Source organism: Squalius cephalus (assembly GCF_949319135.1).
Source record: "Squalius cephalus genome assembly, chromosome: 2".
NCBI classification, from domain to species: domain Eukaryota; kingdom Metazoa; phylum Chordata; class Actinopteri; order Cypriniformes; family Leuciscidae; genus Squalius; species Squalius cephalus.
In genome coordinates this window covers 7,021,040-7,093,128 of record NC_137123.1, presented here as the reverse complement: position 1 = coordinate 7,093,128, position 72,089 = coordinate 7,021,040, and the positions used below count along the sequence as shown (strand labels likewise).

General features: G+C 37.0%; 3 protein-coding genes and 1 long non-coding RNA gene across 4 annotated transcripts; 2 read left to right on the top strand and 2 right to left on the bottom strand.

Annotated features, from left to right (window-relative positions):
* Positions 1-20,177: 20,177 nt before the first annotated feature.
* LOC307150384 lies at positions 20,178-22,510 on the bottom strand. The gene is made up of 4 exons (XR_013819713.1): positions 22,447-22,510; positions 20,857-20,903; positions 20,673-20,746; positions 20,178-20,587 (listed from the first exon to the last, which is right to left on the bottom strand). It is a non-coding gene; the product is annotated as an uncharacterized lncRNA (long non-coding RNA).
* Positions 22,511-33,883: 11,373 nt separating this feature from the next.
* Positions 33,884-42,410, top strand: LOC307148852 (uncharacterized protein; the record flags this gene model as incomplete). Its single annotated transcript, XM_079854746.1, has 9 exons — positions 33,884-33,905; positions 34,704-35,114; positions 35,199-35,510; positions 35,593-35,910; positions 38,402-38,457; positions 38,552-38,650; positions 38,748-38,847; positions 40,038-40,148; positions 42,226-42,410. The coding sequence occupies 9 exons, from the start codon at positions 33,884-33,886 to the stop codon at positions 42,408-42,410; spliced, it is 1,614 nt and encodes a 537-aa protein (XP_079710872.1).
* A 15,893-nt stretch (positions 42,411-58,303) lies between these two features.
* On the bottom strand, positions 58,304-59,353 carry LOC307148846 (baculoviral IAP repeat-containing protein 2-like; the record flags this gene model as incomplete). Its single annotated transcript, XM_079854730.1, has 1 exon — positions 58,304-59,353. The coding sequence occupies one exon, from the start codon at positions 59,351-59,353 to the stop codon at positions 58,304-58,306; it is 1,050 nt and encodes a 349-aa protein (XP_079710856.1).
* A 253-nt stretch (positions 59,354-59,606) lies between these two features.
* Positions 59,607-60,656, top strand: LOC307148840 (baculoviral IAP repeat-containing protein 2-like; the record flags this gene model as incomplete). Its single annotated transcript, XM_079854716.1, has 1 exon — positions 59,607-60,656. The coding sequence occupies one exon, from the start codon at positions 59,607-59,609 to the stop codon at positions 60,654-60,656; it is 1,050 nt and encodes a 349-aa protein (XP_079710842.1).
* Positions 60,657-72,089: the final 11,433 nt, after the last annotated feature.

Sequence of the window (72,089 nt, the reverse complement as noted above, 5' to 3'; positions counted from 1 at the left end):
GGTGAATTATATGACAATGAGAGGTCTACAGAATCAGTGGCAGTGTTCCTACCAAAAATAAAATGGGGTTCAGTCTTTTCTGTCTCTCAAATCACCCTATGCCACATGTAGTCCTTAGTCTAGTCCATAGAGGTCTAGCAGAACAAGCGGAAGTTCCTCCAGGGTGTAACTTTGTACATGACAACCTTTTCACCTCACTTAAGCCTCCTTAATGAAATGACAAATTGACAAAACAAGTTTATGGATGTCTTTGAATGTGTTGTGTAAATAGGTCTAATTGAAGAATTTGTATGAATTCTGACTATGGTGTTTCCCACTGGTCACTATTGTGAACAAGTATAAAACCTAATGTTTCAGTAACTTAACCAACATAAAATCAAAGAGGGCTTAAAGTTTGTGTGTTAGGGAGGTCTAAGGAGTAAAATGCATATACTCAAATTGCAAAAAAAAAAAAAAAAAAAAAAAAAAGTGGGATTAAACGGGTTTATAGGCTGTCTGTTTCATTAATGTTAGTCATACAATTGTGTTATCATGGGAAAAAAGTTAAATATATATTTTTCCAATCTACACTATATTGCCAAATATTTTGGGACATCTGCCTTTACATGCATATGAACATTAATGACATTCTATTCTTAATCAGTAGAGTTTAATATGGAGTTGGCTATAACAGCTATAAAAGCTTCAACTCTTCTGGGAAGGTATTCCACAAGGTTTAGGAGTGTGTTTATGGGAATTTTTGACCATTCTTCTAGAAGCGCATTTGTGAAGTCAGGCACTGATGTTGGACGAGAAGGCCTGGTTCCCTTTCGAAAGGGAACTCGCTCTGCGTTGAGGATGCTTTGGGGAACACCTCAGTCATGACAGGTGTCTGAAATCATTATCACATCACGGCAATCATATTGACCGGTGACAGCCGCTGAATTCATTAACGTGAAACCCGCCTGGCACATATGACGATGATCTTTTCATCTTCAGGGACTGTAACCGCTACAAACAAAGGTAATAAGAAAAAATTAAATGCACTAAGAAGGCTGATTGCTTTCAAAAGTATGCAGACCCGTGCCCAATGTACCTTACGCCGGATGACACACATGATTTGTGCGTTTTCTGTCTGGGTGAAGAGCACGCACAGGCAGTTCTCGAGGGAGCTGTGTGTGCTTTCTATGAAAATGCTCTGCTCTCGTCTGGCTCAACATCTGAACCCCGTGGTCAGGTCCCGCTCTTGCTGAGGCAAAGTGGCAACGCACGTCATGGGGTTCTCAGATGGAGCTCGACACTGAGAAGTACAACCCTGCCACCCAAGCCACTTCAAACTATGTCACGGCTGAATGGCAGAGCATACACATAAGCGGGTCAGGCCGGTGCTGCCCTGCACACCATGGCGATGATGCAGGCATGCCAGGCCGATCTGCTGGGGGATCTCGACCAGGGGGCGGGGCTGTCCCCTGAGGCGGTCTCTGAACTGCGCCATATTTGGTTTAATTTGATTCAAATTCACAGATTTGATTTTTCACCAAACATACTGCTACCGCGATCGGCCAGTCGATGATCTGTGGTTGAACCTGGCCGACATCGGGGAGAAAGAGAAGGGCTTTCTCCTCGACTCACTGGTTTCGCCCTCTGAGCTCTTCGGCACCTCCGTGGAATCAGTGGTTGAAAAGTTCAGAGAAGCGAAGGTGCGCTCAGCGGTATACACATCTTAAACGCCGCTGAGCGCACCTTCCCTGGCCACGCCAGACAGGTGGGAGAACCTGGCCCGTCACGGCCCGAGGTCCGTAGACAGGTACAGAGATCCAGCGTCGCCTCTCATGCACCCCCTCCGTATAGGAGTAGGTCACAGAGGAGGTGAGACTCCCGCAAGAAGAGGGATTTGAATGAGGTGATCCAGCACAAACACAGTCAGCATCGGTGATGGATAACCTCCCCTGAGGGCGTAATTAGATCTTAGTCATCTCATTTCTTCCACGACTCCCCAGGCGCTTCTTACATCAGGCCTGAGGTGGGCCCATGAGTGGTAAACTATGTTCTGACAGCCCACCTTGGTTTAGTTAGTGAGAGTGCCTCTTTCAGGCATGTAATAGTGGTAGACCCCATGTTCATAGAAAACTGTTTGGTGAGTCTTCATTTCGCACGCCGCAGGTGAGCTGAGCTGGTCTTATTCTATTTTTTTGTATGCAACTAACACTAAATTGTATTTCTCTACAGACTCATGGTTCAGAAACGTCACGTTTCTGTTATAAGGTAAAGTAATATGGAACATATTAGGGCCCTGAAGTTCCCGTTAGGTGGCTAGAACGATAGAGAGAACCACCATTCAAATATGTATGTGTGTGTTGGTTTTTTCCTTTTGTGAATTCATGGGGTGTGCCACCGCTCATTCTTAATGTAACAGTTGGGCTTCCTCTCATTATGAGAGCATTCTGAGGCCGCTGCTCATTTCTACTGGAATGTTAGCGGAGCACAAAGTGGCAGAACGTCATTCTAAGAGAATGGTAACGTTGAATGCAGCCGCCTGGTTTATTTTTTATAAACACTTGAGCCTTTGGGTTATTAGCCACCTCAGGGTAGAGTAGTTTGTCTCCTCTCCTTTTCAAAAAAAAAAAAAAAAAAAGAAAAAAAAGAAAAGAAGAGTATTAGAGAGTAAATATAATTGTTCTAGAGACTGATGCTGGAGCTTCAGATAGATCTTATGTCCGGCCCACGGGGCCGTCTGACATAATGTGGTACTGAGTACTTCACTCCCTTGAGTTCTGTTTGGTTTTTCATACAGGCTAAGTGAGTTTTGCAGCCTCTCATATGATAAATCTGTTTTTTAAGGCTGTTGCTCCTCCGAGCCCTCAGGTAGATCTATGCGCATAGGCTGGCCCTCACCAGGGCCACCTCAGTAGCTGGCCTAGGCTATACTAGGGATAGTGCGGCGTTCTGCTAATGCATTTCTGCCTCTGGCCCCTCACTATGTGAGTATGGGTTTTTCTTGCATCCCTAGATGACAGCCTCCTCCCATGGGAGTCACTCTGCCGAGGCCCGCCCCCTTCTGTGCATTTGGGGGTAAGAAGAGTAATGCAGGTTGGTGTAGAGGCATGATTGATAAAGACCTAGGCCTTCAATAAGGCCTCCCCAGTGCAATGGGTCTTTTTGCGCAGGGTCAGGCCGTCTATTGCTCTGCAAAGAGATGGTCTGTCCGACCCCGCCATGCAGAGCTTTACAGTTAATTTTCGGACGCGTTTCAAAATGGACTTCACTGACAGAGAGAAGGCAGAACTCGTATCATGTTGATTTTTCTTTATTTGGCAAAAAGCACAACACTTTGTTTTTACTGTGAGTATACAAAAAAAAAATAGACACTTAGCAGGATCGAATTATGTAACACTTATATGTAAGATCAAAATCAACAGAGTATTCTGAGTCTCTTTTGCGCTGATTAGAACAAAAGCGAGTTTATCGCGCCGGCACGATAGCCGACCCCAGGAGGTTAAAGGGTGTTGCGCTTTTGCTGAGTACACTGCCATGGGCAATGTGATTAGGTACCAGGATACTGTTGGCGATGTGTAAACAGCTTATCTGCCAACGAAGACTGCGCTGTCAGGTATAGGCCGTAAGCAGAACTCCTTGATGGGCAGCCACCAAAAAGGCCTCTTTAGGCCAGCTTACTTTAGGTGGTTGGCCTTGGTTGTTTGGGCAGTAGACTCACTTACAAGTATTAGGCCTTAACAGGACACCTCAGAAGAGAGCCACCTACATTGTGGGACATACTTTATAGCTGCGACCAGGTAGTCAGCCTTTCAAGAGGTCTCCTGTGGGTGGCCCCAACTGTTTGTGTTGGTATGTTTTCGGTCCCAACTATGTTGTTTTCGAAGCAGAATAGACTTGCTAACAGCTAGTAGGCCCTTTTAAGCCTCCTTGAAGGCGAGTCCCCAGCAGTATGGGTAAATTGGCTGGCGAGTTCCCAAGGATAAGCAACTGGACAGCTAAACTGACTGGCTATCAGGCAGTAGGCCTCGCACTACCCTGTGTCAGTGTTAACAAACACACTGTCACAGCGGCCAAAAAAGACAAAAGATATAATAAGAGTTAAGAGTCCAACTAATGGAAACACTAATCATCGTTATGATGACTTCAAATTAAACACATTAGAATTCAACCCCTTTTAATTCTTAATAACAACTTCTGTAGACGTCTGACAGAAATAAAGTCAGTCTGGTTAGTAATAAGTGAAGCTGGTAATGCTGTTTGTGGAGTTGTTTAATCCTCCTCTGCTGAGATCTTCACAGATTTAATGTCTTCTTTTCTCTTCAGTTGATTTCATCTAAGGCTGTGTCTGAAGTCAGTTGTAGTCCTTTTGTTTCTGCTCGTCTCTTTTTCTGTTCTCTTCTTTCCTTCAGTGATTCTGCTTGTTAACAGGCTTATTAAGGCTGAGATGACTCCATATTTAATATACACAGGTTTTGTGGCTCAGATAAGGTCCAGTTCTGGTTTATTTCTTTGCTCTTGGCTGACTTGTGGCATTGCTATGGCCTGCTTGTGGCCCAGATCTGGCAAACAGGAGCGGTCCGTCATTCCACGCTGCATGTGGACCAGATCATCTTTCCATGTGTGCCAGATGTGGGCCAAATCTGGGATGTCACAATGTTGCTATGTTGGTAGGTGCTTGATTTTATACAACTGTGGCCATGGAAGTGATTGGAACACCTGAATTCAGTTATTTTGAGGGGTGTCCCAATTATTTTGGCAATATAGTGTATATTTGGTTTTGACTTGGTATGTGCCAAATTTGGTGTTATTAGGGATTTTAAAGGATGGCTAGGTGAAAATAACATTAACTCATTTGTGAAAATTTGCTCATTGCGACTCATTTTTCCAGCACGGGTCACATGTAAACTTTTTTTACTTTACATTTGTTTGTGCTCACAGTTCATTTCAAAAGTCTGTGTACAGTCCATAAACAGATATTTGGTTTAAAGTTCAGTGTTGAAGACAGGACGTAAAACCCCTGAGTGACACTTCTAGAAAATACTGTAAAGTTTCCACTCCAGATGCAGACATTTATTTTAAATGCAGCTTTTGACACATAAAACCTCTTTAATAGCAGCTCTTAAACAGACACAAGTTTAAAACACCTTTATGATGAGACACATGAAACATGAGAATCTGTTCAAAGCTGTTAAATAACAATTTTCTCTTTCTCATCTCTCTGAATTAGATTTGTACTACAGAGAGATTATGAGAAAGATATTTTTTCCTAACATCATTATTTTAGCACATTTAAAAGTTTATGCATTAACTCACTGATTCTATACTTTCTGATTCTATGTTGTTTTTAGTTCAATCTTGTTCTGTTTGTTTTAGTTTATTTTTCTGATTTTGCTGCTGCTGATACTTTTATTGTAGAATCATATTTTAATTCACTGAAAAAAATATTGATTTTTACTATAATTTCTTGTTTAATTCTCCCAATTTTAGACTCGTTATTGTGATATTCAAGGATTTGAAAATGACATTTTATTCTGAGATCGTTTTGTTGTCAGAAAGTTTCTCATGAACACTGGAGGTGTTTTTGTGTGTGATGAACAGACAGTTTTTTCCGTCCAGCTCAAAGCCACAGAAAACATATGAAGGTTGAGGGTCTCAGTTCAGTTTAATTAAACACACTTACTCAGGAAACCCACAGAGAGACACATGAGACTGAACAGAGAGACAGAAGATGAACAGAAGACAATAAAGCCACTTTAAACAAGCAACATCTAGAGCTTTTTTCTGTAAATTTGTCTTTTATTTTTAAGATTTTTCATCATTTTCAGCATTATATCTCTGGCTAATATCTGGCAGTAATTGTATGAGTTGAATGCTAATTTGCTTTTCTAAATTCAACCAGATAAAGATAGAAACTTAATTGTAAGTATAAAGCAGGGGTGTCCAAACCTGGTCCTGGAGGGCCACTGTCCTGCAGAGTTTAGCTGCAACACACACATGCATGGAACACACACACACACATGCACTTGCCTCAACACACATGCATGGAACACACACACATGCACTTGCCTCAACACACATGCATGGACGTTTCTAGTTTCTAGTATGCCTATAAGAGCTTGATTTGCTGGTTTGCATGTGTTTAATCTGGGTTGGAGCTAAACTTTGCAGGACAGTGGCTCATATAATGATGTCAATGCAGACAGATCAATAATATTGTTTAATATTAAATTAAATGTGCCCATTTGTGATATTTTGTGTGAGATCATCATCATCAGATGATGATTGTGTGTTGTGTTTGAACATTTTACTACAATCTTTCAAAAAAAAAAAAAAAAAAAAAACAGAAAACATTAATAAACATTTATAAATAAATAAATAAAAAAAAATATATAAAATAATATATATATATATATATATATATATATATATATATATATATATATATATATATGGAGTGTAATTTCAGAAAATTTTAACTTTTTTTAAAGACAAAGAGACTTGCTTGTAAGAGTCTCAGTGCTTTGTGTTTGCAGGGTGGTTTGATACTGTGGTCAGTGTGATAAAGATCATCATGTTCTTCAGCTTGTGGTTTCTTTTGCTCTATTTATGTTCTGCGGGTCAAACCAAGAAGCCCTTCAGCCGCCTACAGGTGTGATAAAAACAGGATATAATTTTCCATTACCAATGGTTAAAGATTTATATCCACTCTATACAAAGACACTGTAATTTGTGCAATGTATGGAAAATAAAAATCTTGTTTATAATTGATAAAGCTCAAACTGTTAAGCAAACAGTTTAACTGACTGCAGTCATAAATCAGTCAGTGTGCTTTATTATAAAATAGGTATATGTTAAAAGTCTGACCCTTTTAGTGGCCTTTGCTCTCTGCTGCACTTCATATAGTTTTCATATAGTAATTAATCAGTAATTGGAAGACCTGAAATAATACTGTACATCAGTATTTGAAAAGGGAAATCAAAAGACGTTTTTGTATCTGCACTGTCATCCACATTGGCACAAAGAACCTACATATTCAAATATGACACAATGACATACATGCAAGAGCCAATGAGGTTTAAACACCGTTTTGACTCCTCCCTTTTCTCCTTATATGGCGCTGTGTCCTTTTGAATAAAATGAATTGAAATTTGAACTGCCAGACCAGAGAACATTTTCTGAGAGTAATGAATTCAATTTACAGCCATTCCGCACACAGAGTCGATGTATGTCTTCAGTAGGCTTGCAGTTATAGAGGATGAAGCGTATGGACTGTTTTTATTGAACTTATTGTAGCTCGATAGCAGAGATGTTACTAAAGGTCGTGCTGAAACTCGTGAATTCCTAACAATATCATTACAAACTCAAACAACACCATTAAGGCGAGACACGCCAGGCAAAAACATTGTTTTTTTTTTTAACTGGTCAATTTTGAGATTTTTGGATATTTGTCTTCAATAACATGTCTTTTTTCAGACTTGTGGTGAAAAAAAGTCCGAAATACACATTTAGGTCTTTATTTTACTACACTGTGTCTGTTTGCATCTGTAGATTTCTCATAAATTCAACAAAAATTGTCGTTCTTAATCAATATGCTGCTCCATGATCGCGGCCTGCTCCCTGTCATCACACACACCCTTAGAAAGCTCTCTCTCTCCTGTACAATGCTGTCAGATCCAAATATGGTAATTTCCTTTTTATCAGCAACCAATCGTGAAAGTAAAAGGGCTGAATGTGCAATCTCATTGGCTGATGATAAATCTTTAAAGCCCGTCTTCTCAAAAGGACTTTTCTCTCATACTCCAAGTCCAAAATCTCCACTTCAGTAGCACCTATATACACCAAACTGTCCAGTCTTGTACCTAGTTATATTATCAAGACATTTACAGAGGGATTTGTAAATATATTATTCTTAGCCTGATTTATATAACATTTTATTCCAAAAAACATGGTGAAAATCATTTTTTTTAAGGCTATAACAAGATATCCATAAATCCCTCTGTAATTTTTTCCCATCTAATATGTGAACACAATGAAAACATAATTTTTAACCTGGCTTTATCCAATACTCAGATTTTGTTTTTTTAAATATATGCAAATTAGTGCATATTTAATCAGATATTGCCTAATTTACATATTTACATACAATTTACATTAAATTACAGAAAACTTTCATGGTTTCATGTTGATATCTGCTAGTTAGAAATTTTACAATATTCAGTGTCTCGCCTTAAAGCTACACTGTGTGATTTTTACCCCCATCTAGCGGTGAAATTGTATATGACTACCCAGTGAATATTAGTTTCTGTTCCTCTCAATTCCGAGGGCGTTTTAACTCCTACGGTGGCCGTATTATTCCAAGATTAACATGGCTTCCAGTTATCACTTCGTCCATGACAATAATAAACAATACGTCTAAAATGAATAAAACTACAGGACAGATGTCAGGAGGTAAACGTCACCCTTGGAATCGGCTATCCCAGCATAATCAAATTAGGCTAACGTTACAATGTGTACAAAGTAAAAGCAATTAAAAATAACTAAAATTTACAGTGTCCTTTTTTTTTATATAGCTTAAAAAATTGCACCTTTAAAACTATTCATCACCTGTGATCCGTCGCAGCACAGATTTATGTTACAAGGTAAACAATACTTTTTCACCATTGACGCGAGGATGAAGTTATACTAGAGGTCGTTCTGGCGTTATGCACAACCATGCTATGGTTAGACAAGCAACTATAAAACTTCGAATTTACACAAATGAATTACAACAGGCTGAATTACCTGTCGAGAAGAAAGCAGGCAACCTCGGCGTCCGTTTTAAAATCTTTTCTCCTCATGAGCTCTTTCCATCTGGGAAAAGTTACTCCAATATTGACTATGGTCTTGCTGATTTGTCTGTCGCGTTGACGTTTTAATTCTCTCTTTCAAATGTGAGCACACACACACACACACACACACACACACACACACACACACACACACCACACAATCTTTCAAATCTGCCGGCACTCGCAAGCTTGCGAGTAATCTCCCCCTCGCATTCGTCACGGTGTCACTGAGTGAAAAACGCAAAAGGCGAAGCTTGAATTTACAGGCATGTCCCTCTTTGGCTAATGTAGTTTCAAGATGGAGGGGCAACATGGCGACCGGCATTCGAACCCCTCACCCGTATGTACTTTCAATGGCAGATTATAAACTTAAGAGAATACTTTATTACTTGAAAGAAGTAAATATACATTAATGAGCACATATATTTTTGAAAGAACTAAGTGTTTTTTGCTAAGAATCAACTAAAAAAGTTACACAGTGTAGCTTTAAACGGCTATGATAAACAATGAGCATATGTGACGACCACAAAAGTATTGTATTTGTGTTATAAGAATATTCAGAATTATTGTCTTTTGTTTGAACACAAGTTATTGTATTTTATTTTGGGAAAATTATCCCAAGGGTTTTTATTTTAAAGGGATAGTTCACTTTGAAAAAAAAAACACTTTGGTGTGTTTTAGCTTACCTCAAGGGCATCCAAGATGTAGGTGTATTTTTTTCCGCAGTAGTTTCAATTTTGATATTTTTAGGTCAAACCGTTCTTGTCTGTCAGTCATATAATGCAGGTCTGTGGTCACTGTCTCAAAGAGCATGCACAGAGTCCAAATTAAAACAATTCCCCATCGTCCAAATTAAACAATTCCCCATCGTAAGTACACATTGACGGCCTAAGACACGAAACGAGCGGTTTGTGTGAGAAAACGAACAGTATTTATATCGTTTTTACCTCTTATACACAACCACGACAAAGTGATCTGAGGGCGCGCTCGCATCCTGGTGTGTGGCGTGTGCGCAGACTGGTGCATAGATATATACACTAGATGTCGCCTTGGCTACGGCATTCGTTCCAATGAAACCATGCCAAACTTTACCTGTCGAGTAGAAACTTCGCGACTGAGACATCAGTGGGAAGCCCAACCTGTGCTTTTAGCGCACGCCAGCGTGTCAAATATTCTCCCAAAAACACTCTGGTCTTGTTTCTTTCTTCAGATGCCTTTCTCTTATTGTCATACAATTTGTAGACACTTTTTCTCTTGCGACCCTCAGACATTTTGAAAAAACCCGGTGAGAACGGCGAGCTTCACTGAATGGCTGAAACCGTAGCTCACCACACATATAACGTACACCTGAAAGTGCGCATGCGCAGAAAGCGAAAACTACCTAGGGACGAGCACATACGACGGCCTTACGTAAACATATCATCAGAATGATTGACACTTAGGAGGACCAATAGTCTTGATGATCCACCCGGAAAAAGAAAATCCTCCACTATACCTTTAATGTATCCCTGCTTTATTAAACACACTCCTTTCAGAATAAATAAGCAGGATGCACACGATTATTTTGTGAAAATCATTTAGGAATTAATGTAAGGAAAGACACTGAACTGTATAGTTTGTAAAAAGATCCTGTGAGACACCAACTTGGTCTAGATTGTAAACATGAATTTTACAGTGTTTTATTGTTATGCTTTTAAGTTTCTTCTTGTAAGTTGTGTGATCTCATTTAGTGTTTGTGATTTCCTGTTCATGGTTTTCGTTTTGTAGCACCTAATCACAATCAGAAGTGTTATAAAATAGAGTTCTCAACGGGTCGGGTCGGCCTGACAAACCCAACGGGACCCGCTGGTTCGGGCCGGGTTCGGGTCGAAAATATAATCAAATGACTCGGGTCGGGTCGGACCTCGGGCTTAATCTTTTCTGCTCAGTGAAAAAAAAAAAAAAAAAAACAACCTTTATTAATCATCGCTGCTGTTCACCGTAAAGAAAGTCTGGCTGCTGCGTGCAACGTGCATCATGGAGAGGGGCGGGAGCACCTGACGCCGCTGCGTGCACGCCTTTAGCCTGGAGAGAAGAAGATGGAGTTGGTGAAAAGTAAACTTGCCCTGGCCCCTGGCTCCATTTAGAGGCAAAAATTAGTTAATGTTAAATTTCTGTGAGTAAACCTTTACTTTTATTGAAAGAAATTGAATTGTGTTCGTTTATAAAGAACAGGGATTTATTATATTCAGTTCTGTTTAAATTATTTAAACATTACACTTAATTTTCTTGCCTCTTGTATCTTTGAAAAGAAAAAGGGAATCTGGGGGAATGAAACGTTGTTGGCCTAATTTTTGCTAATTACCAGACTCATTGTTTACGCAGATGTTTTCACGACCACAGTCAAAGTGAAGGAAGAAGATGAACAGAAGTCCCAGCATTTTGATGCTGAATCCTTATCAATCTATTTTTATGCATAAAGTATTCAACCAAATCCAATCAAATATGGTTCTGTTTGCTCATTATAGCTGTTATTGTCTCTTACAAATTTTGAAAATGTGTAGAATCCAAAGTATCGGATCATGTATTTTTTTCATTTCTAAGTGTGTTTTATACAGGCTCTAGTCTAGGGAGTGAATTTACATGTACATTTTACTGTCGCCCTCTAGAGGAATATTTATATAATGAAGAACAGTGTAATTTGTCCTATAGAGAAGATGAAGCCAGTATGAGCTCTCAGTATCAGACACTGTATCCTCCACTAGGTGGCGCTCTTTCAGTGTGATTAATGTAATATTCAGTCAGTGCTGATGGTGGGAGGAGCCAGTAAAGCTGATCATTACTGATAAAGAGCTGAAGAAAGAGGAAGGAACTAAAGCAGACAGATGTAGAGACAGAGAGATTCACACAGAGAACATTCAGCATAAAGAAGACTGAACTCAACTCACAATGAAGATCCTCCTCATCTTCTTCACTTTCTCCCTGATCTCAGGTCAGAGCTTTTCTCTTTCATCACTGCAGTAATGATGCTGTTTTCTGTTCATGAGGTTTCTGATCACAGTATCAATCTGATTGACAGGTGCAGTGAGATGTGTCAGTGTCACTGGATATTCTGGAGGAAGTCTTCTTGTTGATTCTGGGGAACTTTGGTTCAGTAACTCCACTAAATATATGGACAAATTACCTGAGTGGAGAACAATAATAAATCATAGGAAACATGATCAATGGATTAGTGAAGGAAGATTCACTTTATTTTGCAATGAATACAGTGGCCTCATGATCTACATCAGAGAACTGAACATACAAGATGCTGGAACTTACCAGATTGGGGTTGATGGCAAATGGGCCATTCATATGACTTTGAATGTGGTAGAAGGTCAGTCATTTTAGGATCAGAGTCGTTGTTTAGCAACTACTGGTCATTTATAAGTGAAATATATTTCTTTATTATGTGAATTACAGATTTATGCTGTAACACGTCAAAGAGAGTGATGGTGAATATTGGAGAAACTGCAACCTTCAGCTGTGAATATTCACAGAATCATAATAATAATGTTAAGATCATATTCAAAGAAGGAAACAAGTCAATTGAGGTGGTTTACAGCACATGGAATAAGGAAGAAAGATTCAGTGTTTCTGTTGACAAACATAAAAACATCTTCACTGTGAGAATTCCTGCTGTGACTCCAGATGATGGAGGAGTTTATTTATGTGGAGTTTGGATCAAAGGACAATCGTACAGTTACTCCATTATTAATACTGTTCATTTGCATGTTATTAGTAAGTTGAACAAACTCTCAATACTATCTGGTATAAAAGTTTCTACAAGCTTGCTGCCAAAATTGATTGGATGTGATATTTGTGATTGACAGCTAAAGTGGGCGTGTCTAGAGCGACTGGTCACTCAGGAGGTCGTATGATGATCAAGTGTGAACATCCTCAACACAAAACCAAGCCAAAATACATCTGTAAAGAATCAGATGGATGTTCAGAGAGGAAGAATCCAGGAGTTCAGGATGAATGGATGGAGAATGGAGATGTTTCTTTATATGACGACACCAGAGCAGGAGTCTTGATGGTGTTTTTTAGAGAGCTGAAAGCTGCAGATGCAGGAACATACAGATGTGGAGTGAATGTGTCTCACTATACTGAGAGCTTCACTGAACTTCAGCTGGACGTCAGAGACGGTGAGGAACCACAAATACTTTATCTGGCATGCATGAAGTATTAGTGATTTTTATGTAATTTGTCTTTAATTACAGATGTAATGTTTGTGATTGAATCTGCTCATCTTGGTGAAGAAGTCAACATCACCTGTCAGATCCCAGAGGAACATAAAGTTCATTTCTGCAAAGAGGATGATAATCACATCTGTCAAAACATCAGCGCATCTGCAGTGACAGAAATGAGTCCTTCATCTGAGAGAAATGAAGAGAGAGTTTTTACAGTGAGCATCAGTAATGTGAGCGTTAGAGATGCTGGAGTTTACTGGTGTGGAGCAGAAACCAGAGACACACATTTGACTTTCATCTCCCTGACCACCAAAATTCAGCTCAACCTCTTCAGTGAGTGAATTCAGATGATTTCATTGTAGTAAATACAGTATATTCAGAATCAAGTGTGTTAAATGTCTGTGTTTGTTTGCAGTGGCTCCAGTAGTGAGACGTGAAGGAGAATCTGCTGAGATCTTCTGCCCTTATGATTCAATCTATAAATCAAAGTCAAAGTCTCTCTGTAAGGGGAAGTGCTCCACTAGAGATAGAAATACTCTCAATGAGACTGTGAGAGAAGAGAAAGAGACCAAGACTGACAGATTGACTCTGAATGATGACGTCACTGCAAGTGTCTTCACTGGGACCATCACTGGACTGACAGCAGAGGATGCTGGGAAATACTGGTGTGCAGTGACATTAGAGAGAGACGTGAATTATCTTTACACTCATCTGATCGTCATCATGAACGAGGGTGAGGAAGGTTTATACATCTGAATATGTGAAACTATGGCTGTGAATTGATGTTCTTATATTTCTAATATTTCCAGAGCTGAACTTGACTAAGTATGAAGGAGACGACGTGTCAATCCAGTGCAAACATCATGATGAACATCAGAAATGCTTCTGCAAAGCACATGAACCCTCCATGTGTGTGAAGGATGGAGTTTCATTGGAGATGATCAGAGATGATCGATTCTCTTTCAGTGATGAAGCTTCTACTGGAGTCTTTACTGTAAACATCACTGATCTGAGAGAAGAGGATTCTGGGATATACTGGTGTGGATCTCACATCATCACTAAAGTGCATTTAAACGTCAACAATCATAAGAATAAAGGTAAGAGCGTTTACTTTATTTGCATTGTCAAATATGAACACTATTTTCTGGCATTTGCTCAGTTTGTGTGTTTTCGTGATTCCTGGTAATCTCATATACAATAATTTCATACAATTCCTCTATTTAGCTCATTTTGTGGCATTGCTCATGAGTGCAGGAGGTGTTTAGTGTTTGTGGTGAATAGAGTGTTTTCATTTCACGCCAAAACCACAGAAATGAGCTGAAGGTTCAGAGTCTCAGTTTAGTTTAGCTCTGAATCATTAACGGTCTTTATTCAGGAAACCCACAGTGAGACACATGAGACTCAGAGGCAAGGCAAGTTTATTTATATTGCACATTTCATACACTATGGCAATTCAAAGTGTTTACAGAAAGGAATTAAAATAATCACAAAAGCAAGAAAAAGTAAAACAGTTATAAAATAAATTAAAAGAGAAATATTATAAAAAGAATTATATTTTGAATTATATTAATTATATTATAAATGAATTCATATTATGAATAACATATTGTATGTGTAAGACTGCAGAAGAGGGATTCAAATGTGCAAATTTTTCCCATAATTTAGTTTCATTCGATCAATCAATAGTCAATCAAACATATTTCCTAATGTGTGAATGTTAATTAACACTAATATGTGTTTGTGTTTTATTTTCAGATTCCTCCATGTTCATCATTATTTGTGTGTGTGTGATTCTGCTGCTGATTGGTGGATTCACTCTGACTGTGTGTAAATTAAGACAAGAGAGACGAGGTGACGCACACACACACACTTCAGTTCAGTCTACTGCACAGTTACCCACAATCCTCTCTCATGAGCTCCTGTACGCGTCTGTCAGTTTCCAGAAGCATGAAGAGTCTCTCAGTGAAGCTTCAGTCACTGTCAGTAAGAACGAGCTTTACTCTGATTACGCCACGGTCAATCACCGCATGAGACTCAACTAACTCACTTATAACAGATCACAGATCAGCACACATTACACCAGTATTTAAACAAATAGACTATGATGTATATATTTTTTGTATTTACGCTTATGTTCAAGGTTTAAATGAAAATGTAATTAATCCATAATTTAGTGTTAAAGAGATGTTTAATTGACAGGGTCGTTCAGTTCAGACTGTTGAATCGTGAGACACTTTATAAATTCTGCTCATGTTTCTTCTTTCACATGTTTAAAATAGCAGTTGTGTCAGAGGTTTATTGGTGTGTGTAAAGAGTTTGTCATCTCAGTTTATCTGAGGGTGTGAATAAAACAGGAAACACATCACCTAAGTGACACTTCTAGAAAATACTGTCAAGTTTCCAGTCCAAATGCAGAGACACGTTTAGTTAATAAAGGATCTTTAATAGCAGCTCTTACTGTTTTCTCTTCCACATCTCTCTGAATATTGATTGTGTTTGATCTGCTTTAGATTTGTACATACAAGAGACTTTTTGTGTATATATATAATGTTATATATATAATTTTGTTATTGTTTCTTATTTATTACCCACAACTGTTAAAGCTGTAGAATCAGAGAGATTATTATTTATTTATTTTATATTATATTTGAAATGTCAAATATAGTGAATTGTCATGGGATGGCATTGACTGAATCTAGTTTTTTCCATCCTGCTCAAAGCCACAGGAAACATGTGAAGGTTGAGGGTCTCAGTTCAGTTTAATTAAACACACTTACTCAGGAAACCCACAGAGAGACACATGAGACTGAACAGAGAGACAGAAGATGAGGTCATTCGTACGAATTGGGCAACTCGTAAAATATGTACAATTTAGGAATAATTTAACAAATTCGTACAAGTGAGGTCGTATGAATTCATCCGAATTAGCCACTTTGTAAAATTCGGTCCCTCAGGGTGGGGCTGAAGTCGTGGAAGGCACTTTTTTCTGCTTGAAATCGCGCCGCTGCCTCCTACGCTCTCACTACCCTCGATGGTGGGGCGGCCTTAGGGTACATGGAGATCCCCCAGGTGGAGTGTGAAGTTGCGATTCAATTATGCCCGCAAAGTGTTGCTGCCTGGCGTGGTTGCCCATGTCTCCTATCCAAGGTCTGTAAGTTCCATAAGGCTTACATCGCCGCTGGACAGGGCTTCTCCGCCTTGCACGCTATGCCCACCCAACACGTTTATCTCACAGTGATCTCTCCATATGACCACAATGTGAGTTCACAGTGAGCTAAAAGTGTAACCGCACTGTGCACTCACTGTGTGCTCATATTATGGACACTAGGGCTGGGCGATTTAAATCGCGATATTGTTATGCGCATCTAGGGCTGTGCGATATATATCGTGAGATTGTTATGCGCATCTCGTCAGTAAAGCCGGTTCCTTGATTAGTAGTAAATCGCCATCACCTGCTTTCAGATGAAGCGGCATTTAGGGCTGAGGAGATAATTAAGTGATTAATTTAGTGATGATTGAGCATTATTGAAGACACCTGATGTTAACAAGCAGAATCACTGAAGAAGAAAATCACAAATTGTAAGTTACCATTAAGGTGATGGGTGTTTGCTTTAGTTGGGCTCTAGACCATGATATGTTTACTTTAATATTTACTGTTGTTTGTCTGCTGTTATTGATTTATAACAGTTACATGAACAAAGTAAAATGTTATGTTATAGTGTTGGTTATGTTTTGACATAATCATGCTGTGAACTGAAAAAGGAAACTTATTGAGATAGTTTGGTTTAACTTGTTAGCAGCAGTTTAGTGATTCTTCAGCCTATGATTATCAGTACTTTACTTATAATTCAAAATATTTAATAAACATTTTTCTGATCAATAGACATTCAGGTAAATTCATTTAAAACACAGACATCAATAATCAGCCTGTGAATCTCAACAATGGTGACAATAATAAAGCATGTTGCAGTGGCTGCCACCAATCACAACTAGGGCTGTGCGATATATATCGTGAGATTGTTATGCGCATCTTGTCAGTAAAGCCGGTTCCTTGATTAGTAGTAAATCGCCATCACCTGCTTTCAGATGGAGCGGCATTTAGGGCTGAGGACATAATTAAGTGATTAATTTAGTGATGATTGAGCATTATTGAAGACACCTGATGTTAACAAGCAGACTCACTGAAGAAGAAAATCACAAATTGTAAGTTACCATTAAGGTGATGGGTGTTTGCTTTAGTTGGGCTCTAGACCATTATATGTTTACTTTAATATTTACTGTTGTTTGTCTGCTGTTATTGATTTATAACAGTTAAATGAACAAAGTAAAATGTTATCTATCTTATAGTGTTGGTTATGTTTTGACATAATCATGCTGTGATCTGAAAAAGGAAACTTATTGAGATAGTTTGGTTTAACTTGTTAGCTGCAGTTTAGTGATTCTTCAGCCTATGATTATCAGTATTTTACTTATAATTCTAAATATTTAATAAATATTGTTCTGATCAAAAGACATTCAGATAAATTCATTTAAAACACAGACATCAATAATCAGCCTGTGAATCTCAACAATGGTGACAATAATAAAGCATGTTGCAGTGGCTGCCACCAATCACAACTCATTAATGGCTCCCATCATGCATTGCGGTATGAATAAATTATGATCTGAATTGTCTATGTAATTTACTTTTCCTAATTGAATATCCTGCTCCTTACCATTGTTGAGATGCATAGACTGAATCTTGACATCTGTGTGTGCCTAAAAGAATGATTTTTTTTTTAAGCAACTTTTAAGAAATCCTTTATATTATATCAAAAATGCTGGGCATTTATGCAGATTCACTAACCAACAACATAAATCGAAGTCAGAAAGAAGGATTTTAATGAGTTCAGTGATCAAGTTCAAATGATGATTGTCATAATATAACCAACACCATCAGATCACTTTTTTTTTCTTTGTTTATCTGTCAGTTATAACTCAGATACAGCAGCCAAATAAAATCTAAAGTACACATTTAATGGTCTAGAGCCCAACTAAAGCAAACACCCATCACCTTAATGGTAACTTACAATTTGTGATTTTCTCCTTCAGTGATTCTGCTTGTTAACATCTATGGAGGTAGATTTGTGTCTTTATTATTCAATCAAAAAAAAGGTTGCTTCAATCAAAAAATATATTTTCAATCAAAAAAACCCGTTTCAATCAAAGAAAAAAAGTGTTTGAATGCAAAAATATATTTGAGACTCAAAAAAATGCATTTGAACACTATTTTTTTTTGCTTGAAAATGTTTTTTTTGATAGAAGTGAAGGTTTTTTTGTTTGAAGCAACTTTTTTGATTGAAGTATTGTTGTTTTGTGTTTGGGCCATATTATGGGTAGGACATTTGTGTCTTTATAATTCAATCAAAAAGAAGTTGCTTCAAACAAACAAAACATATTTTCAATAAAAAAATCACTTCAATCAAAAAATAAACCTTTTCAATCATAGAAAAAATGTTTTTGAATGCAAAAAAATATTTGAGATTCAAAAAATTGCACTTGAACACTTTTTTTTTGATTGAAAATGTTTTCTTTGATTGAAGTAATCTTTTTTGTGTTTGGACCATGTTATGGGTAGGACATTTGTGTCTTAATTATTCAATCCCAAAAAAGTTGCTTCAATCAAAAAAAAAACATTTTCAATCAAAAAAAAATAATTTCAATCAAAGAAAAAACTGTTTAAATGCAAAAAAAAAAAAAATCATTTGAAGTGTTTTTTTTTTATTGAACTTTCTTTTTTTTTGAATGAAGTGAAAAAAGTTTTGAAGTCGTTTTTTTTTTTAAATCATTTTGACACAAACGTACCGCAGTGGGGGCGGGTGCTTCCCCATTGGTCAGACATGCTTGAGTGACAAGTGTCTACACCAACGACGTCTTTCTGACAAGCAAGTCATGGTCGCCACTCGCCAGCGAGCCAGGAAGCAGTGGTGGAGTTGTTGGTAAGTAGATAAAACCGTATTAAAATGATTGGTGTCACGTTATTAGCCTACTCTGTTTGATATTTCGATTAAACATACAGCTTGCTAACTTAGCTCACGTTGACTAATTTGTGTGATGGTGTTAGATATCTGACGCCTCATATTGTCAGGCAGGCTAGCAGGGTGCGCTAACGGCTAATTGAATTGTTTATTTCACTTAAGTAACGTTACAGAGGCTTGCTATGTGCTAGTGCTATATTGTGTTATAATACGTAACGTCATTAGTGGTCAAACAACAGTCCACAGGCCAACTGTTGCCCACAGCGCTGCCTGTTTAGCAGCAACAGGTCATGCAGAGCCTGAGTCTATCTTCTCACACAGCCCACAGGATTACAGCTATTTGACCGTCCCGCTCTCTCTCTCGCTCACGGGTAGTGGTCTCCCCACCATCACAGTCAAATGCTCGCAGACACAGAGGCAGATGCTGTTATTTTGAGAGCGGGGCTTACATATGCCGTCCCGTACGGAAAATAATGTTGCATACCACCGGTAACATGAATATATATTCCGTTGCTCGGTGCGCAAACTAGCTGTGTCAGGCATTATTTATAAGTAGCCTAATGTCCTGCACAACTCCACATGGAAAACTGGCAGTTCAATGAAGTGATGCTTATTGTCTGACATAGTGTACAAGTAGTTACTAGCTTAAAGTATTGTGCCAATAATGATCCTTCTGGTAAATTTGGCATTCAGTTGAGACACAAAAGCTCTTAGTTTAATGAAAATCCTTGGAAAAGAAGACAAGATGGTTTGTTTAATTAGTATTCATTTATTTAGATTTCTAATATCATATAGTATTGTCCTGTCAACCCATTACAAGTCTTGCCTTATTCAGTGTTGATTTATTGACATGTTTATGTAAGATGTTTTATTAGAAGGTGTGTGAGTGAAAGTTGTCTGAAGTTGTATTTTTCTATTTTATTGCAATGCTGATTGATAATGTAGGACTCTGGTCCTGGCTTGGCCTAAGTTTTGGTGTCTCTAGGTGCTGTGCTCTGTAGGCATGACACATTAATTTCTTTATGTGATACTTTATTTCCATTATTTATTTATAACCATTCTGTAGCCTGCATGCGGCATCCTTGCCTTAATAGCCCTGACTTTCTGGTCTAATTCTTCATCAGAAATTACAGAATAGCATGCCCTCACTGACATGTTGTGGTCCTTCATTCTTCTGTAAAGGGTTGACCGTGAAATGCCATGCATTTCTACTAAATGAACTAGAGGTAAAGAGGTATCCAGCAACGTCTGTAGTGTGTCACGACTCATTTGTAGTTCTGGCCGTCCTACATTCCCACTCCAACAAGTGGTGGCTACATCATTAAATAGTGGAGGAACAGGATTCTGTGACAGATGTGAACTGAGCACTAAAGTCAACTGTTGCAGACCATCAGCCAGCTCTGCGGGAATATCCATGTATTGTGTGCCAGCTTGAATAAACTGCAACTCTTGAGTGCACACAAACAGGAGGTACTCAAAATCAATGGGTACTCTATTGATGACAGAAACCAACCTATCCCTTAACCTCAGTAAGAGCTGTTGTGCCATCGGATGCCTGCAAATTAACATTTAGCATTATAAGAGGAGCAATTTTGAAATTCATGTATAAGTGTACTTGTATGAGATAGTCAGTGCATTACCTGCAATAGATAATGGGGAGCACAACCCCAAAATGGAGAATCAGCAGCAGAGGTGATGTGTAGTATTGGTCTTTCTAAATGGGAGGGAGAAAAGATGGCTGTTGTGAAAATGGTTATGACCTACAATACACCGGACACATAAAAAGAGCAAAACCATAAATAAAATCTACCCATCCATTCTTACCTTTATTAAGCAATCCTGTTCCAAAAAGTTTTAGTGGAGTTCTTGGCCTAAAAAAACATAATTTGATCAACAGGAAAAACAATTAGTCCATCTGCTGCCTGGAAAGATGTTGCAGTTAATGTAGGTAGCTATCGTTGTCTGTGTGTGTGTGTGTGTGTGTGTGTGTGTGTGTGTGTGTGTGTGTGTGTGTGTGTGTGTGTGTGTGTGTGTGTGTGTGTGTGTGTTGCTGCAGACAGAGACACGAGACAACTTAATTTCAGCTACTTAAGGCTTTAGCTAGTTAGCTACTTTAAAAAAAAAACAAAACAAAATAAAAAATATCTGGCTAAATGTACGCTATATATAGCATTAATGCCATTATGCTTAACGGTTACACTAACAAGCCATCAAAATTGATGGCTTGTATAATAAAAGTAACCATACGACACTATTGAGCAGTTATAATTGAGAGTGCAGCAATACCTGTATCGATATCAATACTGCTTATCAATACTTCAAATAATTTGATGCAAAAAATAAAGTATCACATAAAGAAATTAATGTGTCATGCCTACAGAGCACAGCACCTAGAGACACCAAAACTTAGGCCAAGCCAGGACCAGAGTCCTACATTATCAATCAGCATTGCAATAAAATAGAAAAATACAACTTCAGACAACTTTCACTCACACACCTTCTAATAAAACATCTTACATAAACATGTCAATAAATCAACACTGAATAAGGCAAGACTTGTAATGGGTTGACAGGACAATACTATATGATATTAGAAATCTAAATAAATGAATACTAATTAAACAAACCATCTTGTCTTCTTTTCCAAAGATTTTCATTAAACTAAGAGCTTTTGTGTCTCAACTGAATGCCAAATTTACCAGAAGGATCATTATTGGCACAATACTTTAAGCTAGTAACTACTTGTACACTATGTCAGACAATAAGCATCACTTCATTGAACTGCCAGTTTTCCATGTGGAGTTGTGCAGGACATTAGGCTACTTATAAATAATGCCTGACACAGCTAGTTTGCGCACCGAGCAACGGAATATATATTCATGTTACCGGTGGTATGCAACATTATTTTCCGTACGGGACGGCATATGTAAGCCCCGCTCTCAAAATAACAGCATCTGCCTCTGTGTCTGCGAGCATTTGACTGTGATGGTGGGGAGACCACTACCCGTGAGCGAGAGAGAGAGCGGGACGGTCAAATAGCTGTAATCCTGTGGGCTGTGTGAGAAGATAGACTCAGGCTCTGCATGACCTGTTGCTGCTAAACAGGCAGCGCTGTGGGCAACAGTTGGCCTGTGGACTGTTGTTTGACCACTAATGACGTTACGTATTATAACACAATATAGCACTAGCACATAGCAAGCCTCTGTAACGTTACTTAAGTGAAATAAACAATTCAATTAGCCGTTAGCGCACCCTGCTAGCCTGCCTGACAATATGAGGCGTCAGATATCTAACACCATCACACAAATTAGTCAACGTGAGCTAAGTTAGCAAGCTGTATGTTTAATCGAAATATCAAACAGAGTAGGCTAATAACGTGACACCAATCATTTTAATACGGTTTTATCTACTTACCAACAACTCCACCACTGCTTCCTGGCTCGCTGGCGAGTGGCGACCATGACTTGCTTGTCAGAAAGACGTCGTTGGTGTAGACACTTGTCACTCAAGCATGTCTGACCAATGGGGAAGCACCCGCCCCCACTGCGGTACGTTTGTGTCAAAATGATTTAAAAAAAAAACGACTTCAAAACTTTTTTCACTTCATTCAAAAAAAAAGAAAGTTCAATAAAAAAAAAACACTTCAAATGATTTTTTTTTTTTTTGCATTTAAACAGTTTTTTCTTTGATTGAAATTATTTTTTTTTGATTGAAAATGTTTTTTTTTTGATTGAAGCAACTTTTTTGGGATTGAATAATTAAGACACAAATGTCCTACCCATAACATGGTCCAAACACAAAAAAGATTACTTCAATCAAAGAAAACATTTTCAATCAAAAAAAAAGTGTTCAAGTGCAATTTTTTGAATCTCAAATATTTTTTTGCATTCAAAAACATTTTTTCTATGATTGAAAAGGTTTATTTTTTGATTGAAGTGATTTTTTTATTGAAAATATGTTTTGTTTGTTTGAAGCAACTTCTTTTTTGATTGAATTATAAAGACACAAATGTCCTACCCATAATATGGCCCAAACACAAAACAACAATACTTCAATCAAAAAAGTTGCTTCAAACAAAAAAACCTTCACTTCTATCAAAAAAAACATTTTCAAGCAAAAAAAAATAGTGTTCAAATGCATTTTTTTGAGTCTCAAATATATTTTTGCATTCAAACACTTTTTTTCTTTGATTGAAACGGGTTTTTTTGATTGAAAATATATTTTTTGATTGAAGCAACCTTTTTTTTGATTGAATAATAAAGACACAAATCTACCTCCATAAACATCAGGAGTCTTCAATAATGTTCAATCATCACTAAATTAATCACTTAATTATCTCATTAACTTAAACACTCTTGAGTGTGGACTCATACACTCCCAGGAGTGTTAATTTAACACTGGAGTTTTTGCTGTGAAAGAGCCGTAGTTAACTGACAAGCTGAGCCATATCGCATTAAGTATCGCTGGCGATACGTCCGCGATATTAATGCGATATGGCTCAGCTTGTCAGTTAATTACGGCTCTTTGTAGTAAATGCCGCTTCATCTGAAAGCAGGTGATGGTGATTTACTACTAATCAAGGAACCGGCTTTACTGACGAGATGCGCATAACAATCTCACGATATATATCGCACAGCCCTAATCACAACTCATTAATGGCTCCCATCATGCATTGCGGTATGAATAAATTATGATCTGAATTGTCTATGTAATTTACTTTTCCTAATTGAATATTCTGCTCCTCACCATTGTTGAGATGCATAGACTGAATCTTGACATCTGTGTGTGCCTAAAAGAATGATTTTTTTTTTTTAAACAACTTTTAAGAAATCCTTTATATCATATAAAAAATTCTGGGCATTTATGCAGATTCACTAACCAACAACATAAATCGAAGTCAGAAAGAAGGATTTTAATGAGTTCAGTGATCAAGTTCAAATGATGATTGTCATAACATAATCAACATCATCAGATCACTTTATTCTTTGTTCAACTGGTGATTATAATTCAGAAACAACAGCCAAACAAAATCTAAAGTTAATAATATATGGGCCTAGAGCCCAACTAAAGCAACCATTGATCGTCATAACGGTAACTTACAATTTGAGATTTTCTCCTTCAGTGATTCTGCTTGTTAACATCAGGTGACTTCAATAATGTTCAATCATCACAAAATTAATCACTTAATTATCTCATTAACTTCAACACTCTTGAGTGTGGACTCATACACTCCCAGGAGTGTTAATTTAACACTGGAGTTTTTGCTGTGTACAAAGAGCCGTAGTTAACTGACAAGCTGAGCCATATCGCATTAATTATCGCTGGCGATACGTCCGTGATATTAATGCGATATGGCTCAGCTTGTCAGTTAACTACGGCTCTTTGTAGTCAATGCCACTCCATCTGAAAGCAGGTGATGGTGATTTACTACTAATCAAGGAACCGGCTTTACTGACGAGATGCGCATGACAATATCGCGATTTAAAGCACCCAGCCCTAAGACCAAAGAGCCCAACTACAGCAAACACTGACCTCTACAATGGTGACCAAACTCTTCAAACAAACTTCAACATGTAAACCTCTTAAACATAATTTCTAAACATCGAAACTTCCCGCTATAACTGTCTAAGAATGTTAGGGGGGATAATGTTCTATCAATGTCATCACTAAACATGTTTGAAATGTTTATAGAGAGTGTTATCCTACCTTTTAGGAGAACATTCTGGTTACAAAAATAAAATTAACTACAGAAAATATTACAAGAACATAACATAATGCTCTCAAAACATTCATAGAACAATAACATTTCTAGCTGGGATGAGCTCATATTGTGGTCATAGTTTGAGCACACAGTGAGAGCGCTGTGCGGTTACACTTTTAGAACACTGTGAACTCAGATTGCAGACGTTGTGACCACATGGTGACATCACTGTGAGATCATAGTGTTGACTGGGTGGCCCTCCTGCAGGTATATCAGGCCAAAGCACTCAAAGAGCTGCACGAGGGTAGTTCTGACCCTCTATTTGACACTATTGATCATAATATTCTTCTGAAAATACTTGAGTGTGTTGTTGGAGTCGAGGGCCTAGCTTTACAGTGGTTCACCTCATACTTAACCCCTTAAACCCTGAGCCATTTTTGGAGTTTTTTTGTCTGAGTGACACACAAAAAAGTAAAGACTCATAACTTCAAAACTATAACAAGGAGAGTCAAAAGGTAGGTATCGTTTGATAGAACTCTTTTCAAATTTTTTGAAAATATAAATTACATTACATTTGGATATTCTCCTGCCGAGAAACTGCTGATAAATACAAAAAAAAAAACATAATTTTTATTATGATTTTGCATATCTCTCTTGTTTGACATGCAATAACTCGGGGAGGAAATATAGTAGCACAAATTTTCTTTTTTGGGGAAGTACCCCTAAATGTGAGCTGCATCTGAATCAAATTTTGTGGTGATCGCATAAAGTACTCAAAAGTTACAGCATTTGGAACAAAGGTAGCCTTTTTGTTTAGTCCTCACACATTTGGAAAGCAATAAAAAAAAAGAGTTTTCTGAGTGACATACACAAAACTAAAGACTCATAACTTCAAAACTATAGCAAGGAGAGTCAAAAGGTAGGTATCGTTTGAAAGAACACTTTTCACATTTTTTGAAAATATAAATTAAATTACATTTGGACATTCTTCTGCCGAGAAACTGCTGATAAAAGACAAAAAATAAATATAATTTTTATAATGATAATGCATATCTTTCTTATTTGACATGGAATAACTCAGGAAGGAAATAAGGTAGGAGGAAAATTATTTTTTGGGGAAGTCCCTCTACATATGAGCTGCATCTGGATAAAATTTTGTGGTGATTGGATAAAGTAATCAAACGTTACAGCCTTTGGAACCAAGATAGCATTTTTGTTGAGACCTTGACGCCCCCTCATGGGCATTTTTTATAGTGTTTCACCATGAAGAATATCTTGTCATAAAAGCAATAGATAAAGTTAATTTTGGGCTCATTTTAATTGTATGAATATGCTGTAAAAAATGAAGTGCCATTTTCAACGATTTTTGAATGTTTCGTGAGATGTATGATGTTTTTGACACATTGCAGTACATAGTACAAAAAAGTATTTTATAGATTATGAATTTTTTTATATATCTTTATCAGCAAATAACTCAGCAATACTTTGGAGTTTTTCAAATAGGCTACATTCACTGTAAAGTTCAGACTCTAAGGTTTCAAATGACACCAATTTTGTTTGAATCAAGGCAATATTTTTGAAAAATATGATAATGAATATTTTCGCAGCTAGGGGGCGCCATGGGTGGCGCACGCGGGCGGTACACTCCGGTTTAGAGAGACTAGTCAGCACTCGTTCAGAGTTGATCGAAGTGGTTAGATTCTTTAAAAAGCTGAGATTCTAAGCTTTAAAATGATACATATTTTGTGTTATTCCACGTTTGAAAAAGAGCACGGACGGTTCCGGGAAAATTGGAAAACACTTTGCACCCAGGAAGGATGAGAGACGTTTTTTATCCAAGTATGCATTACTTCGTGAGGAATATCTCGTGATCAAAGCAATGGATTCTGTTGTGTGTGGGCTCTTTGTAATCGTGAGAATCTGTTGTCAATAAAGATGTTCGATTTTTCACAATCTATGCATGTTTCATTGAGTTATGAGCTGAAACGTCACATCAAAACAACATAGCATCACTGCTATTGCTACTTCATAGGTGCGCCTCTGGTATTTTTTTGTGTCAGAACGCTATAAGGAATATCTTTAGACCTGAGTGATGGATTATGGTGTGTTTGGGCTCTTTTTAATCGTAACATTCTGCTGTAAATAATGATGTGCCATTTTCCACAATTGATGCATGCTTCATTGAGTTATGAGTTAGAACGCGACATAAGTGCTACATCTATAATAAAGATCTATGTGCGCATTTGTGTTACAACTCCACGAGGCATAACTTTAGATATGAGTGATGGATTATGCTGAGTTTGGGCTCTTTTTAATCATGAGCTCCTGCTGTAAATAACGATGTGTCATTTTTCATGATCGATGTATGTTTCATGAAGATACGAGTAAAAAGGCCAAGTCTAAGCTACCTCGCTTGGCTACGTGCGTTTGTGTATTTTTTGTGAATTAGAACTCCATGAGGAATATCTTTAGTTCTGAGTGATGGATTACGTTGAGTTTGGACTCATTTTAATTGTAAGCATCTGCTGTAAATAATGATGTGTCATTTTCCACAATCGGAGCATGTTTCATGAAGTTACAAGCGGAAATGTGTCTAAAATTCAGCATCCATATATGGTTTACCCATGGGTCTCTTGAGGGGCTTATTTTACAAAAACCTTGCTCAAGTTTAGTAAAAGCCTGAAACAATTATGCTTGTTGTATTCTACTCATTGAGACCTTTCAAATGACATATGACACATGACTATCTGAGCAGTATGATGTTTTTGACACATTGCAGTACATAATAATTTCCTCTTCCTCATAAATTATGTATTAAAAAAAAATCATTTTATCAGCAAATAACTCAGCACTACTTTGGAGATAATCATAATGGCTACATTCATTGTAAAGTTTAGACTCTAAGCTTTCAAATGATGCCTATTTTGTGTTGATCAATGCAGTAGTTTTGAAAAATATGACAATTAATTTTTTCCATAGCTAGGGGGCGCCCTCCGGCGGTATAATCCGTTCTAAAGGAATAACTCAGCACCTTTTAGGAGTTGAATAAAATGTATAGGTGCATTGAAAAGCTGAGATTCTAAGCTTTAAAATGATACCTATTTTGTGTCATATCATTCAGTGGTTGCTTAGTAATTTGATTATGAATTTTTTTCATGGGGTGCCGTCCCGCCGGCGGGACGCTTAGGGTTTAAGGGGAGGACCTTCTCTGTAAATATTGGGTCATTCACTTCACCCTCTGCACATATCCATTGTGGTGTTCCACAGGGATCCATTCTTGGCCCTCTTTTGTTTTCCCTCTACATGCTATCTTTAGGCTCAATATTCCAGAAATATAACATAAACTATCACTGTTACGCTGAAGACCTCCAACTATATCTTCCAATCAAACCATGAAATTACTTTTCATTAGATAATCTCTTCACATGCCTTGATGAAGTCCAGACCTGGATGACAAATAACTCACTGCAACTGAATGAAAATAAAACCGAAGTGCTTCTACTGGGTCCTGCTGCTACCAACAACTCTTAAAACACAGTTAAGTTAAGTTAAGTAACTACACAATTGTGAATAAAATCTTGGAGTCTATTTTGATCCTCTTCTCTTTTTTGGCAAGCATGTAAATGCAGTTGTAAAGAGTCGCTTTTTTCAACTCCGATCCATAGCAAAAGTGAAAAACTTTCTTTCTAGTAAAGACCTTGTAATTGTAATTCCTTATTAGGCCAAACAGAGACTCTAGGTCACAAAGATCTTGTGATCAGTTACTTTAATCTGTCCCTCGTTCTCGTTTTAAATCAGAAGGTGATCAAGCTTTCTCTGTTGTCGCCCCAAAGCTCTGGAACAGTTTACCTTTAAACATCAGGGCCTCTCCATTTCTGGATGCTTTTAAATCCAGTTTAAAGACCTATTTTAACTGTCTTGCATTCGAGTGATGTTGTGTATGTATTATAAATTAGTTGGTGTTATATGTTATGTATATATGTATGTCTATACCTTGAATGATTTTGATACTTGATATTTATCTCCATTTCTGTTTTTATTTTATTTTGGGTTTTTTTTACTCCTTTTCTCTTTATTTTATTTTTATTGATTTATTTTATTGTATTGTAAAGCACTTTTGATCAACTACAGTTGTGTTAAACTTGTGCTCTATAAATTTGACTTGACTTGACCCAGGGTTGATGCAGGAGCTGCACAGTGATGGACCTCGCCCTTTAGGTGACAAAAGACAAAAGTCCCTTGGGCAGTCAATGTCCATGTTAGTGGTCCAGGAGCACCATCTCTGGCTGAAAGAGATCTTCTTTGGCTGGCAAATTTTGCTTTCTTGACTCCACCATCTCCCAGGCCAGGCTCATTTGGATGGACAGACTCGGCTATGTGATTCAGTTTGCCGGGGTTTACTTCAGTGGATGCTCCTGTCCTGCGAGTAGAGACTGTGAAGTAGGTATTCGCATCCTCAACTATCTCAATGACTGGCTCATTCTGGCCTACTTGTGAGATCAGTTGTGCGAGCACAGGGATCTGGTGCTCAAGCACCTCAGCCAGCTGGGGCTTCAGGTCTTGAAACTGGAAAAGAGCAAACTCTTCCCTATGCAGAGAATCTCTTTTCTCGGTATGGACTTGGGCTTGGTCAACATGACAGCGTGTCTCACGAGCGAGAGCACCCAGTCAGTGCTGAACTGCTTGAATTTGTTCAGGGGCAGGACAGAGGTTCCACTGATATTCTTTCAGAGGCTCCTGGGGCATATGGCATCCGCAGCTGCGGTCAGGCCACTCAGATTGCTTCATGTGAGACCACTTCAGCACTGGCTGGCTGGCGAGCTCAATCGTGCAGCCGACACACTCTCATGACAGCTTATGCTCCCGGGGGACTGGAGGCCGCTTCAGCACTGGCTACACGGCCCAGTCCCGAGATGGGCATGGCACCGTGGCACAAGCGGGGTGGCACACACTGGTTTGTGGTCAGACCTTGCCTTTCTACAGGCCAGAGTGGCCCTAGAACAAGTGTCCAGGTATGCTGTTGTCTCAACAGATGCCTCCAACACGAGCTGGGGTGTTGAATGCCACGGGCACGCAGCCTCTGGTTCCTGGACAGGACCTCGACTGCAGTGGTCTTTTTACTTTAAAATTTGTGAAATATGACTCGAACATTAGGCCTATATCCAACTATATGCACATTTTCTGAAAGAAATGTTAATACTGCATGCAGAACTTATAGGTTTATTATCCACACTACAACCTTTCAGAGATTCCTTAGTAACATTTAAGTAGAGACAACAAATGGTCTGTGAAAATATTCTTTGAGAGCATCAGAGCATCTGAGAGTGTAAACACAAGCACAAATGTCTTATTCAAAGTCTGGCTCCATCTAGTGGTAAATATGTATTAATGGCTGTTAAATTTCTTGGTTTTAGTAAATGATCTTTGTGCAGGTTATGGTATGTAGTTGATAGAGTATGTGCTTGTTTCTTATTCTTTGGTTCTGTTTTGATGAATTATAAATGACTCTGATTTTGAAATTAAAGAGTCAATCTGGAGGAATGAAACACTGGCAGAATATTTGATATATATTGACTCATTGTAGATGCAGATGTTTTAAAAACCAAAGTTAAAGATGAAGCAATGGAAGTAGATGAAACCAAGTCTCAGCATTTCAATGTTTGTCCAGTTTGTGTATTTAAAAAGGTTATTTCTCTCAAAAAGGAAAATTCTGTCATCAATTACTCACCCTCATGTCGTTCCACACCGGTAAGACTTTCATTCATTTTTGGAACACAAATGAAAATATTTGTACTAAAATCTGAGCGATTTCTGTCTCTCCATTGACATATGCCACTAACACTGTGATGCTTCAAAAAGTTAATAAAGAGATCGTAAAACTAATCCATATGAATTGAGCGGTTTAGTAAACATTTTTAAGAGCCTCGATCACTTTATATGATGAACAGATTTAATTTAGGCTTTTATTCACATATAAACGTTTATAAACTCACACATCAGTTGTGGTAAATGGAAGCTCAAGCAAGTTTGCTTGACGTGCGAGAGCCAGTGAGGTTCATTATCGTGTGTGACTGATTGACAGCTGCTGTCCGTGGTGCTGAATCCAGAACTGCCTGTTAAAGTGACAGAAGCATCAATCAGACTCAGACTTCAGCTGATGATCCTCTGAATGAGATGTTCAGATCTGGAGACATCTGAAGACTTCTTAGAGCAAAACTAGTTACACAACTTATGGAAGTTCATATGACAACAGTTGTATTTGGAACAATGTAAATGTATGATATTATTTTTATAGGCACAATGTATTTATCCTGCAGGTCATGTCTGTTTCTTACAGCTGATAGATAAGTCAAAACCTCAAAGTAGAAATGTCAAAACAAAAGTATCAGATGCATTTTGGATTTCCCAGAGACACAGGAAGATAACACTATGTAATAAAGACATGATTCACTCAAGATGTTCTCTGAGTTGATCAGCCTTTGTATCTCAACATTTCCTGATGTGTGAATTATGTTTTGTGGTATATTTTGAACTATATGTTTTTTCTATAATTTAACAAACACACAAAAACACACATGCACTGAATCACACACGCACAAACACACAGTTCTGCTTATTGCTATTGGTTTTATTTACATAATTTTAAAAATAATTTATTATTCTAAACTTAATCACTTTTTACATTTGGTTGATTTAATAAAATATTTTGTGAATACAACCTCTCTAATGTTTTTTAAGTGTTTTAGTGTATATCAAAAAAAAAAAAAAATCGATATAAGCAGTTGGTCACATCCAGAAAAAACAAAACAAAACAAAAACAAAGATGGATATCTATGGCCCTCTGCTGGATATATATGGTCACAACACTATTTCTATAACTAAATCACACAGGCCTTTTTCTGACCAGCAGAAATCAGCATCTAACACCAAGATCAATATCCAGAAGCCACTCATATTTAATTTAGATCATCATTAAAGTGATTTTTTTTTCATAAAAATATATTTTATATGCAAGCTAATGGTGTACTTGAGGAATTAGGTGGTAAATTGGTAAAAAACAACAACAACAAAAAAACCTCCTTGTCTTCCATAAAATAGATGAGGAAAAAGAAAAGAAATGTCATTTTTCTTACAATCACTCTATAAATGTTTGCGGTCATACTGACCCTTGTAAGTTTACATAGACAACTGTACATATTGGCCCATACAATGGCCCATATTGATAGGATAGCATCTTGCAGTTGATGGAGATTTGTGGGATGCACATCCAGGGCACGAAGCTCCCGTTCCACCACATCCCAAAGATGCTCTATTGGGTTGAGATCTGGTGACTGTGGGGGCCATTTTAGTACAGTGAACTCATTGTCATGTTCAAGAAACCAATTTGAAATGATTCGAGCTTTGTGACATGGTGCATTATCCTGCTGGAAGTAGCCATCAGAGGATGGGCACATGGTGGTCATAAAGGGATGGACATGGTCAGAAACAATGCTCAGGTAGGCCGTGGCATTTAAACGATACCCAATTGGCACTAAGGGGCCTAAAGTGTGCCAAGAAAACATCCCCCACACCATTACACCACCACCACCAGCCTGCACAGTGGTAACAAGGCATGATGGATCCATGTTCTCATTCTGTTTACGCCAAATTCTGACTCTACTCAACAGAAATCGAGACTCATCAGACCAGGCAACATTTTTCCAGTCTTCAACTGTCAAATTTTGGTGAGCTCGTGCAAATTGTAGCCTCTTTTTCCTATTTGTAGTGGAGATGAGTGGTACCCGGTGGGGTCTTCTGCTGTTGTAGCCCATCCGCCTCAAGGTTGTGCGTGTTGTGGCTTCACAAATGCTTTGCTGCATACCTCGGTTGTAACGAGTGGTTATTTCAGTCAAAGTTGCTCTTCTATCAGCTTGAATCAGTCGGCCCATTCTCCTCTGACCTCTAGCATCAACAAGGCATTTTCGCCCACAGGACTGCCGCATACTGGATGTTTTTCCCTTTTCACACCATTCTTTGTAAACCCTAGAAATGGTTGTGCGTGAAAATCCCAGTAACTGAGCATATTGTGAAATACTCTCATTCCCATTCTGACATTCAGTTTGGAGTTCAGGAGATTGTCTTGACCAGGACCACACCCCTAAATGCATTGAAGCAACTGCCATGTGATTGGTTGATTAGATAATTGCATTAATGAGAAATTGAACAGGTGTTCCTAATAATCCTTTAGGTGAGTGTAATTATACTGTCGCCCTCTAGAGGAAGATTTAAATAATGCTTATGAATTATGTTCAGTGTCATTTGTCCTTCTATAGCAGGGGTGGGGAACGTTGATCCTGGAGGGCCATTGTCCTGCAGAGTTTAGCTCCAACCCTAATCAAACACACCTGAAGCTAATCAATGTCTTCAGGATTACTGAAGTTGCAGGCAGCCAAATGTTTTATTCAGGGTTGGAGCTAAACTCTGCAGGACAATGGCCCTCCAGGATCAACGTTCCCCACCCCTGTTCTATAGAGAAGATGAAGCCTGTATGAGCTCTCAGTATCAGACACTGTATCCTCCACTAGGTGGCGCTCTTTCAGTGTGATTAATGTAATATTCAGTCAGTGCTGATGGTGGGAGGAGCCAGTAAAGCTGATCATTACTGATAAAGAGCTGAAGAAAGAGGAAGGAACTAAAGCAGACAGATGTAGAGACAGAGAGATTCACACAGAGAACATTCAGCATAAAGAAGACTGAACTCAACTCACAATGAAGATCCTCCTCATCTTCTTCACTTTCTCCCTGATCTCAGGTCAGAGCTTTTCTCTTTCATCACTGCAGTAATGATGCTGTTTTCTGTTCATGAGGTTTCTGATCACAGTATCAATCTGATTGACAGGTGCAGTGAGACGTGTCAGTGTCACTGGATATTCTGGAGGAAGTCTTCTTGTTGATTCTGGGATTCCTTGGCACAAAGATAACCCAACATACATGAGAAAGCAACAGAGTACAACAATAATAAATTATAGAAACCATGATCTATGGATTAATGACGGAAGATTTACTTTATTTTGCAATAATTATGGAAACCTCATGATCTACATTAGAGATCTGATCACACAAGATGCTGGAACTTACCGGATTGGTGTTCATGGCAAATGGTTTATCGATATGACTTTGACTGTGAAAGAAGGTCAGTCATTTAAGATCAAAGTTTGCGTAGAAAAAGTAATGATAATTTCAAAGCCTAATATATACATATACTGTACATAGATACGTGTGTGTGTGTGTTTGTGTGTAGAATATTTTTTTATGTGAATTACAGATTCATGTTGTAATGTGTCAAAGAAATTGATGTTGAAAAGTGGAGAAACTGCAACCTTCAGCTGTGAATATTCACAGAATCATATTAATGATCCCAAGATCATATTCAAAGAAGGAAAAGACTCTATTAAAACGATTTACAGCACCTCGAAGAAGACCGAAAGATTCAGTGTTTCTGATGACAGACATAAAAACCTCTTCAGTGTGAGAATTTCTGATGTGACTCCAGATGATGGAGGAGTTTATTTATGTGGAGTTTGGATCAAGAGGCACTCGTACAGTTACTTCATTATTAATACTGTTCATTTACACATTATGGGTGAGTAGAGCAAACTAGTCAGATACATTTTTCAATGTTTTTTCTTCGTCATATTTGTATGTAGTTTTCCTAGTTCACAAACAAAACCTTGAATGTTGACAGATTTGTGTTGTGGAGAGTCAAAGACGGAGATGGTAAAGACTGGGGAAACTACTGCTTTCATCTGTACATATTCATGGAATCAAAGGGATGCTAGAAAGATCTTATTCAAAACAGGAAATGGTATCATTGATGAGATGATCTTCACTACTGACACCTGGACTCAGAAAGAAAGATTCAGCATCTCTGATGACAGAAATAACATCTCACATAAACTCATGACTGTGAGAATTTCTACTGTGACTCCAGATGATGGAGGAGTTTATTTATGTGGAGTTTTGGACTACAGTCACCCGTACAGTTACTCCATTATTAATACTGTTCATCTACATATTATTGATAAGTATAAAGTGGGCGTGTCTAGATCGACTGGTCACTCAGGAGGTCGTATGATGATCAAGTGTGAACATCCTCAACACAAAACCAAGCCAAAATACATCTGTAAAGAATCAGATGGATGTTCAGAGAGGAAGAATCCAGGAGTTCAGGATGAATGGATGGAGAATGGAGATGTTTCTTTATATGACGACACCAGAGCAGGAGTCTTGATGGTGTTTTTTAGAGAGCTGAAAGCTGCAGATGCAGGAACATACAGATGTGGAGTGAATGTGTCTCACTATACTGAGAGCTTCACTGAACTTCAGCTGGACGTCAGAGACGGTGAGGAACTGGAAATACTTTATCTCATATCCAGTATTTGTTCTGATTTTTATATAATTGTATTATATATATATATATTTATAGATGGAAAATTTCCAAAGATGGAGTCTAAATCTGCTCATCTTGGTGAAGAAGTCAACATCACCTGTCAGATCCCAGAGGAACATGAAGTTCATTTCTGCAAAGAGAATGATGATCACATCTGTCAGAACATCAGCACATCTGCAGTGACAGAAATGAGTCCTTCATCTGAGAGAAATGAAGAGAGAGTTTTTACAGTGAGCATCAGTAATGTGAGCGTGAGAGATGCTGGAGTTTACTGGTGTGGAGCAGAAACCAGAGACACACATTTGACTTTCATCTCCCTGACCACCAAAATTCAGCTCGACCTCTTCAGTGAGTGAATTCAGATGATTTCATTGTAGTAAATACAGTATATTCAGAATCATGTGTGTTAAATGTCTGTGTTTGTTTGCAGTGGCTCCAGTAGTGAGACGTGAAGGAGAATCTGCTGAGATCTTCTGCCCTTATGATTCAATCTATAAATCAAAGTCAAAGTCTCTCTGTAAGGGGAAGTGCTCCACTAGAGATAGAAATACTCTCAATGAGACTGTGAGAGAAGAGAAAGAGACCAAGACTGACAGATTGACTCTGAATGATGACGTCACTGCAAGTGTCTTCACTGGGACCATCACTGGACTGACAGCAGAGGATGCTGGGAAATACTGGTGTGCAGTGACATTAGAGAGAGACGTGAATTATCTTTACACTCATCTGATCGTCATCATGAACGAGGGTGAGGAAGGTTTATACATCTGAATATGTGAAACTATGGCTGAGACACATGAAACTCAACAGAGGCATATAAAGTAGAATGTAGTTATGTGTAAGTATGCAGAGATTAACAAACTACTGTTTCGCTACTAGTAACACAGCAAAATCCCCAGAGTTAAAGGGGGGGTGAAATGCTCATTTTCACTCAATCTCCTGTTAATCTTGAGTACCTATAGAGTAATATTGCATCCTTCATATCTCCAAAAAGTCTTTTGTTTTATTATATTAATCAAAGAAAGATAGGGTGTACCGAGTCTTTCCGGAAAAAACCGAGCGGCTGGGGGCGGGCCATGTGGGCGAAGCTTAGCTGTGCTAACGCACCGAGCTAGTGACAACACACAGAGACATTATTTGTTCAACAGTTACTCACCGTCCGGTTCCAACGCACGACCGCGAACCTTTATCATTGTGACTGCTCGATCCTTAAGCATTAGACGATCTGGGCTTTGTTTATAAAACAATCATCGTCGAAATGCAGGGAACAAACAGCTACACAACTCCGTTTATGCTCAGGAAAACAAACTCCATCCACGGGTTCCTTAACGCTGGGTTCTTTGGGAATCTGTGCAGGGTTGTCTTGTCCTGGCAACCAAAAACACACTTCTTTGGTGACATTGACTTCCCAAAAGCCGGGCAGGGCGCTTTGATGGCGAACTGCTTTCACTCTCTTGCTCTGGTCTACGAGTGCGCGCGCGGCCGCGATCTTACCGGAGAAGTGCCCTTAGGACCCATATAAGGAAATTCCGCCCTATCTTACGTAAGACAGAGCCATACTCGAAAAAAACTTTCCGAAACTTGTGACAAACCGGAAGGAGTATTTTTGGAACAAAAATACTCCTTCAAACGTACAACTTAGTTTTTGAAACTTTGTCCATGTTTAGCATGGGAATCCAACTCTTTACCAGTGTAAAAAACTCAGTATGCATGAAATAGCATTTCACCCCCCCTTTAAATCAACACTGCTCAGAGCACATATGGTCCCACTCTACAGAGTGTTAAAGTAAGAATCAGTGTTAAAGTTAATGAGATAATTAAGTGATTAATTAAGTGATGATTGAGCATTAGTGATGAACACCTGCTGTTAACAAGAATCACTGAAGGAAAGAGAAACACAAGAACTACAACTGACTTCAGACACAGTCTTAGATTAAATCAACTGAAGAGAAAAGAAGACATTAAATCTGTGAAGATCTCAGCAGAGGAGGATTAACAACTCCACAAACAGCATTACCAGCTTCACTTATTACTAACCAGATTGAGTTCTGTCAGACGTCTACAAAAGTTCTTATGGAGAATTAACAGAGCTTTAGATGATGATGGTTTGCTGAAAATGTTTGGTCACCATTATGTTGATCAGTGTTTCCATTATTTGGGCATCTTGACTTTTTATGTGAGTTTGTGGTCTTTGTAACAGTGTTTACAAAAACAGGACAAGTGGCTGAGTGTGTGGGGTGTTTAGGGAAGCGTAGCGTTGAAACCTTGTTGTAATTGTTAGGATTTTCACAAATCAGCTTTCTGTTCTAAAAGTGATTGGGCAGAACAAACGTAAGTCATAGAGGGATGCTAGTACACACCCAGTCTACAATGTCTCAGAGACTCACCCCAAATACGGTAGCATTACAGTGACCAAAAGTACAAAATTGCTCATAACTCCTAAACCGTTAGTCGCAGACTCAAGTCTCTAATATCACTGGAATCATAGTAACCCAATAGCTCTATGGCGATCAAATGTACCATATATCAGATTTGATTTGTACATGACGGGATGCCAAAACATTCAAAGTGGGCATGGACACTTTTATTAAAAAAGGCTTTAACTGTTGCACAGAATGAGATAATTTAACCAAATTCAGTACACCCAAATATGGGCTCAGTTTGTGGTCATTTGAAAAAGGATGCAGCGACTGGACACTTGGTGGCATCATAAAATGATCTGAAACCCCCCCCAGAAAATGGCAATATCTATGCAACCATCAGTCTGATTGACTTGTCCAAGTGCTGTGATTGTGAATGAGGATATTTGCGTATCTCTGAAAATGCGTCCGTTGTCAGCCAATGAGGTTTGGGCAGCTATCAGACAAGGTTATAGGAAGCTGATTGGAACGAAAAAATGAAAATGAAAATAAAAAATGGAAATCATTACATTTATTTTCTACACAAATGGATCAGTGAGTAGATCGCGCGAGCGTGGCAGACAAGTGTTTTGTGAGTGTATTGCCCTCCTTCCCTGTTAATTAGTTTGGTCTACTCCGTATCTCCGTATCGCATATCTTGCAACACGCCCCCAACACACCAAGCCGAGGCCGATGAACTAGCGCTGCTGATGAAAGCCGACTGTGTTGTCGCGGGGAAAAATGCTGCACTTGAACACAACGAGAGAACTACAACCGACTGTCAGCTAGAATGCGCGTTCTGCGCCTGCGTGCGAATGAGACAACTGTCTATTTCTGCAGATATATTCATCAATCAAAAAGGGAAACTGACGCTGCAGGCTGCGGATACAAAAACCGTAAACAAAGCAGTGCGTGCTTACCGTTTTGAATATCAATCCTGCTAAACACTTTCTTTATTCCACTCCACTCATGTTAATGTCACCGGTGCAGGCCGGGGCGGACTCGGATGACCAGCCGCCCCTGACTCCAGACACCACCGTGAGGAGCCGACACCACAGGCACGCAACAGATGGACAAAGGAAGAGGCAAGTAATTGAGTTCAAAAGTAACAATCTTTATTGGATAACAATCAACTTGAGGAAAGAATAAGCAACTCTTTTCTTCTAGGGCTATTTGACCGGAGTAGCCGCTGGATCGATTCTTCACTGTCTTCGGGACACAATGGTGTGATAGTGGCTGGGAAGGCTTACTCCACAGCGTTGCTGCACATCTGCAGGATTCAGATGGTAAGTAACAGGTGATGTATTCTCTCCGTATCAGATACGTCGTCGGGCACAATGGTGGAACAGTGACTCTAAATGCTTACTCCACAGCGTTGCTGCACATTTCACAGCGTTGCTGCACATCTGCAGGACTCAGACGGTAAGTAACAGGTAATGTTCCTTCTCTCCACAGCAGATTCTCTTATCAGGACATGAAAGGGAAATTGTGACTTTAAAACTCACTTCACAGCGTTGCTGCACATCTGCAGGACTCAGACGGTAAGTAACAGGTAATGTTTCTTCGCCCAACAGCAGATTCTCTTATCAGGACATAAAAGGGAAATTGTGACTTTAAAACTTACTTCACAGCGTTGCTGCACATCTGCAGGACTCAGACGGTAAGTAACAGGGTATGTTTCTTCTCTCAACAGCAGATTCTTTCACAGCATTGCTGCACATCTGCAGGACTCAGACGGTAAGTAACAGGGTATGTTTCTTCTCTCAACAGCAGATTCTTTCACAGCATTGCTGCACATCTGCAGGACTCAGACGGTAAGTAACAGGTAATGTTTCTTCTCTCAGCATCAAACACTTTCCTCAGACATTCACGAGAGACTCAATAGGCAGCTTTACCAGCGATGTTGTACCTCTTCAGAGCTCAGTCAGTAAGTATAATGGTTCGAACTTTTCCACCGTCATACGGTTCTTCACGAGACTTGTAATTTCAGAGAGAGAGAGAGAGAGAGAGAGAGAGAGAGAGAGAGAGTCAACAGGAGCCTTCAATGAGGAATTACTTCACGAAAATACTCAGTGGAAGAGAGGATAATACAAAGCATTACTTCACCAGTTCAGTTGTATCGTTCTGGAATTTAGATGGAGACAAGTAGATCATTTCACAAAAATGAAAGCAGGCGTTGGGAGACTTTTCTCAGCATAGCACACAGCACTCGTGTTCACCACAAATCCACAGCATTAATTCGGCGTGCATCAGGTAAGGCAAACAACTGCAAATCACTCACACAGTAGGGCTGATCAGAAGCCTCGCTTCATCCATGCATTTCAATAGGAATATTCAACTCTCAGTTCTTCTCCAGTATATCTGAAACATATGTCCTCCTCAATAGTAAATTTCACATTCACAATCTTTTCTTCAAGCTTTACATTGGATTCAATGATGTAATTAATTCACTTATCTTTCTCTCTTCCTCTTCCAGCACAGATCCAAGCAGCAGTTCAATCCAGTAGTGTTCCACAAACAGCTCCAAACAACAGACTCCAATGGCAGTTCTTCACTTACACGAATTTCCAGGATTACAGCGTCCAATGTAAGCGCCCTAACAGGAGATCTTCTACCCCAAGACACGACGACAGAGACCCAGCCGAACGACTGATCAATTGAACATCGACCAGCAACTGCACCACCAGCCACTGTCTCGACCGACTCCCTTCTTCTCCCCTGAACGGCTCTTTTATCCTGCTCTTGTGAAATGAAAAGCCTGTGCAAACGCCGCTCCTCTCTCTCTCACACCTGCCGTGCATCAGCGGTAATTAGGTTAGACAATGCCTCCGCTACACCCGGAACCGGAGTGAGGCGCTACACCAAAATAATCCCCTCGGGGAACATGAAAAAAAAGGTTCCGCTTTTCCAAGCATTCTGTCACCCGTGACATTAATATTGAAATATTCGCCAAGGAACACTCAGGTAAGATGACGTGACATTATAACAGCCTTCTATCTGTACCGTTTTGACTTCTTTGCTCGCTGTTTTGCTATTATTATCGTGCACTGACTCGTTCACTAAGCTGAGCAGCCAATCAGAGTTCCCTCTTTCACCGAAGGTGCGACGCCGATTCAACATGTTGAATCGGCTGAAAAAAAGCCGACGAGGACCAATTTCAGACAACGGTGCAGAACACACTGAGGAAACTTAGTCGGCCGACGCACAAAAACTGCCGGACAGCCGACCGTCGGCTTGGTGTGTTCCAGGCTTAAACTGAGAGAGAGAGATTGATCCGTTACATCAAATTTCTCTAAGCAGATAATTATTTTATAATAATTTATATAATTATTATAATTGTCCATGGATGAAAAGGAGAAGAAAAGAAAAGGTGGAGCTGAAAAGTTACGCGTTAAAAAAAGCATTAGAGGTAGCTGCTGTGAAATGCTTCAAATTAACATATTATACATTTGGTGCGAAGAGACGGCTCTAGTTCCCCCTGACTAGCTGATATTCTGTCTTGATAGTTTTATATTAATAATGTTGTGTGTCTTAATGTTCTTCTGTTTGTTTCCCTTTGTTTTAGAAATATGACCTAATATATGTTGTTACTTACAATAAATGTTTAAATAGCATTTATTTTTGTATTGTGTTATATTTTTATGCTATAAGTGGTGTTAAAAATTATTCTGCACATTAATGTGTTAATGTGATATGATGTGGGATGTGGTGGGCTGCTGTGGGCCAGAAAGTCCAGGGCCACTTTTTGGTCCCAGTCCGCCCCTGGCCACTATCAATCGAATTGTTCGTTAAATATTGGAGATTATTTCAGAAATCTACTTTTGTGAACTTGTCCTAAGTTTTTTCCACTCAACCATAGCAGGTTCATGCAGATAATGGGCATGGCCAAGTCTACCAAAATGTCTATACTTCCTAAATGAAAGCTCAGAACTTTGTGTCATTAGGTGAGCACATGATGCGACTTAAGAGATAAAGAAGCATGCACACTTTTACATTTATGCAAACTTATACCACTCTTAGGTGGCGGTATACCTGTTCAAACCCTTTAAAAATGACGTATTTCTTCAGTAAATTGCCTATATTGGCTGTAAATGCTTTCCATGATAGGTGGTTACAGGATTGCTAAAGAAAACAAAATACCTTTTTATGCATGTGCTTAAAGGCCTTAAAGTGCTTGAATCCTGGTAATTGCTGCTATATTTTATAATGTTTTTACTCACACTTGTTTAAAATGTATTTACAACCCATAAATGTTAAAACAGACATTTACGTTACATAGAAAAGTGCTGAAAGATATTTTAATAAATTTGAATATTTGTGTAGATATTCAGTTATTTGTGTTTCTCTTGATTTCTCTTTAGTGCCTTTGTGTTTTATTTTCAGGTTTCTCCATGATCATCATTATTTGTGTGTGTGTGATTCTGCTGCTGATTGGTGGATTCACTCTGACTGTGTGCAAATTAAGACACTAGAGACGAGGTTTGATCATTTATTCTGTTCATTTATTTTATTCTGTTGATACAAATGAATAATTAGTTATTTGAGTTTCTCTGAGCTGCTTCAATCTGCAACAGTAAAATCTCAATGAGTTTCTGTCTCAGATGCTGCTGTTCATCTCCAGTTTAACACTTGATGTTGATCTGATTCATGTGATTCTCTCACAGATCCTGGATCAGCTCAGATTAAGAGTCATGATGAACTACCCACAATCCCCTCTGATGAGCTCCTGTACACATCTGTCAGTTTCCAGAAGCATGAAGAGTCTCTCAGTGAAGCTTCAGTCACTGTCAGTAAGAACGAGCTTTACTCTGATTACGCCACGGTCAATCACCGCATGAGACTCAACTAACTCACTTATAACAGATCACAGATCAGCACACATTACACCAGACCAGTATTTGCTTATGTTTACAGTTAGTTGATAAAATTCTCCTTATAATCCATAGTTTAGCATAATGTCTTATTGACCAGGGTCATTCAGTCTGTTAAATCATGAGACACTTTAAAGTTTCCACTGCCGAACATGTTGCTTCTTTCACACATTCAAAATGTGTCAGATGTTGATTGATGTGCATAAAGAGTTTGTCTCAGTTCATCTCAGTTTATGTGTGATAAAAACAGGAAATACAAACCTGAAGTGACACAAAACGAAATGTAAAGTTTCCACTCCAGATGCAAAGATGTGTATTTTAAATGCAGCTCTTGGTGCCTCTTTAACCCTCTGGGGACCAAGGTGTTTTTGGGGCCCTTGAGATGTTCTGACATGCCTTGACATTTGTGGTTTTTTCAGTTATTTATAAACATGTTAATGGCTAAGGTGTAAATTCACTCTATATAGCACAAACAGGGCTACCATAATATGCGAGCAACTTGTATGTAGATGTTTGTATTTTTAAGAGAATAATGTTTATGCGTGGTTATTGGAAAAAATAAAAATGAAAGTTGCTGAATTAAGACCACAAAACACATATTAAATATGTGTCCACAAGACTTTTGACTAATGGATGTTGTCCCTTTGAGTTCTAGCTTCAAAATTATGTGAAAATAGTCTTGCTTTATCGTTCACAAAAAAAAATACATTGATTTAAATGGTGTAAAACAGGTTTTGCTTGGAAAGCCATTATGCGAGGGGGGCGTGGAGGAGGAGTAGTTTGTCCCACCCACTCTGCATAATGACTCTGCCTAATGCCCATTCATTCAGGTGTGACACTGACTGAGCCACAATGCAAGGACAAAATATGTATTTAGAAGAAGACTTATATTGACCATTTAAGATTTCGCTTACATCTCTCTTGTAAATATGTTGTGCTACTTTATTAAAAATGTTACAATTACAACAATAATTACAATTTCAACAATATTTCAAGTGTACTCTTTCTTTGTAAAAAAAAAAAAAAAAAAAGATTATAGGCCTACATTTTATCATATGTATTCATTAGTTTGAATATAGCCAACATTGGAACATCTAACATCTTAGTCTATGACTTTATTTTTGACAAAAATAGTATATATACTATTTTTTATATTATATATATATAACGTTAGATATGAGCAGAAATTGCTAAACAAAAGCTTTTTTGATGTGGCGGTATATTCTACAGTAGCCTAAAAACTGTACCCTAGTCTAGTCAACAAAATGTTGTCTTTCATACTTCGCCTGACTGTAATGTTGTTTTTATGAAATATTAGGGCATATAAATGCTAATTTGCAGTTTAATACGTTGCTTATACAAATACATTTTATTTCAACATATTCCAGTCGATTTTTACTCATCTCAGTAGGCTATAGCAAAGCAGTTTATTATTTTACACACAGACGCGCGATTCATATTTAGGCTAAACAGTCTTTACAAATATTCATCTCACAGAAAGGCGAGTCATATTATAGAAATGGGATTCATCTTTTTGCGGTTTACATAGGCCTACACTAACGTTATTCCATAACGTTATTCCACACGTGAGAAAAGAAAACAGCCTACCTCACTCCTCAGCGGGATCTGCTCCTCATATCAGGAGATATTGCTCCTCATCAGCACTGTTCTGAAGAATCTTTTCTCCATAAGGTAGGCTATAATGTCTCACTCGCGAGGAGTCGCGACGCGCTTTGTTTACAGCTGATGTGGACGTTTCACAGCTCTGAAATAGTTCTCAGAATTTGCGTTTGAATAGCACGCGCTCTCCGGGGAGTGGTCACATTACTTTGAATCATCTCGTAATGAGGTCGACTGGAGTAGCTCTCTTTTTATACAGATTACAGAAGCTGAGAATATTTGTTTTTTATATAAATTACTTCATTTAAAAGATGCGATCTCAAGCTTTATGCCCGTGGGTCTGTTTGCCTGTTTGACTGAATTTTCGCGGAGTTATAGATCATTTTCGAACGCGTTTCAAATGGGAGTTTACTGACAGAGAGAAGGCAGAAATCGCATCATGTTAATTTTTCTTTATTTGTCAAAAAGCAAAACACTTTATTTTTATTGTGAGTATACAGAAAAAAAATAGACACTGAACAGGATCGATTGATGTATTACACGAAAATGAAAGATCAAAATTAACAGAGCATTTAGTGTTTATTTTCATTGCTAAAAAAAAAAAACGAGCAAAACGCGCGGGCGCGTTTGTGGTCCCCAGAGGGTTAACAACAATAGACACAGACTTCCCACTCCATAAAACATATAAATGAAATACACTGATATATGAAAAATGTTTAATCTATGAACAATTAAAATATGTTTATAACATATCCCAGCTCTTCCTCCAAAAGGGTTTAGTCCGGTCATCTGAAACATTTGTTGAGGGAAGTGAAACTGCAGTCATAAATAAGTGTGCATTGTAAAATATCTACTTGCTTTTTATTTATTTTTCTGTAGCACTAATACATTTACAGTAGGCATACACATTTATTCTGTTATGAAAACATGTAAATCTCCTCAGTAAAGAAAGAGTTAATAATGAGCCGTATTTGCATCTGTGTCTGACTCTGTCTCATAGACATCTGGGTGTTTGGAAACAACGGTGACGTGTTTTGTGGGCGGATCTTTCCTTGTGGCAGAAAAAAAAACAGTTCTGCAGTAGCACTCTAAGGAAGCCACGTAATAAAAGATTAAAAACATTATTTTCGAGTTTATATCTCAAAATTCAGAGAAGGAATTGACAGATATAAACTCTCAATTGCAAAATATAAAGTCAGAATTGGGAGAAAAAAATTATACAGACCTTGTGACCAGAGAAACAAGCGAGCAGACATCTTTATAATTTAGTCTTTGAACTTCCGTTTTTGCGATATCTCTGTATATTTCTATGGCATCGCTGTCGAAGAGTAATTATCTGCTGAAGTGGATTTACTTATTGTAGAGTTAACTAAAGTTTATCATGAGCATTGTTAAGTTTGAAGCGGATGTCTTAACAAATATCAGTAGACCGGGAAGATTTTAAAACGAGCGGTTCATTAATAAATCTGTAAGATCTTACCTTCATGCTGTGGAAATACAAAACGGAAGACAGAAAACAACAAATATTATAAGATGTATAGATTTAAAAATGATGTCATGCTGTAACTGTAGGGCTAATACATTAAGTCCCCTATGAACTGCATATGTGAATATATTGTAGACCTATGGTGTACATCAAATTCATGCTTTAATAGTAGACTAATCATCGCCGGTTTCATCAGTCTGTCCGTTTAATGGCTTTCAACCGTAAACGCCATTAAATATTCCATAAAATAATTTTTATTTTTTATTTTTTTTGCATTCTGATTCTGATATCCAAAGGCACAAGACATTTTCCTCTTATTCCATGTATTTTCCCCGTTTTTCTTCACTTCTTACACTATTTTTTTCTACCACCACAATGCGTGCGCAACTGCACGTGACGTAACTGTGACGTCTGAAAATTATGAATATTCAAATATGACACGTCAACGTACACACGAGAGCACAGGGCTTAAACTGGGCAGCAGCATGTGTCCAAATTTCAATCTTAACCATTCTATTTCATCAGAAACAATCTGAAAACAGGGCTTTAAGTGTAAAATACCGAACTTGTCCTTTAATTTAGCTTAAAAACTTTTACATAGGAGTCTTAGCTTAAGAGCGATTTGGGGCCAATCTGAGAGCAACTCTGAGCAAGGAAAAGACAAAAACTTTCATCTTAGTGAGGAGGCGGGGCTGACCCCGTTGCTATGTATGACACAATCTTTTGAAGACTGTGATTGGCTGGTTGTCCAAAAAGGAAAAAAAGAGTGATTTTAAGTATAGGGTCTATTCTAAGCCTTCACTTTGAAATTACAAATCTCCTCTGCTAAAGAAACTCTTCAGCCTCTGAAAAGTCCTCGTCCGTACTCCTTACAATTTTGACCTTAAGACCTCTTTTAAGGGTTAAGATGCTTTCTGAATTATTTTTTTCTTTACTGGGATTTTTTCTTTAATTTTAAGAGTAAACGCCCACATTTCTAAGAATTTTCTTAGAATTTTGTCACTAGGAGCTACTCATTGCATTAAGATTCTTTATGAATACGGGCCCAGGTATATTTGGCCTGTACTTGAACTCAATCTTTTGATCCAGATATACTTAAAAGAATAATTAAGAATTCAAAGTATACTTGTCTTGTAGTTGTGTTAACTCTTTTGATTTAGTCAATTAAATATACTTTTTTTTTTACATAGTTTTTCATATACAGTCTTATGAAACTTACATTGTTTGAAAATATTGATTAGAATATTGATATAAAACAGATATGTTTCTAATTCTGCATATCTGAATTTTTGTGTAGGCTAGTCCACTGGTAGTGTATAGCAATTTACTCTAATTCTACTTTTTTGTTTAAAATGTTGCCTTTCTTTATGAAACTTACTGTCATTCAAGTGTTGATTAAAAAAGGATGCATGAAGCTAATAAAATGTTTTTAAAATTAAAGTACAGTTAAAGGTATATTTTTAAGTGCAAAAATAATATATAAATAGTAAACTATAAGTATAATGTTATGTTCACTTAAAGAAAACTTACAAGTATACTTGCAGTATAAACTACGAAACTAGTAGTTTACTGAGAGTACACATCAGTTTGTACTTTCATAAACTAAAAAATGTACTACTTGTATTAAAATAGTAAACTACTAGTATACTTATAAGTTCACTTGTAGGACAGATGCATTACAAATGAGAAACCTAGTTGTGTACTTAGTTTACTACTCTTACAAATACTAAAAATACTAAAAGTGGGCCAATTTAGTCCCAAGCAGCATTGAAATAGTACACAAGTTTACTACAAGTACACATTGATATTAGTATACTTACTACATAAAGTATACTTAAAAAATATACTTGAAAATTACTTAAGTATACTTCATAAAATGAACATGAAGACATGCACTTTTATGATAAAGAGATGCACTTTTATAATGAAGAGATGCACTTTTATAATGGATAGATGCACTTTTATGATGGACAGATGCTCTTTTATGATGGAGAGATGCACTTTTATGATGAAGAGATGCACTTTTATAATGGATAGATGCACTTTTATGATGGATAGATGCACTTTTATGATGGATAGATGCACTTTTATGATGAAGAGATGCACTTTTATGATGGACATATGCTCTTTTATGATGGATATATGCACTTTTATGATGGACAGATGCTCTTTTATAATGGATAGATGCACTTTTATGATGGAGAGATGCACTTTTATGATGAAGAGATGCACTTTTATAATGGACAGATGCACTTTTATAATGGATAGATGTACTTTTTGATGGATAGATGCTCTTTTATAATGGATAGATGCACTTTTATGATGGACAGATGCTCTTTTATAATGGATCTATGCTCTTTTATAATGGATAGATGTACTTTTATAATGGATAGATGGACTTTTATGATGGATAGATGGACTTTTATGATGGAGAGATGGACTTTTATGATGGATAGATGCACTTTTATGATGGACAGATGCTCTTTTATAATGAATAGATGCACTTTTATGATGGATAGATGCACTTTTATAATGGATAGATGCACTTTTATGATGGATAGATGCACTTTTATGATGAAGAGATGCACTTTTATGATGGACATATGCTCTTTTATGATGGATATATGCACTTTTATAATTGATAGATGCACATTTATGATGGATAGATGCACTTTTATGATGAAGAGATGCACTTTTATGATGGACATATGCTCTTTTATGATGGATAGATGCACTTTTATGATGGACAGATGCTCTTTTATAATGGATAGATGCACTTTTATGATGGAGAGATGCACTTTTATGATGAAGAGATGCACTTTTATAATGGATAGATGCACTTTTATAATGGATAGATGCACTTTTATGATGGATAGATGCACTTTTATAATGGATAGATGCACTTTTATGATGGATAGATGCACTTTTATGATGGAGAGATGGACTTTTATGATGGAGAGATGGACTTTTATGATGGATAGATGCACTTTTATGATGGACAGATGCTCTTTTATAATGAATAGATGCACTTTTATGATGGATAGATGCACTTTTATAATGGATAGATGCACTTTTATGATGGATAGATGCACTTTTATGATGAAGAGATGCACTTTTATGATGGACATATGCTCTTTTATGATGGATATATGCACTTTTATAATTGATAGATGCACATTTATGATGGATAGATGCACTTTTATGATGAAGAGATGCACTTTTATGATGGACATATGCTCTTTTATGATGGATAGATGCACTTTTATGATGGACAGATGCTCTTTTATAATGGATAGATGCACTTTTATGATGGAGAGATGCACTTTTATGATGAAGAGATGCACTTTTATAATGGATAGATGCACTTTTATAATGGATAGATGCACTTTTATGATGGATAGATGCACTTTTATAATGGATAGATGCACTTTTATGATGGATAGATGCACTTTTATGATGGAGAGATGGACTTTTATGATGGAGAGATGGACTTTTATGATGGAGAGATGGACTTTTATAATGGATAGACATTCCAATAATAGATTTTTACAGTGATTGATTCCTGCCGGTTCCATAATGAGACTGGCTGCACAAGTCTAATTTAAGGCTCTCATAAATAAATAGTATGTGTATATTATACATTTTCTGAGTCATCAGAGTGCCTTGAGTATTGAAGTTGTTGAGTTTTGTGTCCGTGGTGTTCTTTCATGCCACAGGGATAAAAGAAAGCATACAGTTTAGGCGGAAATTGTGGAAAAATGTGTGTTATTTTTGGTTTAAAGAAGTCATGTAACCTCTGTGTTTGTCAGACAGATTCAGTACTGGGCTTAAATGAAAGCCTAAAAGGTCCCCTTTCCAACGATACCAAGCACCATATTATAGAATATTGACAATATCCCTAGCATGAGCCTAAACCAGATATACACCAGATTTATTTTAGGGGGTTAGTAACTTCATGAGCTCAAAAAAGTGATTTCGCTACCACCGCTGCACTGCTATCGTGATTTTTCTAATACTAGGGGTGTATACCTTGCCAAAAAACAATGATAGCATTTGCCCCCCCCGTTGATACCGATGGACCCCCCTGGCACATGGACTATAATGAACAGTCATACAAACTACATTGAGTTGTGATCTTCCTTATTTACTAATGTTATTAATAGAAGTAGTATTATGAAAATACAATTACCTGTGTGGTTTTTTGAGTGTGTTCTGTAAGAAATCAACTTCAGAAAGGAACCCCACTCAACTTACCTCAGATTAGTTTTTTATATTTTATATACCTGTAAAGTACTGTGTGTGTCTGTTTTCCTCAGCATATGCCATTGAGTAAATTCATGTATTTGAGGCAACGACTGAGGGAAACTGAAAGGGAGCTTATTAGTAATTCATAAATAATTGTCAAATAATTCTGCAGGAATTACTTATAACCTGATTAGTAATTAATAAAGAACTATCAAATAATTATCCAGGAATTAGGCTACTTTTAACCTGAAACAGTATTTTAAAGTGAAAATATAGGGAACTTATTAGTAATTAATAAATAATTATTAGATAATTCTTCAGGAATTACTTAGAACCTGATACAGTATTCTAAAGTGAAAATATAGGGAACCCATTAGTAATTAATAAAGAACTATCAAATAATTATCAAGGAATTAGGCTACTTTTAACCTGATACAGTATTCTAAAGTGAAAATATAGGGAACTCATTAGTAATTAATAAAGAATTACAAGACTGCCGTCCTGCGTTTCACTCATAGCCAAAATATGCTGTTACTGACTCCATAACCTGCCCATAAACAAACAGTGCACAGCTCTAAGAACATATTTTAACATCTGATGTTTTAGGATCTTTAGAAATAAAAACATTTGTTTTATGCAAGGAATCAGGCGTTTCCATCATGCAAAAAAGACAGACTCGTTAGCTAGCTAACTGACATTGTGTCCTAGTATGTTGCCTTGCATAAAATAACATGATTTACAGCACAGTAATGATTTTATAGATTCAATAAAACGTACACAAACCTGTATTTCGCTGAAGAAATGCACCATATCGGCATTGTATGTTAGTTACTTCTTAGTTATTTTTCTAGTAGATAATTAATAATAGCTCATAGGGAGGTATGACAGAATTCATTAGTTATTGATTAACTATCTGTTACTTAACACAACAATAAAATTATATTACATACTGATTAGTTAACACAACTTCCTTAGTAGTTAACAATAGTGAAGAAGTTGTTAATGAAGAATTACCTATTAGTACTTCAATAATTCCTTATAAGTTATGCAGTAAGTAAGATACAGTATTCTAAAGTGTTACCGAAACTTCTAATCCAGTGAATGAGCCCACCATTCACATTCATCCTATGAAGTTGTTCTAAAAGAATGTCAATTTGCAGAAATCAATAAATCAAAAGAAAAATCAATAAAAAAGAACCCGAGCAAGTGATTTTGGTTGTTGCAAATGTTTAGCTATTTGATATACAAGAGTAAGAGTTGTGTCCTCTGTGCCCCTGTGTGACCTATAGGCAAATTGAAGGCGGTCAAGTTGATTCCCAACAGAAGACATAAGATGGGTGCTGACCACTCTCTCCATACACTTAGCTAAGAGTGGAGTGAGTGCCACTGGTCTAAAGTCTCCAAGAGTTATAGCCTTAGAGACTTTAGGCACAGGTATTATTGTGGATTTCTTCCATGAATTTGGAAAAAACACCACAATTCAGCAAAATTTGAAACAGCTGAGTGAGAACCCCTTTAAGCTGTTGAGAGCATGCCTTTAACACCCTTCCTTGGAGGCCATCAAGCCCAGGGGCTTTATTTGGTCTAATTTTAGAGAGACACATGGCCACTTCTTCTTCAGAAAGCTGTATGTTCATAGCTCCCAATCTGATCACAGGTAATACTACAGCCTATTTTTGGGTCTCTCACATCGTATCTTCCATGAAGATGTTTAAATCATTAAAAAATTTACCACAATCTGCCACGTTTACAGTTTTTTTTTTTTTTCTTTTTTCCTTCCCTTCCCATTATTGTGTTTAATCCATCCCATGCTTGTTTTGCATTGCCTGTACAGAATCTTTGTTCAGCCTTATTCTTAAAATCGATTTTTTGCTGTAAAAACTTTATGCTTAAATTCCTTCTCTTTCTCCTTTACTACATAATTTTCTCCTCTCAAAAATGCAGCCCTTTTCTCATTCAGACACGTTTTAATATCCTTTGAGAGCCGTGGCTTGTTATTACTAAACACCTGAACTATCTTGGAGGTGATAACAGTTTCTTCACAAAACTTGATATAGCATGTGATTGTGTCTGTCAATTCATGATGATCAGAGCATGCGTCAAAAAACATGTGCCAATCCGTACACAGCAAAATCCCCAGTGCTAAATTAACACTCCTCAGTGTTTATATGTGTCCACACTACAGAGTGTTAAAAATTAACACTGAAGCAGTGTTGAAGTTAATGAGATAATTAAGTTAACACTGAAGCAGTGTTGAAGTTAATGAGATAATTAAGTGATTAATTAAGTGATGATTGGCCATTAGTGGTGACACCTGATGATAACAAGCAGAATCACTGAAGGAAAGAGAAACAAGAACAGAAAAGAGAAACACAAGAACTACTGACTTCGAGACATTATTGCACTTATTATTTTACCAGTTTGACTTTATTTCTGTCATACATCTACACACGGTCTTATTTAGATTTAACAGACGTTTAGATGGTAATGTTTTATGGAATGTTTTGTTTCATGTCACCATTATGGTGGTCAGTGGTTGCTTTAGTTGGGCTCTGACACTTTATTATTTAACATTAGTTTTTCTCTGGCTGCTCCAACTCTGTGTTTATAGAGCATATGTGTTGTGGCAAGAGTAACTATGATTTGGGCTGTGAAAGCCTAATTTGATTATATAGACCATTTGTTGCAGTTGGTCTGCAATCAAGTTAGGCTTATGATGCTTTTGGAAATGCAGCCCTGGTTATGATTCAATGATGAAATTACTAGTGACCTGATTCAATGATGTTACCCAGCATTATAAGCTGATTAACTAATTGTTTTATTAATTGTTTCACTACAGTAGTTACTTCCAGCAATGTTTTAAAGATCTGAAGGATTTAAAATCAAACACAGACATCAATAATCTACATATGAATCTCAACAATGGTAGAGAGAGGTTATAGTGCAGCATATGTCACTTTGAGTGATTTATGACCCTTAAGCCCCGCCCCCTTTTTGACGTGAGAATTTTCCCACGCTTGCCCCGCCCCTTTTCCAGCAGGGGATTTTTTTCCCACGCTTGCTCCGCCCCTTTTGACCGGTGGCTTTTTTTCCCACGCTTGCTCCTCCCATATGGGCGTGAACAGAACCAGGGAGATATTATAAATTAAATTATATATTTAATAATATAAAACGTTGTATAAAAGTTAAAATACACATGTGTTTAGTGTTCTCACACATTTGTAAAATGTTAAAATGTCAATGAAAAGTTTAAATTGCATTATCTTAAAGCTATCAAAATGTATTAGTATTAAGACATTAAACAAATATTAAAACATATCAAGCGCATAAACACATACGTACATTTAAAAAACTGACTTATGTTTTTACAAGTCCGTTTTGTTGAAAGAAGAACAAAAGTTTTTTTTTTATCCGTCTCCAAAGGCTTAGAGCTTTTAACACCAAAAATGACAAAATCCGAAAAAGTGAATAGTTCTATTTTCTAACATACATTTAAAGAAAAAGCTGTACTTTCACAATTACATTGTGTTTAAAGGTTAAAAGTTTAAATTATATTTTCTTAAAGATATCAAAATGTGTTAGTGTTAAAACATCTAAAACAACATTTTAAAGATGTTAAAAGTTTAAATTATATTTTCTTAAAGATATCAAAATGTGTTAGTATTAAAACATCTAAAACAACATTTTAAAGATGTTGAAACATTAATGAAAAAAGTTTAAATTATATTTTCTTAAAGATATCAAAATGTGTTAGTATTAAAACATCTAAAACAACATTTTATGTTAAAACATAAATGTTAAAACATTGAAAAAGCAATAATCAGCTCCGGACCGTGGGAATTTCCCATGGTCCCCTTCCCTACAAACACCCCCACCCCTCCCCACTTCTGGTCAGGTCATGTGACCGTGGGAAATTTTCCCACGATCCACATTAAAACATCTAAAACAACATGTATTAAAATTATATCGAACAAATAGTTCTATTTTCTAATACATTTGAAGAAAAGTTGTACATTCACAATTACATAGTGTTTAAAGGTGTATAAAACATTGTTTAAAGTTTAAATTATATTTTCTTAAAGATATCTAAATGTGTTAGTATTAAAACATCTAAAACAACATTTTATGTTAAAACATAAATGTTTAAACACTGAAAATCAATGTTCAGTCATTTACAGAAGAGTATTACGGGTTAAGAGAGTTTTTCATTACAAAAAGATAATTTTTAAAAATGTTGAACCATAATCATTTAACTTTCACACATTATTTATAAAACGTTACATTTTACATAAAGTATCTTTAAAAGTGTATATTTTCTTAAAGATATAAAAAAAATGCGTTAGCATTAAAACGCCTAAAACAACATTTTAAAGATGTTAAAACATTAATGAAAAAGTTTAAATTATATTTTCTTAAAGATATCAAAATGTGATAGTATTAAAACATCTAAAACAACATTTTATGTTAAAACATAAATGTTAAAACATTGAAAAAGCAATATTCACCTCCGGACCGTGGGAATTTCCCATGGTCCCCTTCCCTACAAACATCCCCACCCCTCCCCACTTCTGTATTGTTTAACAGATAACATCATGACAATGTATATTAAAACTTTTTTTAAGAAATGTACAATAAAGACATAATCAGAGATGAGATCAGTGTTTTTTTGTTTTTTGTTTTATTAAAAGAAGACAGATGTCATTTCATTTCATTCATGTATCCATCACTTTTAAAACATTAATGAAATAAGTTAAAATTGCATTTTTCTCTAAAAGAGTTATTAAAAATGAGTTAGCGTTATTTTAAGATGTTAAAAATCAATAATTTACAGAAAAGTAAATGTATCCATCCGCACAGTATTTGTAAAACTGTTACATAAAACACAAACTAGTTTAAAAACATTGTTAAAAAGCCTTACGTTTCACATACCATTTGTTGAAAGAGAGCCAAAAGGTATATCCAAAGGTATATTCCACATCAAATGTATATCGGAAATGTATATCCAAAAGGTATATCCAAGACCAAAGGTTTATCCAACAACAAGGATATATTCATGACCAGAGGTATATCCAAATATATATCCAAAAGGTATATCCAAGACCAAAGGCTTTATCCAACATTAAGGGTATATCCGGATCCATAGGTTTAGAGATTTTATTTCCAAAAGTTGCAAAGTCTCGTGAGGAGCTCAATGAAACACGTCCACATGGTTACATCCCAAAAGTTAGACTGACCTCTGTGACATCTGCCCTGTAGCCACAGGTAGACCACTCCCACCCTAGACCCCTCCCACCCCTAGATACCTCCCACCCCTAGACCCCTCCCACACCATGACCCCTCCTACATCAAGATCCCTCCCAAGCCAACTATGTATTGGTACCAGATCAGTGAGTTGTTTTTAATTAAAGAAGAGTTTTGTTTTCCACATTAATTTAAAACTCTTTAAAAACAATATATGTATGAAGTTAAAATGCAATGGTTCAGTATTCGTACATTTTATGACGTTATCTGAAAAAAGTTTGAATGTGGCCCTTCACATTCAGACTTAGAAAACCGTTCAAAACAACATCAACAAAAAATAATGTGCAATCATTTTAAAACAAGTTCCATATGATACATCACTCATCGTAGGTAGACACATGAATGAGTATAGATCATGTGTAAACCTGAGTCTCAGACCCCCCCTAACACTAAATAACATTTATAAAAAATAAAAGTTGTTTAAAGTTTAAAGTTAATTCATGTTTTAGTTAAGTTATATTCACTAACTTACTGATTTATTCACTCCTTGATAAGATAATCCACCTCACCCAATGGAGAAATCGATCATTGTTTGAGAATGCGTTTTGATGTAAAAAGTAATGAATCTGTTCAAAACTATCTGCTTTTAACTTTAAAACCGTGAAACATAAGCGGTAGGCAAACATTTTCCACACACACATGTAACACTTTCACATACAACTTTAATAATAAAATAACTTTAACTTGTAAAATGACACACCTTTAAAATACAAAGGTGTATAGGCTAGTATTTAAAACGCCAGGCCTATCAGAAAAATGTAAACAAGCTAGAATGTCTTTTTACGTATACAGATTTTAAAACACATACACAAAAAAAACAAAAAAAAAAAAAACAAAAAAAAGGTCACCGTTAAATAATTTAAAACAACTTATAGGGTAGAATGCATTTCACAAATGAGTTTTAAAGATACCGGAAAAAGAAATGGTAAATTATATTTTTAAACAATGTTTCAAACGTGAGCATTTAACATATCGAACAACATCAGTTAAAAAATACGTAAAACGAATAGTTTTTAAGCAAAGCTTTTTAACATTACAATTCACTATAAACTTTTGTTTAGTTCTTAGCTAAAATATATCCTTCACTGTCCATGGAAAGCATAACATGAATGTGAAATCCGGTCTGTGAAGCCAAGTATACGTTGGTAAAAAATACTTATTCAAAACAATGTTTTAAATTTTGTACGTTTTATTTAATTTAGTTATTAATTCAGTATTAGATCTTTTTACTTATGTCTCATTGGAGGCCTCCGGATGACACAGATGTGACGTGACATCACAGTGTTTTCATTAAAGAAGACATATGTGCATTAATTACACTCATTACATATTAAACGTTAAAACAACAGTGAAATAAGTTAAAATTGCATTTTCTCTGACATATGTGCATTAATTACACTCATTACATATTAAACGTTAAAACAACAGTGAAATAAGTTAAAATTGCATTTTCTCTAAAAGAGTTATTTTAAGATGTTAAAACATTAAAAATACAACGTTCAGTCATATACAGAAAAGTAAAAACAACTTAAGAGAGTTTTTTTTTCATTTACAAAAAAAAAAAAAAAAAGATCTAACGTCCATACAGTATTTGTTAAACTTTTACATAAAACACAAACTAGTTTAAAAAGCCTTACGTTTTTACATAACCAATTGTTAAAGACTCAGAGTTTAAAAGATATAAAAGTGTTTCCTTGTGCTGGAGCAGAGTAAAAGAATGTCCACTCACTCCAGAGATTTGCCAGGACTGACACTCTGTGAGGGCTGCACAGAGACCCACGCAAACCCCGCCCCTACCACCTCCCACAACAGGTGGCCCGTGGGAAAACCCAACAGCCCCTTTTCACCTCCCAAACAGAAAACACGACTGGTCACTTCAGAGTCCAAGTTGGAAATGACTACTGAAAGACGGGGCAGTGGGTCAAACAGACTCCGCCCCCTAACACACCCCTCTCAAAGCTGAGAGGCCGACAAAAAAACCTCTCAGTTAGGTTATTTATTTTTCTCATATAGTTATTTCTTTTTTTTTTATTCTCTATTTTTACAGACCTAAAATCATGATGCTTCAAAGTATGGATTGGAAGTAAATTACCAAAGACACAAACGACTTCAAACATTTATACAGTAGTGTGTTGCAAAAGCAGAATTCTTCTTTAAATAAAGATTTGCCTTTATTCATGCTTTAATTTCTTTAAAACAGTCTGATGACATGCAATATTTCTGTGGTTAATTGATTAGTAATGTTGCGAGAGGTTTCCTCATACGAGTAAAAACGCTTTAGATGTGTTTGTGACAAACCATTGTACTCACTTAGACCTTTTGAAAAAACATTAATACAACTCTTGCTTTACAAAAACTGGTATTACACTAAAACAAGACACAAAATTGTATATTTCATTTACCCCTACAGTTTTTTCTCAGTTAGGCATATAGTTATTTCTTTTTTATAAATTTTTCTAAAATCATGATGCTTCAAAGTATGGATTGGAAGTAAATTACCAAAGACACAAACGACTTCAAACATTTATACAGTAGTGTGTTGCAAAAGCAGAACTCGATCTACTATGCGTTGGGATAATCCAGACATAGCTTTACTAAAAGAAAATATTATGGAAGTCATTTTAAAACTGTGAGTAGGCTATGGTTCAACATGTAATTATATCATATTTTATATATTAATATCATGGTTCCATGTTGTTTTAATGTTTGTTTGTTTGTTATTAACTAATACCTTTTTTAACTAACACTTCAACATCCTGCACAAATTAAAGAAACGTATGAGCTAAGGATGACTCTGACCCCCAAATAAACGGGTAATGGAGTGCTCACAGTCTACAATATACAGTTAGATATTCTCCTACTTCGTATGTGTGTAAATAGTTGTGCTAAATTCTTTGGGTGTATTTTTTACACATCAACATATTTGTCACACCGTAGCGATGCATCACGGTCTTGTAAAGCCGGACTAACTTTAAAACACCATCTGTGTCACTAAACAACATGGTTAAGCTAATGAATTACAGTTGATACGTGGTATTTTTACGTGAAAGGAGGGAAAGGAATATTGAACATATAAAAATAAAAATATTTTAACCTATCGTCAATTTCAATTGTTAGATAAATCATCTAACAATCAACAGTTATATGTGAAACAATTAGAGTTGGTGTAAATTTGCACATCCAAAAACTGTTGTTACTTGGATGATAAATATCTTCACTTTATAATAGGAAAGTACGGACAGCGCCTTTGACCAATCCTCTACATATGGGGCACTTGCGCAGAGAAGGCGCACATTCTTTGCACACAACTAGGTGACCACAGGGGATGAAGACAATGTTCACTTCCTTATCCATGCAAACTTTGCATGTGCGCTCCTCTTGAAGTCTTCTTAACTGTTCCTCCATAGGCAAGTCTGAAAGATCTTGACTCGGTGATGCAGCTTCATTTGTCTGGGCCATCAGTTCTCTCAGCAGGCAGACATCATTCTTCTTGATCCAGTTGCGGAAGACCTCTGCTGCCACATTTCCTTTCGACAGGACTAACTCAATGAGCTGCCCTGTCTGCTGCTTGACTGTAGTGCAGTTACGAATAATGCCATACTCTTTCTGTGAGATGATGTTCTCCTCTAGAAGATGGTCCATTAAGCTCTGCACACTTTTTAGCTGCTGTGACATGACATGATGATGTTTCTTAAGAAAAGTAAAACCATCTGATGCCATTTCCTCAGCAAGAAGCTCTCGCTCCTCCTCTCTCTTCTCATCTTCTGCACTTAGTAAAACAGACACCAACTCTTGAACGGTTTTGTAATTTTCTCCACTTGCGAGAATTTTGCTTTGAACATTTTGCTTCACCAGGCCACGCTCAAATCCCATCTCTAAAGCAGACTTCACCACAGGATTGTTCATCATCACTGCATCTTCTGAACGGTCTTCTCCAGGACCCAGGTGTACAACAGGTGGAATAACAAACTCTCTTGAGTTGCTGTCTCCATTAGTCAATAGCTGTTCAAATAGTCTTGGAAATCTTGCTTGAATCTGATGAACAAACTCTTGGCCCTTTTCTTGCAACAGGTATTCACACTGTTGCTTTGCCGAGTTAGATACATTGGAAAGCTCGGCTGGAGTTACTGTAGCAAGAGACCAATTTTGAAAGGTGTCAAGGAGTTCCTGTTCCCAACGCATGTCAGGACTGTGACAAGCCGGAGGTCGCTGGTGAGACATATCCCGGTGAGACATATCCAGGTTTAAGTAACCCACCCGCTCCTCCATTTGGCCTGAAACGGATGCCGTGGTGGTCGATGTTACGGGTGTCGCAGGGCTGTAGGATGGCTACGTTGCGAAGCAGGGAAAAGGCAGAGTGAGAGGGCGACAGGTTTGTGGTGAGGGGTAAACTCTGGATGAAGACATAAAAATGCGACCACAGGGCGTGTCCACTCTGCCTTTTCCCTGCTTCGCAACGTAGCCATCCTACAGCCCTGCGACACCCGTAACATCGACCACCACGGCATCCGTTTCAGGCCAAATGGAGGAGCGGGTGGGTTACTTAAACCTGGATATGTCTCACCGGGATATGTCTCACCAGCGACCTCCGGCTTGTCACAGTCCTGACATGCGTTGGGAACAGGAACTCCTTGACACCTTTCAAAATTGGTCTCTTGCTACAGTAACTCCAGCCGAGCTTTCCAATGTATCTAACTCGGCAAAGCAACAGTGTGAATACCTGTTGCAAGAAAAGGGCCAAGAGTTTGTTCATCAGATTCAAGCAAGATTTCCAAGACTATTTGAACAGCTATTGACTAATGGAGACAGCAACTCAAGAGAGTTTGTTATTCCACCTGTTGTACACCTGGGTCCTGGAGAAGACCGTTCAGAAGATGCAGTGATGATGAACAATCCTGTGGTGAAGTCTGCTTTAGAGATGGGATTTGAGCGTGGCCTGGTGAAGCAAAATGTTCAAAGCAAAATTCTCGCAAGTGGAGAAAATTACAAAACCGTTCAAGAGTTGGTGTCTGTTTTACTAAGTGCAGAAGATGAGAAGAGAGAGGAGGAGCGAGAGCTTCTTGCTGAGGAAATGGCATCAGATGGTTTTACTTTTCTTAAGAAACATCATCATGTCATGTCACAGCAGCTAAAAAGTGTGCAGAGCTTAATGGACCATCTTCTAGAGGAGAACATCATCTCACAGAAAGAGTATGGCATTATTCGTAACTGCACTACAGTCAAGCAGCAGACAGGGCAGCTCATTGAGTTAGTCCTGTCGAAAGGAAATGTGGCAGCAGAGGTCTTCCGCAACTGGATCAAGAAGAATGATGTCTGCCTGCTGAGAGAACTGATGGCCCAGACAAATGAAGCTGCATCACCGAGTCAAGATCTTTCAGACTTGCCTATGGAGGAACAGTTAAGAAGACTTCAAGAGGAGCGCACATGCAAAGTTTGCATGGATAAGGAAGTGAACATTGTCTTCATCCCCTGTGGTCACCTAGTTGTGTGCAAAGAATGTGCGCCTTCTCTGCGCAAGTGCCCCATATGTAGAGGATTGGTCAAAGGCGCTGTCCGTACTTTCCTATTATAAAGTGAAGATATTTATCATCCAAGTAACAACAGTTTTTGGATGTGCAAATTTACACCAACTCTAATTGTTTCACATATAACTGTTGATTGTTAGATGATTTATCTAACAATTGAAATTGACGATAGGTTAAAATATTTTTATTTTTATATGTTCAATATTCCTTTCCCTCCTTTCACGTAAAAATACCACGTATCAACTGTAATTCATTAGCTTAACCATGTTGTTTAGTGACACAGATGGTGTTTTAAAGTTAGTCCGGCTTTACAAGACCGTGATGCATCGCTACGGTGTGACAAATATGTTGATGTGTAAAAAATACACCCAAAGAATTTAGCACAACTATTTACACACATACGAAGTAGGAGAATATCTAACTGTATATTGTAGACTGTGAGCACTCCATTACCCGTTTATTTGGGGGTCAGAGTCATCCTTAGCTCATACGTTTCTTTAATTTGTGCAGGATGTTGAAGTGTTAGTTAAAAAAGGTATTAGTTAATAACAAACAAACAAACATTAAAACAACATGGAACCATGATATTAATATATAAAATATGATATAATTACATGTTGAACCATAGCCTACTCACAGTTTTAAAATGACTTCCATAATATTTTCTTTTAGTAAAGCTATGTCTGGATTATCCCAACGCATAGTAGATCGAGTTCTGCTTTTGCAACACACTACTGTATAAATGTTTGAAGTCGTTTGTGTCTTTGGTAATTTACTTCCAATCCATACTTTGAAGCATCATGATTTTAGAAAAATTTATAAAAAAGAAATAACTATATGCCTAACTGAGAAAAAACTGTAGGGGTAAATGAAATATACAATTTTGTGTCTTGTTTTAGTGTAATACCAGTTTTTGTAAAGCAAGAGTTGTATTAATGTTTTTTCAAAAGGTCTAAGTGAGTACAATGGTTTGTCACAAACACATCTAAAGCGTTTTTACTCGTATGAGGAAACCTCTCGCAACATTACTAATCAATTAACCACAGAAATATTGCATGTCATCAGACTGTTTTAAAGAAATTAAAGCATGAATAAAGGCAAATCTTTATTTAAAGAAGAATTCTGCTTTTGCAACACACTACTGTATAAATGTTTGAAGTCGTTTGTGTCTTTGGTAATTTACTTCCAATCCATACTTTGAAGCATCATGATTTTAGGTCTGTAAAAATAGAGAATAAAAAAAAAAGAAATAACTATATGAGAAAAATAAATAACCTAACTGAGAGGTTTTTTTGTCGGCCTCTCAGCTTTGAGAGGGGTGTGTTAGGGGGCGGAGTCTGTTTGACCCACTGCCCCGTCTTTCAGTAGTCATTTCCAACTTGGACTCTGAAGTGACCAGTCGTGTTTTCTGTTTGGGAGGTGAAAAGGGGCTGTTGGGTTTTCCCACGGGCCACCTGTTGTGGGAGGTGGTAGGGGCGGGGTTTGCGTGGGTCTCTGTGCAGCCCTCACAGAGTGTCAGTCCTGGCAAATCTCTGGAGTGAGTGGACATTCTTTTACTCTGCTCCAGCACAAGGAAACACTTTTATATCTTTTAAACTCTGAGTCTTTAACAATTGGTTATGTAAAAACGTAAGGCTTTTTAAACTAGTTTGTGTTTTATGTAAAAGTTTAACAAATACTGTATGGACGTTAGATCTTTTTTTTTTTTTTTTTGTAAATGAAAAAAAAACTCTCTTAAGTTGTTTTTACTTTTCTGTATATGACTGAACGTTGTATTTTTAATGTTTTAACATCTTAAAATAACTCTTTTAGAGAAAATGCAATTTTAACTTATTTCACTGTTGTTTTAACGTTTAATATGTAATGAGTGTAATTAATGCACATATGTCAGAGAAAATGCAATTTTAACTTATTTCACTGTTGTTTTAACGTTTAATATGTAATGAGTGTAATTAATGCACATATGTCTTCTTTAATGAAAACACTGTGATGTCACGTCACATCTGTGTCATCCGGAGGCCTCCAATGAGACATAAGTAAAAAGATCTAATACTGAATTAATAACTAAATTAAATAAAACGTACAAAATTTAAAACATTGTTTTGAATAAGTATTTTTTACCAACGTATACTTGGCTTCACAGACCGGATTTCACATTCATGTTATGCTTTCCATGGACAGTGAAGGATATATTTTAGCTAAGAACTAAACAAAAGTTTATAGTGAATTGTAATGTTAAAAAGCTTTGCTTAAAAACTATTCGTTTTACGTATTTTTTAACTGATGTTGTTCGATATGTTAAATGCTCACGTTTGAAACATTGTTTAAAAATATAATTTACCATTTCTTTTTCCGGTATCTTTAAAACTCATTTGTGAAATGCATTCTACCCTATAAGTTGTTTTAAATTATTTAACGGTGACCTTTTTTTTTTTTTTTTTTTTTTTTTTTTTTTTGTGTATGTGTTTTAAAATCTGTATACGTAAAAAGACATTCTAGCTTGTTTACATTTTTCTGATAGGCCTGGCGTTTTAAATACTAGCCTATACACCTTTGTATTTTAAAGGTGTGTCATTTTACAAGTTAAAGTTATTTTATTATTAAAGTTGTATGTGAAAGTGTTACATGTGTGTGTGGAAAATGTTTGCCTACCGCTTATGTTTCACGGTTTTAAAGTTAAAAGCAGATAGTTTTGAACAGATTCATTACTTTTTACATCAAAACGCATTCTCAAACAATGATCGATTTCTCCATTGGGTGAGGTGGATTATCTTATCAAGGAGTGAATAAATCAGTAAGTTAGTGAATATAACTTAACTAAAACATGAATTAACTTTAAACTTTAAACAACTTTTATTTTTTATAAATGTTATTTAGTGTTAGGGGGGGTCTGAGACTCAGGTTTACACATGATCTATACTCATTCATGTGTCTACCTACGATGAGTGATGTATCATATGGAACTTGTTTTAAAATGATTGCACATTATTTTTTGTTGATGTTGTTTTGAACGGTTTTCTAAGTCTGAATGTGAAGGGCCACATTCAAACTTTTTTCAGATAACGTCATAAAATGTACGAATACTGAACCATTGCATTTTAACTTCATACATATATTGTTTTTAAAGAGTTTTAAATTAATGTGGAAAACAAAACTCTTCTTTAATTAAAAACAACTCACTGATCTGGTACCAATACATAGTTGGCTTGGGAGGGATCTTGATGTAGGAGGGGTCATGGTGTGGGAGGGGTCTAGGGGTGGGAGGTATCTAGGGGTGGGAGGGGTCTAGGGTGGGAGTGGTCTACCTGTGGCTACAGGGCAGATGTCACAGAGGTCAGTCTAACTTTTGGGATGTAACCATGTGGACGTGTTTCATTGAGCTCCTCACGAGACTTTGCAACTTTTGGAAATAAAATCTCTAAACCTATGGATCCGGATATACCCTTAATGTTGGATAAAGCCTTTGGTCTTGGATATACCTTTTGGATATATATTTGGATATACCTCTGGTCATGAATATATCCTTGTTGTTGGATAAACCTTTGGTCTTGGATATACCTTTTGGATATACATTTCCGATATACATTTGATGTGGAATATACCTTTGGATATACCTTTTGGCTCTCTTTCAACAAATGGTATGTGAAACGTAAGGCTTTTTAACAATGTTTTTAAACTAGTTTGTGTTTTATGTAACAGTTTTACAAATACTGTGCGGATGGATACATTTACTTTTCTGTAAATTATTGATTTTTAACATCTTAAAATAACGCTAACTCATTTTTAATAACTCTTTTAGAGAAAAATGCAATTTTAACTTATTTCATTAATGTTTTAAAAGTGATGGATACATGAATGAAATGAAATGACATCTGTCTTCTTTTAATAAAACAAAAAACAAAAAAACACTGATCTCATCTCTGATTATGTCTTTATTGTACATTTCTTAAAAAAAGTTTTAATATACATTGTCATGATGTTATCTGTTAAACAATACAGAAGTGGGGAGGGGTGGGGATGTTTGTAGGGAAGGGGACCATGGGAAATTCCCACGGTCCGGAGGTGAATATTGCTTTTTCAATGTTTTAACATTTATGTTTTAACATAAAATGTTGTTTTAGATGTTTTAATACTATCACATTTTGATATCTTTAAGAAAATATAATTTAAACTTTTTCATTAATGTTTTAACATCTTTAAAATGTTGTTTTAGGCGTTTTAATGCTAACGCATTTTTTTTATATCTTTAAGAAAATATACACTTTTAAAGATACTTTATGTAAAATGTAACGTTTTATAAATAATGTGTGAAAGTTAAATGATTATGGTTCAACATTTTTAAAAATTATCTTTTTGTAATGAAAAACTCTCTTAACCCGTAATACTCTTCTGTAAATGACTGAACATTGATTTTCAGTGTTTAAACATTTATGTTTTAACATAAAATGTTGTTTTAGATGTTTTAATACTAACACATTTAGATATCTTTAAGAAAATATAATTTAAACTTTAAACAATGTTTTATACACCTTTAAACACTATGTAATTGTGAATGTACAACTTTTCTTCAAATGTATTAGAAAATAGAACTATTTGTTCGATATAATTTTAATACATGTTGTTTTAGATGTTTTAATGTGGATCGTGGGAAAATTTCCCACGGTCACATGACCTGACCAGAAGTGGGGAGGGGTGGGGGTGTTTGTAGGGAAGGGGACCATGGGAAATTCCCACGGTCCGGAGCTGATTATTGCTTTTTCAATGTTTTAACATTTATGTTTTAACATAAAATGTTGTTTTAGATGTTTTAATACTAACACATTTTGATATCTTTAAGAAAATATAATTTAAACTTTTTTCATTAATGTTTCAACATCTTTAAAATGTTGTTTTAGATGTTTTAATACTAACACATTTTGATATCTTTAAGAAAATATAATTTAAACTTTTAACATCTTTAAAATGTTGTTTTAGATGTTTTAACACTAACACATTTTGATATCTTTAAGAAAATATAATTTAAACTTTTAACCTTTAAACACAATGTAATTGTGAAAGTACAGCTTTTTCTTTAAATGTATGTTAGAAAATAGAACTATTCACTTTTTCGGATTTTGTCATTTTTGGTGTTAAAAGCTCTAAGCCTTTGGAGACGGATAAAAAAAAAACTTTTGTTCTTCTTTCAACAAAACGGACTTGTAAAAACATAAGTCAGTTTTTTAAATGTACGTATGTGTTTATGCGCTTGATATGTTTTAATATTTGTTTAATGTCTTAATACTAATACATTTTGATAGCTTTAAGATAATGCAATTTAAACTTTTCATTGACATTTTAACATTTTACAAATGTGTGAGAACACTAAACACATGTGTATTTTAACTTTTATACAACGTTTTATATTATTAAATATATAATTTAATTTATAATATCTCCCTGGTTCTGTTCACGCCCATATGGGAGGAGCAAGCGTGGGAAAAAAAGCCACCGGTCAAAAGGGGCGGAGCAAGCGTGGGAAAAAAATCCCCTGCTGGAAAAGGGGCGGGGCAAGCGTGGGAAAATTCTCACGTCAAAAAGGGGGCGGGGCTTAAGGGTCATAAATCACTCAAAGTGACATATGCTGCACTATAACCTCTCTCTAATGGTGACAATCAAACAAATGCTTAATGTTGCAGTGCATGATGGGAGCCACCAATCAGAACGCATCAATGGCTGACATCATGCATTGCAGCATGAATAAATTATGCAGCTGAATTGTCCTGTAATTTTCATTGTTTTTTTCTGTTGGCTTTTATTTTGCTCGTGTTTTGTTCTGACTTTAGTAGCTTGTTTTGTGATGTTCAGAGTTGATCTGTTTGTCACTAGTTTGTTTATTGTCACCATTGTTGAGATTCATATGCTGATTCTTGATGTCTGTGTGTTTAAACACAATAACTTCTTTGCTCAAAGTATTTTCAAAATTTTTGATATTGCTGTTGGATCTCAAACTGTAGAATCTCAGAGCTACAACCACCAATACTAAAACAAGACATCAAGCATATAGTCAAAGATTTAGACTCTCACATCAGTGAATCAGGTCACTACATGATGATAATATCATTATCATCAAAACATATTGTGAGCAGGTCATGTTTTCTCTTGCAGTAACAAATGTGCTTTATAAACACAGAGTTGTAGCAACCAGTGAAAAACTAATATTAAAAAATGAAAAGTGTCAAGAGCCCAACTAAAGCAAACACTGACCATCATAATGGTAACTTGAAAAGAAAACTTCCATAAAATATTACCGTCTAAACTTCTGTTGAATCTCAAGAACTTTTGTCGATGTATGACAGAAATAAAGTCAAACTGGTAATAATAAGTGCAACAATGTGTAATGACTCGAAATCAGTAGTTCTTGTGTTTCTCTTTTTTCTGTTATTGTTTTTTCTCTTTCCGTCAGTGATTCTGCTTATTAACATCAGGTGTCACCACTAATGGCCAATCATCACTTCATTAATCACTTAATTATTGCATTAACTTCAACACTGCTTCAGTGTTAACTTAATTATCTCATTAACTTCAACACTGCTTCAGTGTTAATTTTAACACTCTGTAGTGTGGACACATACAAACACTGAGGAGTGTTAATTTAACACTGGGGATTTTGCTGTGTATTGATCCTTGTAAGGACTGATTTTCCAGCTAAGACAAAACTCACCCTGCAATAAAGCCATAAAATGCCCCCTGGACAGAAGATAGCAAAGACAGAGCACAAGACATTGTCCTGCCCAAACTTATCTCCTCGTCTCCTTGTTAGACTTCAACTCATCCCTCCTCTCCCTCCTCAAGTCACTGAAAGTTCACTAAGAATATCTATATATCACATATGATGTATCTTGTGAATCTATTGTTTTTCCTTTTCATGTTTGGTATCATTTTAAGTGTCTCAGTGCGATTGGTAAAATGGTCTTAATTTCATTGCAGTCATTGGTTTAATGAGAAAGATTGAGAACTTAGGAGAATCCTGTTCTCCTCTCTGGGTGATGTCTCTTCAAGATATCTCTCGAAACCAGGTGTTACCCCCTGGGGTACATGGATTGACCCAAAACAACTCTAAACAATATTTGTATAACCCTTTTGTTCTGGTCTGGGTATTTAAGGGTAGGTGACAGAGCAGTCTTTGGGACCCTTTACCAGGAATAACCCCTATACAGTGCTGTTTCAGTGTTTTCCTGTTGGAGAGCCCTGGCACATCACTGTGTGTCTCTGTCAGGAATGCATTGCTTACTTTTAGAGTCATCTTTGAGTAATTGATGTCATGTATTTATTATTTTTGAATTGGATTTTAATCACTTGTGTAATTGGCATGATACATTTTACCTGACAAATAAATGTTACATTTTGATTTATTCAGCATTTTTCAGAAATCATTATTTCCAGTAGATTAACCCCCTGCCCTGAGGTCGGCTATCGCGCCGGCGCGATAGGCTCGTTTTTTTTCGTATGAGTGCAAAAAAAAAATAAAAAAAAAATATAAATTTTTATCTTATATGCTTGTGTTATACATCAATCGATCCTGTTTAGTGTGTATTTTTTTTGTGTATGCTCATAATAAAAACAAAGTGTTGTGCTTTTCGCCAAATAAAGAAAAATAAACATGATGCGAGTTCTGCCTACTCTCCATCAGTGAAGTCAATTCTGAAACGCGTCCGAAAATGAACTGTAACTCAGCGAATACTCAGTCAAACAGGCATACAGTCACACAGGCATGAAGCTTGAATTATCTTCTTTCAAATGAAGTAATTTTTATAAAAAACAAATATTCACAGTTTATATAATATGTATGTAAAGAGAGAGATGTCAGTCGTTCTCATCTCAGCTAATTAAGTTTTAATGTGACTCCGCCTACGGAGACCGCGCTATTCAAACGCAAATGTGAGGCGATCCATACAAACCTGTGAAACGCCCACATCCGCTGGATAAGGCCGGTGAAACACTGGATGCGTGGCGTAAGCGTCTCAGCTGCGTGGCGTGTCCGTTTTTATTTCGGCTCCCATCCATGTTAACAGTTTAGAGTTTGCATACTGCCTGTGTGAGACGCGCGTCTCAGGCGCGGCATGAGCCGCGTGGAAAACGCGTGCATTCTAGAAATAGAACCGACGCCTATTTTTCACGCGACACGCAAGCGTCTTGGAAGCGTTTCCATGCAAAATTGAATAGGAAAATCTGTTTATTTGTCATTTTGACACGAATACATATTAATAAATGTCCTTTTGATGTTTAAAAGTGTCTAGGTTTTGACATAAATGCAAATATAAATGTAATTTTACAAAATATGATCGATTTTCAAATACTGCTGTATTGAATGAACAGCTTTTAGCAAACTCTATTGCTATACTGAGATGAGGAATAGGCTATATACTGTATGTGTTTTGTCAAAAATAAAGTCATCAACTAACTAATGAATCCTTTACTTTGAAATACGTATGATAAAATGTATACTTTAGTTTTGAAAGACGTTGACTAGTTTTGAAAAGATTATAAAGTATGTATGTGCATGCATATATATATGTGTGTGTGTATGAAGAGTTCAGATGCAAAAGCCTCTAAATGCCATCTGAAATTTTCTCCTAGAATGATCATTTTTATGAAGCTTGTATATTTAAGTTAGCTATAGGTGACACGTCACCTGAATGAATGGCTCATTAAGTATGCAGGGACGTAGTCTCACCAGGTGTGAACTACTACATATGCATGATGCTGTTGGAGCGTTTACGCCCCATCCGCATATTGGCTTTCCAAACTAAAAGTGTTTCACAAAACTAAAATCAATGTATCATTTTTTTGTGGATGATTAGGCAGGATGATTTTCATATCATTTTGAAGAAAAAACACTAGGCGATGAAATCCATTAGTCAAAAGTCTTATTGCCACATATTTAGTATGTGTTTTGTGGCCTTATTTCAGAAACTTTAGTTTTTAGTTTTTTCAATAACCACGCATAAACATTATTCTCTCAAAAATGCAGACATGTACATTCTTGTTGCTCACATATTATGGTAGCCCTGTTTGTGCTAAATAGTGTGTAATTTTTTTTTTGCCATTAATATGTTTATAAGCAACTGAAAAAAGCACAAATGTCAGGGCATGTCAGAACATCTCAAGGACCCCAAAAACACCCCAGACCCCAGAGGGTTAAAGTGCAGTCTGGTGTTTCCGCAAATCTTTGTCCAGGATAGATCACACCTAAGGCACTAATGAATGGAGCATGGGGCACATCATTAGACCTTCTGATTTCCGACTATCCCTGACTTAGCATGTTGTACGCTGCAACTATTACAAAAAATTACACCTACGGGTCAGCAGTGAGCGGCCGCATAAGGGTAAAATAGTTGCACTGCTCCCTCTGACTATTTCAGGACTGGTTCGTTTGTGATTGTGAGCGCACATTCGCGGCGTGACGTCTCAAAGTGACACTGGGTCCTTAATGAATGGATATTTGAAATTATGAGATTTCCAGAATAATTTTTTTTTTTTTTTTTTTTTTTTTTTTTGGTTGAATAATGACTTTTTGTGTTGTTGTGTTGTTAACACTTACGTCACAAACACCTTGTGAAAGTTTTAGTTGGGTTGATGTTCCTCTATATTTGTATAGGTCCTCTATATTTGTGACAATATCATTCTTGAGCCACACAAAGACTTGGTAACATTTTCTTTTAGGTACTAGAACTCTTGTGTAAGTGAACTATATCAACTAAGCATTTGTCAGTAAAACAAAGAAGATGATCAACGCCTACTTCATCATTGCAAATTTGGCCCGCCCACTGGCAAGTTAATTAGATGAGCAATACAGGATAACAGGACTAAAAATAACATTACCTTCCAAAGGATCCTTACGGAGCCCTGCACATGACATGCAGGAAGAAACTAGTAGGCTAAATAGTGCACATGATTTACTAATTAGTTCCCTCGATTTATAAATCATGCACACAATTTATTAATTTGTTCCCTCGATTTATAAATTCTGCGCATTATTTATAAATTGAGGGAACTAATTAGCAGAGGTGGAAAGTCCAGGGGTCAGAAAGTAAAAGTCCTGCCACATGTTTATTCCACCCATGAACTCACACAGCAAAAACTCCAGTGTTAAATTAACTCTCCTGGGAGTTTATTTGGCTCCAGACTCAAGAGTGTTAAAGTTAATGAGATAATTTAGTGATTGATTGAGTGATGATTGATCATTATTGAAGACACCTGATGTTAACAAGCAGAATCACCAAAGGAGAAAATCTCTTTTTTTAAGTTGCCATTATTGTGATCAGTGTTGGCTTTAGTTGGGCTCTTGACCCTTAAACTAATAACGTTAGATTTTGTTTGGCTGTTCTATCAGACTTATAACTCTCAGATGAACAAAGAGAAAAGCTGATCAGGTGTTGTTGGTTATGTTTTTGTCACGAGGTGACGAAATTCCAACTTTTTCCCTTGCAAGGCGGAACTAATGTTCGCCGAGATTGCCTCCCGCCGGACCCATAACAACGGAACACCGGGCTAGTTCCGGGTTAGCGCAAAATCCCCGCGAATGGGGTGATTAGCAAAAATCGCCGGCAGCTGTGCACGAGGGGATTGAAGCCCCGCGATTGGGACACGTCGCCATTAGGGGGGGATAAAAGGAGAGAGTACAGACCAAAGGGGCGGTAGTTTTTGGGACTGTGTATCTCGGAGGAAGCGTGAGCGGTGGAGAAGAGGAAGTGGGGCTGGCAAACGGGCGCGGCACTGTGAGTTTGGGAGAGAGAGCACGCTGACTCAACCGGAGGAAGGAAATCGCTGTACAGTAAGATCGTTTGTGAGAGACTGTGAGTAGTCCAATCGATCTCCATCCTCTCTGTCTTGTCTATGGGACTCCCTGATGTGAATGCCAGGTCAGAAAATGGGCGACGGCTATCTATATATGTATTTCCCACTGAGTGCTGAATTGCAGTGATGAAGTGATGTGATGCACTGTCTTGATGTGTGAAGTGTGAACTTAACCCCCTGAGGTCGGCAATCACGCCGGCGTGATCTGCTCGTTTTTTTTTTATATCAGTGCAAAATACTCTGTTGATGTTGATTTTACATACTTGTGTTGTACATCATTCAAAGCTGTTAAATGTCTTCTTTTATTTGTGTACACTCATAATAAAAACAAAATGTTGTGTTTTCCGTAAAACAAAGAAAATAAACATGATGCGCGTTCTGCCGTCTCTCTCAATGTGAAACTCATTCTGAAACGCGACAGAAAATGACCTGTAACTCAGCGAATGTTTGTCACACAGACATAAAACGCATGTCTATACAACGCTTGGAATCTCTATTTTTAAAGTATGTAAATTATATAAAAAACAAATATTATATTTTTAAGTAATCCATACGAAAGCAGCGGCATGTACAGTTTCTCAAACGCGTCCTAATTAACTATAATGTGACCACACCCACGCACGCACGAGCGATTGATATGCAAA